Raw genomic sequence first — 72089 nt, 5'->3', positions numbered from 1 at the left:
CTTGTGGCCTGGGCTCAGAACTAGCATACCATCACTTTCTCCTCATTCTGTTGGCCAAAACCAATCTCAAGTTCAGCCCAGATTCAGGAGGGCATACATCAACTCTAATTCTTGATGAGATGAGTTGCAAGGTCACATGGGAAAGGATGTGGGTACAGAAAATATGTTAACTGTTCAGGTTGCCTCTTCAGAGACTCTGGGTCATAGTCAGTGCTCACAAAAATGAATGTTCATTTGTTGAATACATTAAATGAAAATATATATTTATATATGTAAGTGTTAGGAAAGAAAAGTACGGAGGCTAAATGAACATCTAAAAGGCAGACTCAATCTAGGCTGAGAGGCCAGAGAATTCCTCATTGAAGATATAATGTGGCATTGAGCTCTGAAGGGTGAGTAGGAGAAAAGGGACACAAGCTGGTACAAAAGCCCTGGGACAAGCTGGAACATAGTCCTTTGGAGGACCAAAAGGAGGAAAGCATGGTGTAAGAAAAAATTGAGAGGGATTCAGTAGAGGTGGTGCTGTAAAGTTAGACATTGCCCTTATTTTGTAGACCTTTGTATTTGGGCTGGAGTTTCCATCCATAGAGCGATGAGAAAGTTCAAAGGACTTTAAGCAAGTGGCCAGATTAGATTTCCATTTTAATGGACTATCTCTGACTGCTGTAGTGAGAATGGATGAGAAGGAAGCAAGAGCAGATATGGGGTAATCAATTAGGAAGCTCCAGAGATGAGATACAGAAGAAGCTTGGAATAGGGTTTTAGAGGTGGAGATGGAGAAGAGAAAGACCCTAGTAGTATTTAAAAAATAAAATTGATGGCCAATGAGTAAGAGGCAGGTTTATGGATTCTGTAGTTGCGTTGATAGAGATGTCATTGATTGAGGTCAGCAATACGGGAGCCGGGGAAAGATCAGGAATTTGCCCTTAGACTTGCCTAGCATGAGCACCTTTGAGACTCCTAGTGAAGGTGTGGAAGACATCTGGGCTGGGAGGTAGAAGACAGGGAGTCATTGGTGTTTAGAAAGTAATTGGAGTCATGATCATCAATAGAGCCCACAGGAAGGGATTTGAAGACGATAAATATGCTCCAGGACCAAGGCTTGAGAAGCTTTGAAATTTAAATTTGAATAGAAAGGGATTAGAGAATACTGAAGGGCTGTGTTTAGATAGATGGAGTAACATCAGGAGTGCATGGTGTCATAGAAGCCAAGGGAAGTGAATGGTTCTGATGGTTCACAGAGTTGACTATTACCGAAGATTCAAGGACGACAAGGTGTGAAAGGACTGGATTGAGTGATGTGGAGGTTCGTTGATGACCTTGTTGAGAGTGGTATAGGGCTGAGCAGTGGAAAGTGTGAGGAGAGAAAAGTGGCAGAGAGACCCTCTTACATGCTGCACTGGTAGTTTCTGAAAAATCAGTAGAAGTCTTGAGATACTAAACTACCTTACTTACTGTCTTTCCCTAAAGCATGGTGGAGAACTCTTCCACAGGACTTTAAATTTGGCATCTTCATGTTAGTGGGTAAGAGAAGAAAAGACAATGAAACTTTTAGCAAGAAGTAGGCGAGGGTTATCTAGAAGTTTCACCCCTGAGGGTTTTCTCTGGTAATACCTGTCACTGATGTACTTTCCCGTATCTACCCAAGCTAAAAGGTAAGTGTCCAAATAAACTGCTGACCAATTTTTTTTTCCATTAATTTCACTTCTTAGTAACATAGGAGCTAAGACCCTTCAGATTTTTTTCTTGCCCTCCCTGTGAACCCTTTCAGATCTCAGTCACTCTAAGTACAATCATATGGTTCTACATTATTCCCACACAATACATGAGAGGAATGAAACACCATTGTCCTGACAGTATTAATGCGCAATTCCTGTGTCTCACTTTCTCCCCAAAGCTATAATTTTATATCATAGTAACTTGTTCCTACTTTCTCTGATTTCAGTCTTCTCTGTATTGAGATGAATTCTTATCAAGAAGCTGAGGTTTGATAACCAAGATAACCCACCTTTGAGACTGTACTCTTAATATGTCTCTGTTGTCTTTTTTCAATTATTCCTTCTTGTATTTCAGAAGACACTATTTTATTTCTCTATGTTTCCTATGACTTAAAAATATGCTCCAAATGTTGCAATTATTTCATTGGACAAATTACCTCTACTGAGAACAGTGACATAAATAGGACTATGGAATTCCTATTTACCAGGTGGACTTAAAAATGCTTTAATATATGACTTGAGAATGCTTAGCGGAGAAAAACCCACTAAAGAGGAAGCTCAATTTTATTAAACTCTATTGCTAAAAAATAGTCTTTCATTTTTATCTCCTGACTTTTTCCCTTGCCCTGGTGACTCTTTATCAGTCACATGACACCAAACTGGAGCAATTAAATTTGCACCTTGGTGGTAAAACTGTTCCCACCACATGGATGGAAAATTCTTTTGTCTTTTGGCAATTGGGAGGGCCTAGCAAACTGTCAACATCAACTATGGGGACTGGGCAGGCCCAAGAGGAAAAAAAAATGAGTTTTTTTCCTTTTTTACAGAATTTCTTTTCCTTGTTACCTTATCCATTCTCATTCATGGAAAATGGTGTGTGCCATAGAAGAGGATGCTCTAAACTGAATAACAAGTGTCATTGGGAGGTCTGGGCTCTCTATTCAGGAATGTTTATCTGTTTAAAATTCTTGGAGTTCACGTTTCTGTTTGCTGTTAGGACCATCATCGTTGACAAAGTGGCTTCTCTTTTGTTTGTATTTGGCTGTACTTTTCTGGAGGAAAGATTGGCTTCTGGAGGTCACATAAATCCATGTGGAAACCAAACAAAACAGAAAAGAAGGAGCCACACTCTCTAATCAGAGGCTGTGGGATAGGGTTGAGCACACCAGCCTCGTAGGGAAACTGATGGAGTCTGAACTCCACTCTGCCTTCACCAGTTCTAGGGGCTCAGGCATCTCACCCATCCTTTTCGAACCTACAATCCCTCTGCTTATTGAGTGTCATCAGGATTCCATGAGCTGATATGTGAAGAGTAGCTGCCACATGGCACTATGCAAATGTTTTGTTAAGTACTACATAGGTTCTGTCTGACACTAATGAGTTATGGGGAGATTTCTGTGTGTCAGGTGCTGTGCTTAAGATGCTTTAAATTTTTTTCATTTAATCTTTATAGCAATTCATAAGGGAAGTACTATAATGCAATATCCTCAATGTACAGATGAGAAAATCAAGACTTAGGGATATTAACTCATTCCCCAAGGTCAGTAAGTGTCAGAAGCCCTGAACTCGATGTTTCCCACCACCACTCCACGCTATCCCCACCAGGAACCTTCCAGGTGCTCTTCCTGCCTGAACTCAATGCACTTGTACTATTACAACACACACACAAGGGTGAGCCTTTAATCAAGAAACACATAAGGATACATTTGAACCAGAAGCTTCAGCGATGTGGGGCCTACTTCTTGAGCAAAGTGAACGAATTCTGTGCAATAAACACTATTTGCTATAAGATATAGACTTGGATTTGAGTCTGGCTTCCATTGCCTCCTGACTGTGACCTCGAGAAGATTTCTTAAACGCATTAAGACTCAGTTCCTCACATTTGGGTGTGATAATAAAAACTCTACTTCCTAGGGTGTCTCTGCGGATTGGCTGGGATGCATATTAATAATGTTCTTCAAATTATGTTTTTCATTTTGTTCAGAAGAACTTAGGTGGGATTTAGGGGAGGGTTATCCGAATGGAAAAATCTCCTCAGGGATGCCCCTTGGTGGTGTGGAATTAACCACGCTACTCCCCAAGGAGAGCCAGCTGTTTGAATCCATTTTGCTCCTTCAGCAACCTGCAAGCTCGGGCCTCAAGCCTGATATAAGGAACTACTTCTGCTCAGTGTTTTCAAGTGATTGGCCACCACAACCAACAAGAGTGTTTATTGTAAATGCCAATAGTGATAGACTGAGTTTGAAGGGGAAAAAAAGGGAAACTTACTGACCAGAGAAAAAACAAGCCAAAGCCTTGGCTAATTTGTGTAATCAGCTTTATCAATTTGCATAAATTGTGCATCAGGCTATATTCCTCATGGGCATAATAAGCCCAAATTTAGTTTTTCTAATTTTAAAGTCATCAGTTGCTTTTTTTTCCTTTTTTTTTTTTTGCTTCTCTTCCTTTCTGGGACTTGTGTGGGTCACACCTCCATGCATCTGTCAGGTGGTCTTATGGATCCTTAATTCTTAGGGCCCCTCTCAGTGCTTGCTATAGCGTCTAAAGCTTATTTCTCCAAAATTAGTTCAGCCCCAACCCTCAGTTCTCCACACCATTTCATGTCTTTTTGTCCATATGTCCTATTTCTTATGTCCCTTTTTATTAAGGCCTTGTTCATGTCAGACTCTTCCAAATAATTTTAAGTGAATGTCCTTCATTTTCTTGGTTCTTCTACCTCCTTCTTTCAAATGAGTCTGTTCAAATTATAGATTCTTTTTCCTCACAGGATTTCTACCCCAGATTCCATCCATTCTTTCCTCTCATTACTTCTTTCTCAACACTCATTATTTCTGTGAAGAATTTCTAAATCATTTTAAAAGTTCTCAGAAGATTTTAACTCTACTTCAAAGTTTACAATGAATTGCAGTGATTTTAGGGTTGTCCGTTGCTCCCGTCTACCCTCTCTTCTCCACACCTCAGGATACTTTCTTAGTCCAGCCCCACCCAATATCTACCCTGGACCATTGCTGGGGCATGCTCACTGGCCTCCCCACTTTGAGTCTTTCCACGTGTCAATTTATCTTGCACATGCCACCAGACAATAGCTCTGTTATGATTAAAATCTACCTAATCACGAGAGGTGAGCATAGATCTCATTCACCAACTTTGGTAATTAGAGAACTGATGAACCTCCTTGAAACTAGCAAGCGTTTGAGAATAAACATGAGGAAGTACTGTTTTATACAGCACGTAGATAGCGTAAAGAAGGTAGATAGCATAAAGTTGAAAACATGAACAACTGTGGAAGGGGGTTAATTGAGGGATAATACTTTAGACACGTATCCCTAGCCTTTTGAGTGTGACGTCGCACGGGACCTGGACCACAAAGCATCTATTGTCATCATCAAAGACCAAGCACTTGTTCATAAAGAACTGGTAAAAGACAGCATTTCTTCTGTTTTTCTGCTGTCTGGAGGGTTGAACTTCTGACATAAACTCTTTATCTTAAAGACGCAGATGTGAACCTAATGTCCTTTATAAAACAGTAGCTAGTTAAGGCACTGGAGATGCTTAAGCCTGAGGCTTTATGAACAATTTTATAATATCATTACTCTGAAGATTGCCCCGTCTCTATTTCATGACACCAATGTTTGCAAATCTGAACATTTCCAGTGTTTGCATATCTGAGCATTTCTGTTCTTTCCATTTCTTTCAATGTCACTGGAACTCAAGCATCTGCTTTTGGAGAATAAGCTTTGCTTTCTCCTCTAAACTTATGGACAATGACAGAGGAGAGGAAAGCTGAACTTCTTTTATGCCCTTAGCCTTAGTCATGACCATCCTGCTCATATTTCCTTTGGGCACTGGCTACATTGGCCAATCATGTTCATGGCTGGTTTAAAGAGCATGTGCCTAATTCAGAGCTGCTGACACAGGGCAGGAACAGGCCACCTGGCAAGTACCTTGGGCTTTGAATGATTCCACCAACTTGAAGCCTAGGCCAAGTTCCCCTCAAGTTGTACTGAGGTTTGTAAAGCTTTTGGCAATGCTGGGCTAGGACTGGACCAGGTAATCAGAGTTTCATGGTCTTCAGCTAGGTGTGAAATTTTAATCAACGGGATTTTACTTTTTGCAAAAATATAACGCACCACCAGAAGTGTCACATAGAATTAACCTTTGGATTCACTGAGGTTCGAGATGAATCAGATTGTATCTAACAACATGAGAAATTCCATCCTCTTTTTTTTAGATGGAGGTGGATGTTAAATGTAAACGGAATCAGAGTACTTTTGGTATACCCTTTGTTTTATAAGGAAATATTGCAATAATTTTTAGTGTCATCCACACTTTGGAACTGGACAACTACTTTCCACTTTAATTGCAAGATGGCACAGAGAATACATCAGATTTAGACCAAATTTATACCCTCTGTATCCGGCAGATATTGTAGAAATGACCTGCTGACTTGTTATTATATCCAATATGGTCTCCAGATTCATTCCAGACTCCCAACAATTCATCTAGAATGGTTTCAACAATTCTTATATCTGAAAAATAAACACTAGACACAAAAGACATTGGGACGGGGTGCATGGATGGTTCAGTGGTAGAATACTCACCTTCCATGCAGGAGACCTGGGTTCGATTCCCAGACCATGCACCTAAAAAAAAAAGAAAAAAAGACATTGGGACAACAGGCTAAAATAAGAACAGGCTCTTATCCAGCAATATAGAGTTAGAGCTGGCTTTTTTTTCAAAGGGAATTTAAGGCTCAGTTTGGGAAGAAGACTGGCTGCTGATGCAGAGAATGGGTAAGAGATCTCTCTGTGGCCTGGTATACTAAACTGACGAGTGCTCATTCAGAGGAATTCTGGAGAGACAGAGTTCCTTGAGTTTTCTACACCAGATCTTCTACCCAAAACACAGACCACATCACCATATGTGACCCATCACAGAGATAATTCACATGGATGATGTGTGAACTCATTTCTCACCATCTCTCTTGATCTTGGGCAATCTGCTAGGTTTCTGTGGGCTTTGTGATAGGTTTTTCCTCTCTCCAGTTGGTAGAGTCAAAGGCGAGGGTGGAGGATAGTAGAATGTGGCTTCAACAGTCAGACTTTTGGCTTGGTTCAAATCCTGGCTCTATATTTCCCAGCTGTGTGAACTGGAGAAAGTTTGTTTCTTTGTCTCAGTTTTGTCAGCTATAAAATGGGGTTAATAATAGAAACCATCTCAAAGAGCTGTTGGGTGGATTAAATAAATTATTGGCAATGAAGCCTTTAACACTGTAATCCTTCAATGAATTTGATGACTATGAAGAGGCCTTGGCAAAAAGAGGCCATGTATGTGTGTGTATAAACTGAAAAAGGTGTATACAGCCTGAGGTAGCCTCAGCCTGAGGTGACACGAAGCTATGATAGAAAGGCATGACTCCATGGGACAGAGATTCCCAACCCCTCATCCGTTGAACCCGAAGAAAGTGCTGCTAAGCCAGTAATGGGAATGGAGCTCTCAGTTCAGCAAGGCCCTACTTTTCAATGACTGCTGGTCCCCAGGTGCTAGAGGCAGGGCTTGTTGGAGGTCACAATGACTGTCCAGTTGGGGATACTGGGTCTGACACTAGAACTACAAGAGTCAAAGCGGATTGGAATTCCTTGGCATTGATTCCACAGGGTTTCACTTTCTCTTCTTAGACAAACAGAATCAGTACATGGCCCACTGGCTTGTGTAAATATTCCTGGAAGTCTCAGAAAGATCTGAGGTGAAGCACCTTGGACATAGCAGAAATAGTCTCATTACAAGCATAACCTCAATACTCCAAGCTGGCAAAGCTGGATCTATTTACATCTCTTCCCCCTCTAGGTTTGCATCTTGAGCGGTGGGGCTGGCTACTTAGTGTGGTCATTTCTCTGTCTTTCTTTCAGCCATGATAGCATGACTGCAGAGATGACGAAGAGTTATTTTATAGCTGACTGTTAGGTGCAATTATCCATAACCTGTTCATCAGTTTGCTTTTTCCAACTTTTTTCTATATCACTGTCATGAGAACCTCTGGTATAACTTATTTCTGTTCACCTTAGTACTTGAAATTTGCTCTGAGCCAGTCTTTATAGGTAAGACAGAGAAAATTATTGATTACACTTAGGTTTGAAAATTTTGGTTGGGTTGTATTTTTTTATCTTCTACCAGCACAAACAAATACATGGCTCCAATAATTATATATATATATATATATATATATATACATATATATATATATATATTATTTTTAATTTTCTCTTTATTAGAGAAATTGTGGCTTTATAGAACAGTCATTCATAAAATACAATATTCCTATCAACCACCACCTACACCTTGCATTGATATGGAAAATTTGTTACCATTGAGGAAAACACATTTTTATATAATGTAATTTGACTTAAAGCTCATGGTTCGTGTATTATAGTTCAAAGATTTAAAAAAAATTTTGTTCTGTTACCATATATACAATCTAATATTTCCCCTTTTAATCACATTGAAATATATATTTCAATGCTGTTAATTATGTTCACAATGTTGTGTTGCCATCACCACCATCCATTACCAAAACACTAATAATTATAATTTGAGATAATATATTTTAATCCTTGATTCTTCAAAATATCTCTGGACAAGCCATATTCTTCTAAGAACTAAAACTCAGTGGAGTTGACTCTCAATATCTTTCCTACACATATAAAATAAAATATTTTTATGCATTTTGTTTTTTTAATGAAAACTATACCATAAGTTGAATTTGTGGAAAGGTCAAGGAGATTGGAATATACTAGCTGAAGTTGACACTCATTTAAGATTGGGAGTAGGGTAAGTTTTTCCTAGAGGGAACGCTTTGGTTGGCCTTTTCAATGTGGCTGGATTGGCCCATGATTTTGAGGGATACTTGAATATCACAAAGAAACTCTTAGATCCATAATGCATAGAGCTTTCAATTTATTTTATACCCATATTGGGAGACAGCAACAAGAAAACTTCTGTGTCTGGAAGCATGATGGAGATTTTCTTTTTTTTTTTTTTTAACTTGAATTATCCAGTAAATCCTTTTGTATTCAGTATGTGCAATCTAAAACCAGGTACATATTAGGTTTCTAATGTTTATTTTTGTATGTATTGAGTTTCAAAAATTAATTAATTTAGTAATTCAACAAATATTTGGATCCCTGTAACATAGATCTCTGCATTTTGATGTTTTCTTTTTCCCTATGCCTACCCCATATGTACTCTAGTTTCTAAGTACTAAGCAGTAATTTTCTCATTGGCCAACTTGTTTGCGGTCATTTATTTTTAGTAAAATTGATTTGCCAATACCCTTGATACTCTCTTCAATTCATTAAATAAATATTTTTATTCACCATAAACAAACTTGGAGCTGTTGTAATTCCAGATCCAAAAGAGGCAGACTATATTTGCCGCTGAACTGTAAAATCTAACAGAGAAGACACAAATACATGTAATATCTACTGCATGATGGCATTGACTCCTATGTGTCATAGGGTTGCCAAGAAGAGAGAGATCAATTCAGTTTGGGTTGTCAAAGAATGAGCCATGGAAGAGGAAGATCCTGTCTGGCACGTGAAAGATAGTAAATAAAGGGGAAGGGGAGATTCCGGGCAAGAAGGCTGGCATGACCTCAGGTAAGTACCACTGCAACTATTTCGATTTATTTAACTGTCTTATTGGCATCGGCTGGCTTACATGAGTATGGACCCCAGAATGGTCTATACTTCTCCAAACCCATGGTTTAAAACATGAACCATGGATGGAATCATGAACTTCAGAGTTCTTTGAGGATTGAATCAAGTCTTTTTATTTTTGTGACTCAGTACTGTCACACATAAAGGCTCTCAATGAATGCTAACCTAATGAAGGGACCTTGCAGACTGTAGGATTTCTCGATGCAGCTGGCCTAAGAAACAGCCACGCAATCCTTGCTTGGTCGGACCCATCGATTTGAAACTCCCTTATCCCAGAAGTAATCCATACCACGGTTGGACTCTTGGTTTTTAGAAGCCCATTCCAAATAATGAATTGGAAATTACTTCCAGCGGTTTTTTTCCTAGTGTGCCTTCTGGAACCAATCTGGTAACTAGCAGCTCATTCAGGTGGCAAAACATTTTTGACCTGATCCATTTAGGCTGAAGTTGTATAGATACATCCATGTGCTTGACTTCCTCTGGGATGTTTTATGAGATTGTCAATCCCCTAGTCAGTTAAACCAGACAGACTAGCCCAAGTGACCAGTACCTTTTGCTCTTCCCACTGTTACAGAGAAAGACATCTGACCCTCCAAAAATCTCCAGTATCTCTGACAAGTCACTGATGTTGCTGGGGATACATTGATGGGTGCAATTTTAAGAATCATAACTTATGCATCCTGGGGCATTTCAAAGCCCAGCTCTCTGTTTATTTGGGAGAGTACCCTTCTCTTTCTCCCCAGAGTCAAGGAACTAGCCCCTTGAACATACTAACTCATCTATATTTTTTATTTTACAGTTTTCAAAACAGATTCCCATCATTTTTGTTGGTGTCATCCTCCTTTTTGGCACTTCATGACCTGAGGTAATTCCCTCCACCCTGGCCGGAAAATCCAGACACACAAAGGGCTAGTGCAAATTAGGTAAGGTGGGTCAGAAACAGTCTTTTTTTGTTTTTCTCCTGCACCCAAACTATTTTTCTCTGAGACTTTTTCTCAGGTAACATGTCAGCTATAAAATACATGAATCTTTCGTCCCCTACTTGCCACATCCCAACACATATGCTATTTATCAAATATAAGAACAAAAAGAATGCAATTTCAAGGAAGGCTTTCAAGATTGCAATTTCCTTAAAAAGACAAAGTGAAAGGACGTGGGATTAGCTCAAGGTGTCATGCTGAGTGTTTGCTGTTTGACATTTAGCTGTCACTAACAGCTAAGCATCATTCCTATTTTGTGGGTAGAAATAATCAGAGTCTCCACACATGTCACATGTTTAAATCAGTGATATTAAGAGTCTCCATTCAGCGAAACTTGCTGACTGCACTGAACTCACTTGCAGTTTCTGAAGCAGCTTTCTGTTGGTTGAGGGGGAAGAGAGCTCTGTCCATGTCTGTCAGAAAGCAGTTCTCGTTTCTCTTTATTCCCTGGTGGCCACTGGGTGTCTAGCTCCAGTACTGTAGCCACTTGCCATATGTGGCTATCAAGTGCTTAAAATGTGTACCATATTTCAAGACTTAGCATAAAAATGTAAGATATCCCCTTAATAATGTTTTATATTGATTGCATGTTAAAATAACAATAATTTTATATGTTGGGTAAAATCAAATATTATTTAAACCTGTTTACTTTGACTTTTATGAATGTGGCCACTAGGAAATTTTAATTGTATATGACTCACATTACATTTCTAAGGGACAACACTGATCTAGAGAGGCAGGAAGGAGCTGCCCAAACTGAAATCCATGATCATCCACGGTCATTTCATGAACTTAATTTCTTAAAACTTTAAGCAATGCATTTCCTCCTCATAAAATCTGACTTTAAAAATATCCCTTTCAGGAGGTGTGATGGTGGCTCAGCAGGCAGAATTCTTGCCTGCCATGCCAGAGATTCAGGTTCGATTCCCAGTGCCTGCCCATGCAAAATATATATGTATATATATTATATATATCCTTTTCATGTTTATCCAGAGATCTGTGACCACCTCACTCTCTCTTTGGTACAAATAGAAGCATGGTGGTCTTTGCCAGATGCTATGGTCCAGCGACATGCAGCTTTGCTACATTCATAGGTGGGGTGTCGCTAGCAGTGCTCTCCAAACTCCAAATTCCAAAGGTCGACTAGTGGGGTTCTTCACTCCACTGAGACTCTGAGTTTCCAAATTTGTTCTGGGGTGTGAGATTCTAGGCATCTGAAACCCAAGTGCAACTTCAGCTCCCAAACTCAATGGACTAGAAATGACACCCACAGATCGTGTGAAATTGCTCAACCTGCAACAGGACTCTGAGACCGTCCTGAGGTACAGGGAATCTTGTTACCAAACCTGCCAAAGGCAGCAGGTCTGGATGAGCCGTCCAGTCTCCAATTTGTATCCGTAGAAGTTAAATGAATTATAAATTATGTACTGTGATGTACATATAAATTATGAGTGTTTCTTTTAGAAATGTGTGAACAGCAAGTTATTCTATTTGTTTATCATTCTTGATGAATTGTAAATTATTCTAATAACATTAATTTACTATTCTATTCATCTTTTAGTTGAAATGAGTAACATCTGGGAAATGTTGCTACATTTAGATTTTTGAATTAACCCGGGACCCAAGTTTTCCTGAAATGGTCATAGCCCTTGACTTAGACCTGAGTCATTCAAATTTCCTGTAAATAGTTGCCCCATGAGATCTTTTGTCTTTCTGGTCTCTCCAGTGTCTCCAAACAAAGGCTTTTTTCACTTCCTTCCCTCAGCCTCTCTCCAGACCCCAATGCCAGGGCTTGCACCCTCCCTACAACATGAACCAATCCTGAGGTGTGGCTGGACTGATTGCTGGACATAGGTCAAAGGGGAGAGCTCAGTGTCTAGAGCTGGGCTGTCCAGTGTGGCCATATGTGTCTATGAGCACCTGAAATGTGGCTCGTGATGTTCTATAGATGTAAACCATATACCAGATTTCAAAGAAAAAAATCATTTAGAAAGCAAAGCATGTAATTTCTGCAAACATAGGAATAGGGCCTAAACCCGGCTTTTAAAAACAGCTCAATTTTCACTTTGAGTCTTGGTTCTACAAGGTCTGGGGGAATGTAATCAACCTGGGTTACTCTCTCCTTTGCTGAGGTTTGTAACTGGTACAACCAGATACACCTGGTTCCAAGACACTGCAAAGAAATGGGGCCGAGCATTCCTCCACTTGGCCTGTTCCGGGGTTCCGTCAGCCTCTTCCTCCACCATGCTCTATGCTGGAATTGTTGAAAAGCTGTCAGGGGCCCTTGAACTCGTCCATGGTGCTCTCTATAGCATGTAGTGTCATTCAGCGTCTCCTGAAACATGCTGAGATATAGGGAGCCTTCACAGGCTATTCAAAGCTCTGGAGGCTTAGAGCACCAGTGGGGAAACTGTAGTCTGTCCACAGGCCAAACCCAGCCTGCTTGGTAGATAAGGTTTTATTGGAACATAGCAAGGCTTATTCATTTACATGTTGTTTGTGGCTGCTTTGAGTAGTTGCAAGAGTCCCTATGGCTTTTAATCTGGCCCTTTAGGAAAGAGTTTGCTGATCCCTCTACTCAGACTCATCAAGGACCCATATCTTCTTAGGAGCCTTCACACTTTCCCAGGGTCTACCTGGTGCCTGGGGGATAAATTCCCTGTGCTTTCAGATACCATCAAGTGTCTTCCCCCTCCCCCTTCCCCCACTTCTACTTTCCAGATTTAGCATAGATTAAGAATCCAGGCTCAATTCCCAGGGGCCTCATTAGCATCTAAACTCTAATCAACAACTCCAGGAATTGAAGACTTACTTCAAGTTCTTGGGTTCTTTCCCTAAATCTTCTGTCTATCCCAAAATCTAAAGTTTAAACATTCAGAAAAGATTTCCTTTTCCTCAGGTGTGGATTGTGCATCCTTTCCTGGTTAGATCAGTGTTTCTCAAAGCGTGGACCACAGACAGGAGCTTGCTACAAGGGCAGATCCAAGACCTACTGAATCAGAAACCCTGGGGGCATTTTAACAAGCTCTCCAAGTGATTCTGGTGCAGGCTAGAGTTCGGAAAACCCTGGAGCAGGTTGTGTGCTGAGAGAGTGGGGATTGGAAGGACGCATTGGATCAAAAATTGTAATCTGTTAGTATTCTGCTCCATGGTCATTTGTTGTGCTTGTGTCTCCTCTCTTAGTCCTTCTCTCCCAGGTTTAAGACTTGCTTTCCCCATCAAGGCCACACCTGCAGTGGCCAAGAACTGTTGAGATGTTCATAGAGGCCCAAGACTCTTTGTACCTCTTAGATTTTGGTGCCTCTTTCATTCAGTCCCCTGGGGAGTTCAAGGCCCATTGTTCGCTGAGAATCCAGCTCCTCTTCCCCTTTCTCTGATTCTCCAAACTGGATTGTGCTTGCTCAGTGGAATAGTGAATGCTAAGGGATATGTGCAACCGTATAGTTTATGGGGAGATTTGACCAGAGCCATCTAACTATGAAGAGTGTTATGAGTAAGGATGGCTACAATTAGAATATAAATTTGGCATTTATTTGAATTTTAAAACAACAGATTTCTAGGAAATTTTTCACTTGGTGCAAATCACATTAGGCTTTGCCTCCAGAGCCTTCAAGAAGGGTGACCGCTCTCCTTTACTGGTGGATATGTTCCAGGTATCCTGTGTGAGTAACCTGCGGGGTGGAACAAGTATGATTTGCAGAATTAATTTGGGCACTTCATCTGTCCATATATTAGAGGCCATTCCCCTTAGCTTCTTTATTCTCTTATTTGGATATTCACTTCTTCATTCATATACACTTCACTCTTAATTATGTACTGCATTTGGGCCTGTTTCTTCCTTCGTATTCATTTTTTCCCTTCCCCTCCCCGCCCCACCCCTTGTCTTCTAAACCCATTGACCATGTTAATAAGGATGCTGCTGATTTAAGCCAATGCCTGTTTTAAGGCCCTCTTACTGATCATTTCTGTATGAGTGCTCTGATCGGTGAAGCAATACATCAGATTTATTTTTAATATAAATATGACTGTACTTTATCCACCTGTTTCTCACTTAGATATCTCTACCCAGCCTTCGACCCAGCTCAGCACATTGTGGGATTTTGCTGCAGGTTTTGATAACAGCCGGGTGAGCTTCCTTGCTCCAGATTCTCTCCATTCACAACCTCTTACTTGCTGTTTGTGCAAAGTTTTGCAAACTGCATGGAAAAAAGAGGTCTGTGAGGTGCATGCCTTGCTGCTTTTCTCACACCGAAGTGACTGTGCATGTGTAGTGGGCTATTCACCCTCATTTTGTGTAATTATTTTGGAACCCTTTTAAAAATACAACCCTAGAGGTAAATTTCCAGCACATTTCCTTTAATTCGGTTCTTTCTTCATGCCTTTTATTACAACCGTTCCATTAAACAACAACAACAAAAAAAAAACTGATGAGACAGTAAGGAAATTGTATAGCGAAATAGAAATGTGAATTTGCAAATTTTCCATTTTGGGTTTCCAGCATTGCTTGATCATTTTTGCTCTGATCAGTGGCATACCAGATTTAGGAAAGGATAAGGACTTGCCTTTTTGTCTGTGTTTTACTAAATAATTCATAGTAAAATTAGAAAAATATTTTTTCAAAGAACTTTCTCCGTTTCAAATAGCACAGAACTAAAGAACAGCAAATAAGAGAAAAGCTCAGCAATTTGGATTCTTTTTCTCTGATTATCAGAATATTCTTAACCAACTTTGTGTCTAAGTCTAGCATTTACCAAATTTCAACAAATTGGTCACAGGCTTGCTTCCCTTTAGTTGCAGGCAGAAATATTTAAAATTGAAATATGGAGGATTTTGTGTTAATTTTTAATGCTCATACAGTTTTCTGAGGCTTCTTTTCCAGGGTTATAATTTCCCAAGGTTTCTTTTGAAGATAAAATGCTAGATATTGTGTGTCTTTATTATCTTAAGATAATAAAAACATAGGTGTTTAACTAAGTTCTGAATTCCATCTTGCACCATCTTCATTTCTTCAAATATTTCAAATGTCTTATTTGGGAAAGAAAGCCCCCAGTGTTATGGGATCCAAAGACTGGAGATAATCCCAAGCCAGTGAGAGCTGTGTCATCAACTCTGATGACAAGAGTTTGGAGCGAAGTAACAATTGGGCAATATGATTATAAAATGAAAACATCCATTTTCCTCCAAGAAAAGAAAATCAGAAATCTGAATTAACAATAAAGAGAATTATTGTTCCTTCCTGAATTTTTCTGGATTAGAGTATTTGAAGAATATTTAGTCAAAGAAAGTGGGGGTGAAAGAAATAAAATATTCACCATAAAAAAATGTCTTTGTATTTTTCCTAAGACCATTATTAGAGCAGTAGCATGTCGTAGTACCTAATTACATCATAAATACTTTGCACACCAATTGACAGTCTGTATAATCTTACACACTCAAAGCCAGTGGTGTAGCCAGATTGGATTCCCCCTCCAATCCCCATCCAAGTGATTGCCAGATTTGAACTTGATATTGTTAGACAAGGGACGTCATTTAGACCATATATTTTCATATTGTGCATTCTAACTATCAAGCTGCTATGACGTATAGTACAGAATGGATTGTCTTAAACAGCAGAAATGTATTGGTTCATGGTTTTGAGGAAGGAAGAAGTCCAAAATCAAGGCATCAACAAGATGTACTGCTTATGCCCCAAAGTCTATAGCATTCTATGCTGGCTGAAAGCAATCCTTGGGATTCTTTGTTTACTTCTGCCTCCTGTCACATGTGATGTCCTCTCCTTTTTTGGCCTCTGTGACTTCTGGGTTCTCTTGATAATGACCCTAGTGATATGGATTAAGATCACCCTGATTCAATTAGCCATACCTTTACTAAAACTAACAACTTCTATAGGTCCTATTTACAACTGGTTCACATCCACAGAGATGCAGACTTAGATTAAGAACATGTGTATTGTTGAGGAACATAATTCAACCTACCACAATAGCATCGTACAATCTTGTTGGTGCTCTTGAGGACAATAGGAACCCATTACCAGTTTAGCCACCTGGTAGGTAGAGTAGTGCCACTGTTGGCAGGTTTCCTTTCAAGATGGGAAATGGCAGGACTGTGACTCTCAAGTAAAGTTCCCACTCAGCACTTTCAAGTGTATCCCTTCCATGGAACACTAGAGAAATTCCCAGGTAACTGGTATCCCACTTCCTCTTGCCCTATTAGTTTACCAAATTTTGCTTCCCTCACAAACTAAAGAGCAATAATATGCCCAGTGACTCTGGGCCATTACACTCTGAGGGTCCTACCCAGATTTATGGTCTCATCATCAAAAGGAACTGAAAAATCTCTTGTTCGGTACCCTCATTGCATTGAGTAGGAACTTGAGGCTTAAATCATTGACCTCACTGGCCTAAGGTTACTCTGGAAAGAAGGAGCAAAACTGGACCTAGTCTTACATCTATCTCCCTATCTGCTGACACAGAGGGAAAAAAATCTCCCAGGTCAGTGCCTGCTGAGACCTAAAGAAAGAAGGACAACATGCACAGAGTTTAGAGAAAGGAAAGGAGTGCCTGCAAAATCAAAATCCACAATCAAAAAGCACAGTCATGAGGATGCAAGATTCAGATAAAGGAAGTAAAGGAAGAAAGAAAGAAACCTAAACCCTGGTGCGTGTAAAAAGCTCAGGGCAAGATTTCCTCTCCAGCTGCACCAAGGAGCTCTCAATTGTGCATTCAAAACTCGTTCCAGGAGCAGCACCCCCACCGATGTCAATGGGAGTGCTGCACTCAAAAGCATTGAAGCAATGGCAATAAAGATCCACAGTGTGCAAAAGAAAAAAATTACCACCACCAAGAAAAAAAAACTGCCTAGTGTGGGCACTGAGCAGGGAATTTCTACCCATAGCAACCAGAACTAAGAATGTGGGGCAGGCACTAAGTGTGCCACATGTACTCGAGATGTTAGCTTCTGCACCATCCCCCTAAAATTTTGAGTTTGAATTGATAGTTGGAAAATCTGGCCGCACTTTAGAATTACTTGGGGAGCTTTGAAAACATAACAATACTCCAAACCCGCCCCCAGAGATTCGGCTTTAATTGATCTGGGGTGGAGCCTGGGTATTGGTGTCTTTTAAAAGCTTCCCTGGTGATGTTAATGTGCAGCCAGGTTGAGACCCAGTGCTCTCATTATGAAGCAGCACAGAAGGTTTCCTGTCTGTGCCAGGGAGAACAGGGTGGTCAGTGGGCCTGCCCCTCATCTCTGTCTCTAGAGCTAAGGAATGCAAGTGGAATTAAGTCTTCGTTTATGAAAACTGTTGAGAAAATAAAGTATTGATCTTACATGTGAGACTTTTATGTTAGTCAATTAAATTAGTACTGTACCTTTCTACTAGTAAAATAAGAGTACCATTACTATATGGAAATATAATGTTCCATAATATTTTTATTGTCAGACAGGGGACGTGTCTTACTGCACTCAAATGTACAGTTTACGCAGAACTATAAAGTTAGCTGTAATCCATAAACAGGCGATATAGGTCTTAGATATCTCTTTTAAGATCAGTTGGAAGGAAAATTCCTTATTCCTTAGCAACACCATAGGAAGCAGGATTGCCTCCAAGAAAAAAAATCCTTATCTTTCCTAATTATTCCACATGAAAAGGCAATAGAACATTCCATTGCTCTAACGTTTGAAGGGGAATAAATGCTTTTCTATGGTTCTCATCATGCATGTTATTCAGGTATTGTATATGAAGCCTAAAAGAAATATTTTATTTTTGCTATTTTTTCATGGCTACTCATTGTCCCTACCCCTGCAACAAAAACCAAGAGATTTGTTTTCCCTGGATTTCCATACTACAATAGAAAATAATGCAATATGTAGGAAGGTTATGTGTTTCCTGGGCTGCTGGGGTGGGGGGCAGGGAGTGATAGTTTCAAGCACAGTACATGTACTAATAGGCATATTACTCAAGAATTTTCACTTTAGGCTATTTGGAAATGTGTCATTTTAAATGTGGAATCCTGGCACAAGATTTTCACACTGAAATTTTTTCAAAACTATCTAAAATGTGTCTTATTTGTGAAAATGCATCTTATTAATCCATTGTGATATAAAATAACAGCTGCTAATATGATTTTAAAGTTTGTAATAAAGTGCATCAAAATGTCTATAGGATGGATCGTGACAGCACAGCCAACAAGCGATATTTCAGGGACTTTCAATGTGTGAGTAAAATGCCAACTAGGCAGAAAATGAAAGCTTCCAAATATATCTTTTCTGATTTTGTCAGTTAGTCTCCTACCACCACCCCCAACTTGCCCCAGGCATTTCTGTTACCAGAAAGGAGGCAATCTCTGGTACCAGCCTGTATCAGTTAGCTATTGCTAAAATAATGCTGCGTAACAAGCCACTTTGGCTCAGTTGCAGAAAATCATTTATTCCAGTGTCTGTGGGATAGCCAGGGCTTGGCCAGTCTAAGCTGGGCTCAGCTAGGCTTGGCTCAGCTAGGCTTGGCTCTAAGCTGTATGTTGGGTCTATTTCTGTTCCAGGAGTCTCCCATAACCCTTGGATAAGTAGCTATCCAATGCATGCTCTTCTCACGGCAGTGGCATAAGTGCATGAAGGATGAGTGGAAGCATATGAAATATTTTAAGGCTTAGACTTGGGATTAACATGCTGTCACATCTACCTGCATTCCACTGGCCAAAGCAAATCATAAAGCCAAAACTTACATAAATGAGAGGTTTATGCCTCTAATGGGAGGAATTTCATTCATTACAATAATGTAATCTACCTGCCCTAATTTCCCAGATGCTATGACAAATACCACACAATGGATTGGTTTAACAATAGGAATTTATTGGCTCATGTCTTCACAGGCTAGAAAGTGCCTTCCTCCAGGGGTCAGTAGCATCTGGTTGGTAGGCAATACTTGGGTTCTTTGGCTTTCTTGACAGGTGGCAGTGTCCTCTCCTTTTTCTTCCGGGTTCTGCTGACTTCTGGCTTTTGGCTCCTCTTTTATAAGGCTTCCAGTAATAAGATTAAGACCCATCCTGAATCAGCAACACCTTAACTAAAAATAACATTTTCAAGAGGTTCTATTGAAATGGACTCAAACCCATAAAAATGGGATTGTGATTAAGAACATGTGTTTTGGGGTACCTAATTTAATCTGCCACATTAACACATGGCCCACAAATGCCTGTGACTCTCCTTGAAGGTAAATGGCCAGTGATAATCCCAGCTGTTTGTTGTTGTGACAAGACAGGAGTCTTGGATGGCTATGCTTTTTTGTCTTTTTTTTTTTTGGCATGGGCAGGCACCAGGAATCGAACCCAGGTCTCCGGCATGGCAGGTGAGAATTCTCCCTGCTGAGCCACTGTGGCCCACCCACTTTGGCACTATTAGAGGTGGTAGAGCATAAAAGAGCAATTTCTGGTGCTAGGCTGCCAGGGTCACAATCCCATCTCTAACAAATACTGTCTTTTGCCCACGAGCAATGACTTAATTGTTCTGTTCTTCAGTTTACTTATCTGTAAGTGGGGAAAATAAATAAATGTATTTAACTCGTAAGGTTGTTGTGAGAAATAAATGAGTTAGTATATATATATATATATATATATTAGCTTAAAAAAAGAATAATCATCTTTAGCTAAAGCAATGAAGTGCCAGCTGAGCCCCGATCCAGGTTCAAAGGTCTTGAAACTAAAAGAGCTAAGAGACGAGAGGGCTAGTAGGAATAAGAAGTAAAGTTTATCAAAAAGAAAGAGTACGTGTTAGAGAGGTTAATGTGGACTTGCCCGAGGGAGGGATACATACTGGGTGGAGTGTGCCAGCTTGTTTTATAGGAAAGTTTTGTTGGTGGCGAGCTTCTGCAGTAACCTTTGAATACTAGATGTCCTCTTTGTTCCAGGAGGAGACAGCTAGCAGAATTCCTTGTTTGTTGTCACATACCTAAAATTTGACTTTGGGCAAATGGTTAACAATCCTTATGACCCTTTGCGTCCTGTTATCAACTAAGAATTTGCTTTGGGCCCAGAATTTTACAAGCTTTTATGGTTTGGGGAGGTTTCACTGGTTTGGGGAGACGTGCTGGCTTTAGGGAAAATTCTGCCCTAGGAAGTTTGCAGCTCTGTTATATGATTTCCTTTGCAGGTAGATAGAAACGAGGGACTTGGTGTTACCTGTTAACTGTTTCAGAGCTGAATAAGAAACCAGGGACTTAGAGTCATCCTATTTTATCCTGCTTCAATATGTGGCCCTTCGAATCTTCCATCTTTCGTTCACCATGTTGTCTCTGAAATGTAAACTTCCAGAAGGCAGGATCCATGCTACTTTATATGATGTGTGACTTCTGCAGTAAATCATCATACCTGGGAAGTTGCCTAATCCATTATTTGGGAGATTATGGTGGCTAAGCCAAAGTAAGAATCATTTATGTTCCACAGTTCTTCTTTTTGCCAAAATAGGTTTATGCCAACCCATGACTACATTAATCTTTCTTCAAAACAAAACAAAACAAAACAAACTAAATCTGACAAAATACCACCTCTAATAGTGCAAATGGTTATATTGCTATCAAGTCATTAGTTTATTAGGCACCTTTGTGCATCAAGAAACTTGCTAGATAATGGTGGCAGGGCCTGGGGCATGGGGAATTACAAAGATGCATAGACGATCTGATTTTCTTAAAGAGCTTCTAATCTATCAGGAGAGATGAGACATGTGGGTATGGGTAACTGTTAAACCAAACAGAAAGGTTCATGCTACTGGAGAGTAACAGCAAAGGTTTTACAGTGAGCATGGTGAAGAGATGTTTTCATTGTGTGTAAATTTATTCGTAGGTAGAATGGAGCTAATCAGAGTACCTACCTCATAGCATTGTTGGGAGGGTTGATAAGTACAGCTCTTATAACAGCTTTAATCACTATCCTTAGTAGTAGTGGACTGCCTCCTGGAGAGGGAAGGAGATAAGATAAAATGGAAGGGTGCACAGAAAACTCCTTTAAACTGGAATTTGATGTCTAGTTGAGATTTGAGCATACAGAGCTGGGAAGGACAAAGTGCCATAATGTAGTAGAGTCAAATCTGGGTTTACATAGCCTGGCTTGAATCTTGTCTCCATCACTTATTAATGTAATAATTAATGTAAGCTTGGCAAATTTTTTAAGTTCTCAACTTGACCTATCAGTTTCTGAAATAGGTGTGCTAAAATCCCTGTCTATGTTTACAAATTTGTCAATTTCTCCTTAAAATTCTTTCTCTTTTTGCTTGCATATGTTAACATTCAGAATAGTAGTAACTTTTGGGTGAACTGTTCCCTTTAATATTAAAAATATGATTATACCTAAAAAATGCTCTTGTTTTAAAAGTATATTTTTTCTCATATTGTTTGTTTTTGTTGACATTTTCCTTGTATACCTCTTTCTCTGTCTATACTTGCAATCTTTCGGTTTGGCTGTGTTTTTGGTTTGTCTTGCATAAACAGCACATGAGAATATTTGTCTTTTAGTCTGATCATACTTTTTGAAGATTATTGATTTGCTTGGACTTATTTTAACTTCTGTTTTGTGTTTTGCATTCTTTTGTATTGTGGCTCCTTCTCCCTGATTTTGCTACCTTAATTGGTTGAGTTTTCTTTACTCTTTTAAAATTTTATTTTTATATTCTAGAATCTACCTGTAACTTCTTTTAATCTTAGTTGACTTTAAAAGGGTTAATGTTTATACGTCAGCAAGAAAATAATTGGCAAAGTCTAAGGCTAATGTATCTATGTTTCTCTCAAACAAGAAGTTCACAAGAACTTTAGAATCCTTTAACATCTTCCAAAATATTGTCCTCTAATATTTTAGGTCCACTATTTAAAACCCTTAATATTATTGTTATTGATATAATTATTTATTTCATTTTCCTTACAGTCAATGCAAATCATATTTAATGTATTTGTTCTACATTTCTCTAATTTTTTTCTTTTATTAAAGAAGTTATAGGTTTACTGAAAACCCATTAATAAAATACAGAGTTCCCATATACTACCCTAGTTTTAACACCTTACATTAGTGTGGTAGATTTGTTAAAATCCATGAAATAATATTTTGGTAAATGTACTATTCACTATAGTCCATCATTTACAATAGGGTTCACTGTGTTATACAGTTCTATGTTTTTTAAAAAATTTTATTCTTGTAACATACAACGTAAAATGTCTCCTTTTAATTACATTTGAATATATATTTCAGTGTTATTAATTACATTCACAATGTGTGCTACCATCAACACCATCCATTTCCAAAATTATACAATTGAATCAAATAGAAACTCTGTACAATTTAAGCACTAACTCCCCATTGCATTCCCCACCTTGCATCTCCTGGTAACCTATCTTCTAGATTGACTTTATGTGTTTGCTTATTTTAACTATTTCATATCAGTGAAATCATGCAGTATTTACTCTTTTGTGTTTGCCTTATTTCACTCAACATGATGTCCTCAAAATTCATCTATGCTGTTGCATGTATCAGAACTTCATTCCTTTTCCATTGCATGTATATACCACATTTTGTTTATCCATTCATTGGTTGATGGACACTTGGGTTGCTTCTATCTTTTGGCAATTGTTAATAATACAAGTATGAACATTGGTGTACAAATACCTGTTTGAGATCCTGCTTTCAAATTTTTTGGATATATGCCCAGAAAGTGGGATTGCTGGATCATATGGTAATTCTATACCCACATTTCTAAGGAACCACCAAACTTTATTTGAATATAGAATTCTAAGTTGTTATTTATTTTCCCTCAGCACACTGAAATTGTTATTCTGTTATCTTTGAGGCTTCATAATCTGGACAAAAAATGACAGCTCATTTAAAAACATTAGTCTTTTCTCTCTGGTGATTTTCATAGTTTCTATTTCCTAATTGAGAGTTTCTATTTGTTTCCTCATTGTGTTGATGGCTTCTTTTAAATCCTTACACATAGGTATAGTAGCTATTTGAGAGTCCTCTGCTAATTCCATAATTTCTGATAGTTTGGTCTGTAAATTGACCAATTTTTTTATTATTATGAATCAAATGTTGTTGTTGCTTCACATGTCTAATGAGCTTTTATGGTATATGTGCATTGTAGATGCAACATTCTTGGTGTCTGGATTTTGCTGTCTTCCTTTAAATAGTGCTGAGGTTTTTTATCTGGAAGGTAGTTCATTTATTACACGTTGGCTTTATCTGTGCAAGGCTTGCTCTAAAATTTTGTGGGGGACAATCTAGAGTAGTCTTTCCCCTAGCAGTAGATTAGCCTTATTCCAGAGTGGCTTTTTCTAGGGTCTATACTGAATTCCTGAGGTGTTCAGTTAAGTCTCCCTACTCTCCGTGTATTACTCAACACTGTGTGAGCTCCAGAGTCATCTAGGTACTTTTTCTTTTCTCTGTAGTTTCTTTGCCTGGTGTCACAAAGTTTCACTTTTATACATACAACTTAGTATTTGCCCAATGACTCAAATGGACCTCTATGCAAATTTTTTATCTTTTTTCCATGTAATTCCTCTTCTGTGGTACTCTGCCTTATATATTCCATTTGTCTTAGTAGCCCTGATTTTGACCTTTATCTACTCAACTCACTGAGACTTCAGTTCTCTTCTTGGGCTTCTCCTCTCTGCAATTAGAAAAAGGGCTCCAGACAGAAAGCTGGAGTCATCTTTTTCTTTTTTATTTTCATTTCTCTCAAGGATCACATTCATGATCTTTCTGTTGTCCAATACCTGCAAACTGTTGTTTTATATATTTTGTCCCAGTCTGCAGTTGCTTAGTGGGATGAAATCATTACTCCATCGTGAGGGAAGCAGAAATCTTATTGTTAATGGAATGGCTCTGAAGATAAGATGCCTGTAGGGGTCAGGTGGGGTGGAGCATTAGAAAAGATAAGACTTGGAAGCTAAATGAATGGTATTGATGATCAGGTGATATGTACATACTTTCATTCATGAATTCAACAAATACTTGATGAAAGTTTACAATAAGAAGCAGATGATCACAATAAAAGACTGCAGGTCCTTGAAAACTCCTCCATCAAATTCTGATGTCTAGTTTCTCTCCCTGTGAATGTGGGATGGCCTCTGAGTATAAAGCTGTATCAATTGGATGAGGTATAAATGAATACGGATGACTTCTGAGATGATGTCAGGAAAGTTCATGAATTTCTGGTTGGGTCTCTTGAAGCTCTCATTTCTAAGATGCTCCCTCTCAGAACTTAACCCAATCTAACTTTTCAAACCACATGCAAATGCTATGTGTAGGTATTCTGATTGATAGCCTTGTGAATGTGTAGTTACTCAACTGCCAGCCTTGTGATGAGCTATATAGAACATCCATCCCAGTTGAGCCTTCAGATGACTCCAGCCCATCTGGTCTAACAACTACAAATGTATGAGAGACTCCAAGGGAGAGCTACCATTAGAATCCTTTTCACAAAATCAGAAGCAAAATAAAATGGTTCTTTCAAGCCCCTAAGTTTTGGGTTAGTTTGTTATGCAACAATAGATAACCAGAACTATGTATTATGTGCTTACTATTTGATAAATACTTTAAACTTCCTCAACTAACCTCAATAAGTTTATTACTCTTAGTCTCATTTTACAGATCAGCAAGCTAAAGCTTAAAGAGCTTATCTAATTTACTGACGGTCTTACAATTAGGACATTTGCTTTATGTCAGAAGCATGAAATAGCCTGTAAAATGCATGCCCATCATAGTTATGAGTTTGTTTTCATTTTTTCCATTTTAAGCAGTATTTCAGCATCAGGAGGAGTTCTATGAAATTTGGACAAAATTATTTTTAACACTAATGATTTGTAGTTTGGGGCTAAATCCCTGAATTCTAGAATGTAAGGATGAGAGGGATTGCTGAAGACAGTGTTAGACGGTTCTAAATCACTCTTGTCAAGAACATATTACTTGTGGGGTAGAAATATCATAATTAAAGGGAAGATGATGTGGTTAAATATGTTAACACAGATAAACATGTTTCTAGGCCCTAAAAATACATAGCTGGAAACAATAGACCCTGTTTTTTCAATTTATTCTCATTCTTCTATTCCCTTCCATGTATTTTTGAGCATGCTATTCAGCCTGCATTTATGCTCCTTGATTGGAAATACCAAGTGGCTCATGATTTACCTGTCTAGAATGTATTTTTATGTGCATTTTTCTAACGGAACACAACATACATTTGTTTGAAAAAATTGGAAATTTTTCTAGAGAAGTTCTGGTTATCATAGATGTAAATGAAAAGACAAAAAAGAAATACAGCAGTAATGAATCTTGGATATTTTTCAGAAGCAAGTGTATATACTTGATTTTAATCCATAAGGCAAAATATTTCCTTTCCTTAGATTGAGCCATATGCTGAAACCACAAAATCTGACTAAAGCCTTAACCTCAGGGAAGAGAATATGGGTTCTATTACTGATTAATGTGACCTTGAGCAAATCATTTCATTGCTCTGGGTCTCATCCAAAAACAAAAGAAAACAGAACAAACAAAAAATAAATAAGGGATATGGATAGTCTTTAAAGTTCTTTCTAGCATTATGCATCTATAAAATGCTACTTAACTAAAGCTCTGCCTGGGAAAGAATTAAGTACAAAGGAAACCGCTTCTGTAATTGCATTTGAACATTTAATTTGTCACTTGTTTTCTGACATATGCATGAAACTTGTTTAAAATACCTTTACAAGGTTAATTACCAGTGCAGAGTACGTTGATTCTGTGGGTATTACAATATTTTGTTAGGCATGTGTGACAACATTGCAAAGTGGATCAGCTGCATGACTGTTTGTGATTTGGCATTCTCTGAGTTTAAAATGGCCACAGTCCTAAATTTGTGTTCTCCCACCGCCTACCTCTGTGGACAAAGTGTGCACCATAAAAAATTTAAGTAAAATCAAAAGTTCATTGCCAGTTTGCTGAACTTTTTAAAAAGGTCTACAAAACGTAGCAAAACAGGGGACAAAGTTTTCAGGTGGTTTGATACTTATGTAAACAGAAGCTGAAAGTACTTTCTAAGGAGCCATTAAATTATAAAACCTTTGGCAAAAAATTTGCCCCCAAACAAGAGAGATGTTTGAATTAATTTGGGGATAGTGTTGAAAAGTGTCATTTTAGCTGTTTAAGTGATTTATAATGATTTCTCGCCTTGTAATAAAATCGGTTTCTTAAGGACACCTTTGTGAACTAACTTTTGAATAAATCACAAATAGCATCATAATATCTAAGAGGGGATGATTTACAATCACCATTGCCTGAGTTTGGTATACATAACGTCAATTCTTGCTGGCAGAAGGAAATTTGTCACAGCATTTCACTAGGCCAAAAAAGGAGGACCCTACCACAACAAACACACTTCTGTTTCCCTCTCTGGGGAGAGTAAAACTCTCTGTCCATTGAAGGAATATTGAAGAAATGCCATAAAGAACAAATGCCAATTTTTCTGAAATTGTTAATAGTGAATATCATGTTTATTTCATTTCAAATGATCTCTTTTCATTCATATGACTCTGAGCAAAATGTTTTAGTTTAGAGGAAGGGTCTTTAAGTCAGTCCAAACACATTAGCTCAATATTTTGTCATGGTACAATGTTGGTTATTTGAACTAACAACATATCAAGCATTTAATCTTTCCTTTGCAACATAAACTGCCAGCAACTAAACAGTCTCATCATTTGGATAAATTTTTGTGGCCTTTCCAGAAAATGCTTCTATTTAGAAAAGTAACGAGTAATGTGGCTGATTGATTCAGTTTGGTACAAAGAACGATTGGAAGCCATTTTGGCTTGGGGACTTATCAAGGTCATTGTGACCTAGAACAGAGGGAGGTGTCATTTATTCTCCCTGAAAATCAACTGGTTAAATAGAATCAAATTTACTTTCATTTGTGCAGCTGCAGACATATTGTTTTATGTGTGCTATGTGCATATACTCTGCTATTGTATTAAGCGATGGCTAATAATTTGACACCTATGTTAGCTGTTTACTGTAAAAAAAATCTTGATAAAAAACTGTAAAGCAGGGGAAAAAAATAACTAGATACAAAGAATCAATAGAAAAGTTGGCTTTTATCTTTATTCTGTAATGGCTTAAGCCCAGGTCTGCTATTTGTTTCTAATACCTATGCTCAAATAGCCTTCCCTGATATCAAATCTATATATTGACTGCCAGAATGAAAAGGAGGGAGTCATAATTAAACTGGAACTCTGAATCAAACTGTAGGGAATATTTTGCAAACCTAAGAGATTAAAAAGCAATTGACAGGTCAGGCCACGTTGGCTCAGCAGGCAGAGTTCTCACCTGCCATGTTGAAGACCCGGGTTCGATTCCTGGTGCCTGCCCATGCAAAAAAAAAAAAGCAACCAACACAGGCACTTAGAAAACTTATTTGAATGAAATGTTTTCCACTTTTAGGTCCATGGTTCAAATCCTTACAGTTTGAATCAATTCCTTCTAAGTGAAAAAGAGACTTGGCATAATTATTTGAATGACATACAAATATTACTTCCCATGTAGAGCTCCATATTTGTCCCCAAATTTGTTTAACAATCCCCTATCACTGGATAGTTAGGTTACTCTCCTCCACCCAACTCCATTTCTTACTAATATAAGCATAATGTTTGAATTCATAATGAAGAAGCAAATGATTAAATGAGCAAAAGATAGAAAGACAGATTCTGCTAATCAGAATGTACAGACCGGAGATGTGCCTCTTAAACACTGGAGCTTCTACTCATTACCTTTCTCCTTTCTGCTTTTGTCCACAGAAAGATGGCTTGTTTGGACTACCTCAGAGAGTGTCGTTGACCTCTGATTTCTGGGTGGGTTCAGCCAGTGGTGGGGAGGGAAGTTGCTGGTAGGATGTCAAACAAGAACGGGGTTGGTGGATGTTTTCTCCCTGCTCCCTGTAGGTTGCTTTGAGCTGGCTGTCTCCCTGGATCCAGGCCACAGGTCCTGTCAAGGTGGCCCTCTGCATGTGATGCTTCTTCTTCCATTGCTCCCTTCCCTCTGCCCTTCAGGGCTAAGGGCCATAGTAGCCCCTGCTGTTACTACCTCCTGGGTACTGGTAGTTTCCCTGCACGCTTTACTAAATCTTCCTCAAAATGTCCTAATTTGAATGTGCAAGGTATTTCCTGCAGGGATACTGACTGGCACATACATTGAAATGTTAACATTGTATGGCACCAGTCACGTTAGCTGATGTGTTAGGGAGTGAAGCTATCCACACAAACCAATATTTCACTCTTTCATATGTTTTGTGTATGTTGTGCTGGTGGTGGTGACACCATAAATACTATATTCTCAGAAATATTTCTCACAAATGAACACAGTGTAGGTCCAGTGAAATAACAGTGTGAAGTATTAAGTTAAAAAGTTACAAAACAGTGCATATTGTATTATATATAATTTTTGGTTAAAACTACTTAACATGGAAGACCATTAACACCCCTTCCCCCACCCCCGACTGGACATTTGGGACAACCCTGAGTGATCTTATCAGAAAAGACCAACATGCACTCCCAGGATTGGCATGCACAGGGTTCTGGTAGGAACTGAGAACATACTCCAAGTGTTTATGTAGACGGAAGCTGCAAAAATAGAGAGGTGGTGCACAAGCAGAATTTGGGGGTTATTGGGAAAGTAGCAATACTTTAAATGTAATTGAACAGGTTTCGGGATGGGCAGACAAACCAAAGAGCAGAACTGCATGCAGCCCACACAGTAATTGAATGAGCGAAAAACCAAAACATAGATAAACTCATTGTTGGAATGGATAACAAGCTTGTCATCCAAGGCATTACAGAACGGATTGGTAACTGGAAAGAGAATAGATGGAAAATGAGCTCCAGAAGAGATAAGTTTGCAAGAATACTGATCAAGTTGCCCAAGGAATGGATATTCAGTGGAAGTATATTCCTGTTCATCAAGGCATCAGAAGCAATGAAGAAGCTCATAAGGAAGTCACAGAAGGATCTAGAAAATAAGGCAATTTTTACCACATTTAATCCATTTTTGTAGGTGTGATGAGGTTACTTCAATTAAGGTGTGACCCAACTGACTCAGAATGGGTCTTAATCCTATTACAGAAGGAACACCACAGTCTTCTGGGTGAAAGCATTGACTTGATGATACATCGATGTTGGATTTCTCCTAGCTTCAAAACCATGAGCCAAGACATTCCCTTGGTTTAAGCCAACCCATTGCATGGTATTTGTTTCAGCATCCAGGAAACTTAAATGAGTGTACCTGCATTTAAATGAGTGTACTTGCACTCTTGGAGCTATACCTATAGATGCCAATTTTCAAATATTTCTTCCCATTCTCCCATGAGCATCTTCATATAGAACTTGTTTTCTCACCTTTATTTGTTTATACTATTTTCTACCACTGATATTACCAAACTCCTTGTCAAGTAGAGTGTAATAAAAACAGGCTTCCTACATAAAACGAAAACATATAAACATTTCTGAGAAGTTGGATTGGAAGAGACTTTGAGGTCCTTCTTTAGTTTTCTGTATGCTCCAATCTTTCTACAATGAATATGTACTGTTTTTTTTTTTCATTAAATATTAACCAAATGAACCAAACCCCCAATATACTGTAAGTCCTACATTCCAGCTAGAAGTCAGGAATACAATGTTGAGTTAGCCTTGTTGTTTAGAATGCTGGTTAACACGTGCAAATATGTCTTCTTCTTAGTAAGTTTATATGAAGAAATGCTTCTGACTAGAAGGGTGTGCCAAGATCAAACCCCCATTCCCAGAGGACAACCTGAACTAATTTGAGACTGTGTGCAGAACATATTCCTCCTAGTTCTTTCCCCTTCCATATTTTCTCTTTGCCTTTTTATCCCTCAGGAAGATCCTCACTCTGGCCTCTTCCTCTCCTACGTTCCTGACCATGCCTCAAGCAATGCCTGTGCCCATTGGAAGCTTGGGTTTGTCTTGCTAGCCTCCATCTTGGTTCAGGAAGCAGAACCTCCATCTTGGTTCTGCTTCCTGACTCCTTATGTATCTTGTTCCTTTCTTCTTCTCTGTAAGTCTGTGCATGGTTCTCAGAGTTGGGGCGAAAACAAGACCCTGTCCTCTCTCCTACCATGCCTCATCATTACGGGTCACCCTCCACCAAATTTGTCTTATCCTCATGGGTAGAGCTTGGTGGCTTGATTCAGATTGGTCACCTTCAATATTGCATAAACTTCTGGATTTCTGTGTGTGAGAGAGACACTTCTTTGTTAAGTATGATCTATGACAGGTAGATCTATTAATTATAATTTTGCATCTGCTTGAGAGAAGCCATTTGGGGTTTTACTGTTTAATCATTTTATGTTTTAAATACACTAAGTCAATTTATGCACCTAACAGATAAAAGTTTCATGTTCTTCACATCCTTTATCCTGAAATTTCTTAGTGCTCTGAGAGTTTCCCATTTGGAGTACCAGTGAGTTCTCTTGCCTTTTCAATATAGGATACATTGATTAATAGATACAAAAGTGAGATATTTCAAAAATTAAGATTAATTCTATATAAAGAAAAAATTGAGCAAATTAGGAAGAATTATGTGGCTAAAACATTGCAGGACATAGAGTGACTCCCATACAAAATAATAATTTTAAAAACTAGTCCTTTTAAGCTCAGAAATATTGATTTGGGGGTAGGTTGTTATTGAAATCTTGGACTGAATGTGACATAATTTACTAAATCCTAGACTATATTCACTTTTGAAGTTAGAAAATAGAATATTCAGAATAAAGAAAATTATTATTAAATTATCATTCTTTATCCTGAGACGATTCCATCTCATATACTTCTTGTGTTATAGATTCTGTTAATCCTCTATCCATATATCCTCAGAGCACCTCCTAACTTCCAAAAGTCAACACTTGAGTCTTTGTTAGAGGACTGCCCTTGGGTCACTAGAATCCATTTTACCTTAGGTAAACTAACGTCTCTTCTGGGACATTCTTTAACCATTGACGAATAGCTATGGGAGTACAAATATCCCAGCTCCCTTGTCCTTTGACCAGTAATTTACGGTGCATCCAGCTTAATTTCTGTGGGATTGTGCTTCAGCCACTTACTGTGGTAGCTGGTTTAATAATGCTCTCTCTTGGTTGCTTTTGTTTCCCTGCAGCACCTGCCCACTGGCATTCCAGTGTCCCTGTAGCTCCCAAATAAACCATGTGCTTCAACCCTTATCTCAGATCTGTTTCCTAAGGAAACCATAGCATTACTAAAGGGATATTGGGGTTATGCCCTACTTTTGAAGGATCATGGCAAATGCCCACCATGCTTCCTAATAGGTTGTTCCTTGATGTTGCTTTTTAGTCTTCAACAGGAAGGGACCACCAGAAAAGCATGATGGTTCTCATGTCCTTCTAAGGAACATTTTTCTGTAAGGAAATTATTTTTGTTAGTGTTCACATTTGAAAAATGGTGTATACTAAATTTAGAAATGCAACCTTAACTTTTGATGGGAGGTTTTGTATCTGGTTGGATTCAGAGCAGCATATCACCATCTTTATTTCTATGATAGATAGACAGCCAGCAAGACTGTCAAACAATAGTCCTTATTAGTTACACAGGCCAGCCTTCTACTTAGGAATAAAAGCAAGTTATTTATTAAATTTTCACTCAACCAACAATGGCTTCAGGAAAGAAAAATATCCCTTGAGGGGAAAAAAAAAGTTTCATGAAACGCCAAAGTTATTAAAAGCCTGAAGCTTGCAAAATTCTCCAGTTCTGTTTTCGCATTGCCTTCCCTTGTTCATTATAATACTTCATTACACAGTTCATTTTGGATAAAGCACTGTCATTGTCAAAATACTCTGTAGTGAGCTGCATCTCACGTCTCTACATGTACACACTGCACTGTATTTATAAAGTTTCCCTAATATTTACCCTTGAAAATGTTGTAAAACCAGCCATCACACATTTTCCCTTTTTCCATTCTCTTACTGTCTTTGTTACAGAAGCAAATAGTATACATAGGAGTGATAGGCACCTCTTTCTTGGCAATACCTAGTGTTCTGCTGTGTTGTGTGTACGTTTGTGTGTGTGTAAGCAATTGGATATAACCACGGAAAAAGAATGAGAGTTACTGAGGAAGCAAGGTGGCATACACTTGGAAAAGAGCTAGAGAATGATTATGCTTGAAATAATGTGACCTGTTGAGACGTAAACTCCTAACAGCCAAGGACTTATCTTAAATAAGTTGAGTACAATGCAGGGTATAGGAAAAAGTGAACTAGAATTCTAATACTCATCAAATGTCTGGAAAGGTACCAGTCTGTATGGTAGCCACTAGCTTCAGGTGGCTATTTACATTTAAGCAAAGAATAAAGATGAGACAAAATTGATAATTTTGTTTAATTCAGTCACTAGGGTAGCCACAATTTAGGTGCTCAACAGACATATGAGACTAGTAGCTGTTGTTCTGGGAAGACCTAGTGGAAATCTAAGACTTTTCCATTTTCTCTGAAGGTTCTGTTGGTCAGTACTAGTCCAGAAAGTATGAACACGTTGGCATCATATATCAACAGATGTAACTGCCTAATATCATCTGGTGAAGCCTGGGGAAATTCCTTTCCTCTCCACCCCCATTTTCTCTCTCTTCCAAGGACTTGACAGAAGAGAAAAAAAAAAAAACCACAAAACTACAAAAAATAAAGAGAAAAAAAAGAAAACTGTAGTAAAAATAAGAAGCTTTGAAGAATCTGAAGCAGATGCTATACTGGGAGCTAGTATGTGCTATAACACCACCTATGCCCATTTAACTCCATTCAAATAATTACCTCCAGTTATCATGAAGAAAGAAAGATTCAAGGATTTCTTTGGTGGCACCAGAGGTTGGGGATGGGAAGGAAGTGAAGGGCAGGCCTCCAGTTCAGACATGTAGTTTATCTGCAAATAGGAATAATGATTTTCTTCCAGTGGATGCTCCTGGACTTTGTCTGGGCTGAAGTTTGGTTTTTCCATCCTGGAGTTTCAATGGTTGGCTGGAGCACCATACAGAGCCAATCCATATGCACATGTTTTGAGTAAGAGATTATGTATCAGCTATTACTGATCTAGATATGCTTTGGTTAAGGATATGGGGTGAAAGAGAAAATTTGAATGAAAATGGTCAAGGACCATACTTTCAGAATTTCAGTTTTCTGAGTCTGTCTCAGATGGCATTGCTTAACCCTTTCCTTGCAGTGGCTTGTTTGTTTCCTGGTGCACCTCTTACCTTATTGCACATAAGGAGAGTTGCCATGTTTAACAGAACAATTCTGAACACTAAAAGGGGACAGACAGGGTGAATTACTGGTTGAGTAATTTGAATTTTCTTATCAAAACCAAGTTGCCTGAAAAGGGTACATTGCTTGGAGTATGCCATCACTTTTCTTCTTGAAAAGTTACTAGTTCCATTAATGGGTATAAATCATAAAATTTTACTATAGCAGATAAAAGACAAGTTTGGAGTCAACGTGGATGACCTAGTACTTTACCTTACCAAGTTTGTGACAGTGGGATCCTTCTGGAAAGTGAATAGGAAATGTCAGCTGACTGAAAACATCCCACCTGAAGGCTCAGATAGAGAATAAGTGCTGTCCCAAGCTTTACGATTCACAAACATCTTTAATTTTTCTCTTGGCTTGACATAATTCTTCTTTCTTTGCAGAAGTCTCCTTTTTTTTTACATTTTCTTCATTAAGGATGCCACTCATGACCCATAAGGAGGTACTTGAGATCATAGGCTTCATTTTTCATTTGATTCTCTGCATTCACGACTCCTGTGAGAGGAAGATGAACACTTCATTTGAAGTCCACAAGATGACCTTCTGAATGTGAGTCACAGATTTCTCAGTTCATTTGTTTATTCATTTATTGTCTACTTATTCATTCAGCACATACATACCTGGCACTGTGCTAGAAACTGATCATACAATGAAAAAGACCTACTTGCCCCCCTGCTCTCCTAAAGCTTACATTCTGGTATAAGAAAATAACCAGCCCTACTAGTTTCTTATTGCAGCTGTAACAAATTGCCACAAACTTAGTGGCTTAAAACAAAACAAATGGATTATCTTACAGCTCTGTAGGTCAGAAATCTGACATGGGTAAAATCAAGTTATCAGCAGGGCTGCCTTTCTTTTTGGAGGCTTTGGGGAAAAATCCTTTCCTTGCCTTTTCCATCTTCTAGCGGTCACCCTCATTCCTGGGTTCTGGCCCCCTTTCTCCATCTTCAAAGCCAGCAATGGCAGGTCAAGGCCTTCCCATGTCACCTCTCTGTCATCATCGTATCTGTGACCACAGCTGGGAAAGGTCCTGTTTTTTAAGGACTCGTGAGATTAAATTGGGCCCACTCAGATAATCCAGTATAATCTCCCCATCTCAAGGTCTGCTAACCTTGATCACATTTGAAACGTTCTCTTTGCCATGTGAGGTAAGCTCGGTAATGTATTCACAGGTTTCAGGGATGAGGGTATGAACATCTTTGTGGGGTGAGGATAAAAGCGTGATTATTATGTCTACCACACAGATAACTTAGTAAATAAAATTGAAATAGTTGAATACTGTGGTGACTGTTGCAAAAGAAACAAAAGGGGTGATATGAGAGAGGATGAGAAGGGTAGGGGGCGCTTCAGCTAGTGCAGTTTGAAGAGGCACCTGTGAGAAGGTGATATTTAAGCTGAGGACTGAAGCATGAGAAGGAACCTCCCTTTATTCAATCAAAGGGGCTTGAATTGTTGCCACCTTTTCTTTGCCCATCCTCCCCTCTGCTTACAGTTGATGAGCTCAGGGATAGGAATTTTTTTTTTGGTACATGGTCAGGAATCGAACCCGGCTTTCCCCATGGAAGGCGAGCATTCCAACCCTGAACCATCCGTGCACCCTTCTGGGAGTAGGAATTTGACTTCGGCTCTTCCCTGACCTTTCAAAACTTGGTTTCCAGGGAGAGTGTTTCAATTCCTCTCTGTGGTGAAGCTTGGAAAGTTGAAGTCTGGGAGGCGTTTTCAGTAATATTACCTGCCTTTTGGAAAACATTGGTGTAAAGGAAGAGCCCTGGAGCCTAGCATGAAACAGAGAAAAAAGACAGCAGGCGAGTCCTGCTGGAAACCTATCTCCAAGGCCAGCTGCATTCCTCCCTACTCTTCCCAGAATCCCATTTTCCAATAGTATAGTTAGTATTCTTTTGAAATTCTGTTTAATGTTATCAATGGATATTTATTATTTTAATCCCAAACCAGAAGTAATTATTCATGTCACGTTATGGAGTTCACTTTGCTTATTTTCCCCATAGGATCTCCATGGAGATTCCCCATTGTAATCTCCATGAGCCGACGATTTTTTTATGGCCTGTCAACAAACTGTGAGCTACAACAAAAATATGAAAGACTGTGTAAGTACAATTTGAAAATATAATAATAAATAAGAATAAAATGAACGTACTTGCACTGATTGAGTGCAAGATCTAGAATTCCCTGTCACTGAACCTCCTATGTGCCCTTCCATCTATACACCTCCCTCCCTTCTTTCCAGACGGAACTACTATCCTGAATTTATCGTTAGTCATACTCTAATTTTTCCTTAAAATATTACTATATGTGCATATATTCCTAAGCATTTTGTCAGTTTTAATGTTTTACATAAACGAGTCATACCAAAAATATTCTTCTACTACTTGCTTTGTTGTTCAACATTGAGTTTTTGAGACTTATTCTTATTGATGTGTATAACTGAGGTTCATTTATTTTCACTATTGTATACTCTAATTTTATGAATATCTAAAAATTTACTTATGTTTTCTACTGTTGATAGAAATTTAGATGGTTTTTAATTGTTTTTTTTGTGTCACCTGGGCACGTGTAAAAATTTTTCCGGGGCACTTACCTAGGGATATAACAGTTGGGTCATAGGAAATGCGCATCTTTAACTTTAGAGGCAATTCCAAATGGGTCTCAAAGCAATTGCAACGTTTTTATATGCCAACCATGCATGTACAAGAAAAAACATTGCTTCATGTTCCAGCTAAAACTTCGTATTGTGAGACTATCATCATCATTATTATTATTCTAATATGGTGGATGTGAAATGGTATCTCACTGAGATCTTAAGTTAGATTTCTCTGATTTTTAAGGATGTTGAGCATTGTTGCATGTTTATGGCAAAGATACGTTTTTCTTCTCTAAAGGCATGTTCATTCATATGAGGTCGTTACATATTTTGTATTGAGTTCTTTTACAATTATTTGTGTTGCTGTATTTCACCCAGTTTTTGAGTTGCCTTTTCACACTTTTTATTTTATTTAAAATGAAAAAAAGTTCTTCATTTTCGTTTCAGTTTGCTAATGCTGCTGGAATGCAATATACCAGAAATGGATTGTTACAAATTTACAGTCCTAAGACCATGAAAATGTTTGAATTAAGGCATCCAGGGAAAGATATCTTGACTCTGAAGAAAGGCCAATAGCATCTGGGGTTCCTCTGCCACATGGGACAGCACCTGGTGATGTCTACTGTCCTTCTCTCCTGGGTTCTGGTTTCAAACAGCTCTTGCAGCATCTGTTTCCAATGTCTTTCTCTCTAAGCATCTGTGGGTCCTCACTTAGCTTCTCTGGGGAAGACGCTGGGTTTCATCTCTTAGATTAGCATCTCCAAATGTTTGTGTCTCGTTTCATCTCTCTGTTCTCCATATCAGCTCTGAACTCTCTCTATGTCTGTGAGCTTTTAAGAACTCCAGTAAAGTAATTAAGACCCACCTTGAATGGGCGGGGTCACAACTCCACGGAAATAATAAAATCAAAAGGGCCGCCTGTAATGTATCTGCATCTACAAGATTGGATTAGAAGAACATGGCTTTTCTGGAATACGCAACAGTTCAAACCAGCGTAATTTAATGTAGTAGAATTTGTTGATCTTTTTCATTAGGGTTTGTGGTGAGTTTTTAAAAATTTTTTGCCTTGTTTAAGAAATCCTTCTTTACAAATTGAAGTCATGAAGATATTCTACTATATTTCACCTGAAAGTTTTAAAGTTTTGTTTCTTACATTAATCCAATTGAAATTGATTTGGGGGGATGGTGTAAGGTGGGGCTACAATTTTATTTTTTACAATAGACTGTCAACTTTTCTAATGTTTATTAAGTAGTCCATTCTTTCCCACTGATATGCAATGCAGCTCTGTCAAAGACAAGATCTCTATGTATGTAGAATTTTACATCTGGGGCTTGAATTCTTCCCATCAGTGATCTGTCTATCTCCACACAAATATATCTTGGCTTTATTACTGCAACTTTATAACTAGTCTTGATATCTGATAGGGCTAGTCTCTTCCTGAGGAGTGCCTTGATTATTCTAGGCTATTTGCCAATTCTTATAAATTTTAAAATTACTTGCTAAGTTCCACAAAAATCCTTCTTGGGGTTCCAGTTGGAACTACAATTAACCCATACATTAGATTTGGGATAATTGCCATTTAAAAAATATTGTCTTCTATTTACGAACATGATTGATGCTCCCACTTATTTGATTTTCTTTATGGCTCTCAAATTTTTAAATTGTCCACATAAAAGCCTTATGCATGTTATATTATAATTCTTTCTATGTACTTGTTTTGTTAATATTTTACATTGTATCTCTTCTAAATTGTATTTTCTGTTTGTTACTGGTAAAATAAAATTGGCTTTTTTTGTTAATTTTATATTTATCAACTTTGCTTAACCCTCTTTTTAATTCTAATAACCATTTAGAGATTTCTTAGCTTTTTAATGTATACACTCAGCACACAAAGACAAGAAAAATTATGTAAGGACTACAAAGGAACTCATTTTTCTCAGATGACTGCCCTATTATCTATGAAATATGATAATCTTGCTTCTTCATTTATAATCCTTATTCTTCACATTTCAAAAAAACTTTGTGTACAGTCTACAAGAGCATCCAATACATGTGCTTTGCCTGATATCAAAACAAATATTTTAATGTTTTGCTATTGAGTGTGATGATTTCTACACGTTTACCATAGACATCTTTCAGGACATTTGTCTTTGCTTTAATCCAGGCTATTGGTACTTGGGCAGCAAAATTCTTTGAAATACACAGAAAAATGTATTCCAGTAAGTATGTAAAACAATGCACACTATTTTCTTTTTTTGAGACCTAAGTCTAAACACAATTATGAGTCCTGTGAGCCTATCAGGATTGTGTGAGATCTTGCCTTAGTTTCTTCATCCTTGAGACATAGTGTCCGATTGAAGGGGGTTTATAAGAGCCACCTTAATCCGATCAGAAATCTCAGCAAAGGTGTGAGGGCTTTGATTTGGTGTTTGCCGCCACACTGCATTTCAGTGGCCACAGTCTTAGCCCTTAGGCTCTGTTCAAATTTGAAAATGTTTTACCAAGTGGAGATGACAAAGAGCTGCCACTTTCAACCTGTTCAACTCCTCTAATTTATTTATTCTTATTTTCCATTTCTGAAGACTGTAACTAATAAACTTGTGATTTGGATAAAGAAGTTTTGACACAGAATGTATCTCCAGAAAGAACATTTAGCTCAGTTTTGAAAAGTTTCACATAAGTGTGTATAATTATGAATATATTCATACATATACTTGGAATTTATATAGTTTATTTAAATTCATCATACAATTTTATCTATATCCTTTTATTAAAAGTTAATTTTTGCAGTAGTTATGCTCACTGTTTTTTTACTAATAGTACTTGTTTAATCTTTATCTTTTTCTTAATTAATCTTACTAGAGGTTTGTTGATATTATTACTTTTTCCAAAAAACAAATTTTGGGTTTGTTGTCCTTTTCTAGGATATATCTGCTTGCTATTTTGATAATTTTTGTGCTTATTATTACCATTTCCTTCCTTCTACTTTCTTTGAATTTATTCTGTGGTTCTTGTCTTACTCCTTAAATTGGACTCTTGTCTCTTCAGCTTTTCTTCTTTACTAATATATGCATTTGAACCTATACATTTTCCTTTAAGTGTAATTTTAGCTGCATCTCTGTATAGCTAATATACGGTTTTTTAAATAATTTGACTTTTCTAATTGTCATTATGGTTTTTCCTTTAACCCATGAATTATTTAAAAATATAAGTTTATATGTACAAACATATGGGATTTTAAATATTTTAATTGGCTTAAATTTAATTGTGTTATTCAGAAAATATGTATGTCTGATACTGCTTCATTGGATTTGTCAAATCTTGGTTTATAGCCAAGAATACAATAATTTTGGTAAATATTTCTTATAATCTTATAAAGAATAAGTATCCATAAAAGATTTGTATAAGTATGTGTATAGCAGTTTGCTCATAATAGCCCCAAACTGGAACTAGCTCAGGTAGAATCAGTAGGAAATGGATAAACTGCGGATGCTCCACATAATAGAATACTACTCAGCAGTGAAAAGGAATGAGCTATAATTCATGCAACCATGTGGAAGTATCTCAAAAACATTATGCTGAGTGAAAGAAGCCTTACACGAAAGAGCACATCAAAAGCATGAAAGAGTAGGGTTCCTTTCGTATTAAGGTCTACAGCTGGCAAAACTAGTCTATGGTTGAAAAATATCAGAATGTGGTTGCCCTGGGATAGGGGTGCAGGAGTGGGGATTGACTGGAGAGAACATGAGGGAGTTTTCTAGGGAGATGGTATGTTCCTTATCTCAATAGAGGCTTGAGTTACGATTGTAAAATCACACATTTAAAAAATTGTACATTTTTAAAATGTCTGAAAACATCTTTATCTCACCATTGTTTTTGAAGGTTAATTTAACTAGTTATACAATTTTGAGTTAACAATGCAGTAAATATTTTTCTACTGTTTTGGGGGCTTCCATTGTCACTGTTGAGAAATCATCTGTAATTCTAATTAATTTTCTTTTGAAGATGTCTGTTTGGCTGCTTTTATTGTCTTCTCTTAAGCTCCAGTGTTTTGTACTTTTACTGCGACAGGTTTAATTGCAGATTTATTTTTATTTATTCTGTTGAAAGTCTATAGGCTTCTCAAATCTGATACTGGTATCAAAGATCCATTTTAGAAAATTCTCAGCCAGTGTTCCTTGGATGAATACTTCTCTCCATTTTCAGTATTAGCTCCTTCTGGAACTCTAGTTATTTATCATAATATTCTCTTACTCCATGTTCCATGAGCCTAAGCCTTGCTTTCTGTAGTTCTTATCACTTTGTCTCTGGCTGCATTCTCGACAATATCTTCTGAACTATCCCTCCCTTCATTCTCTTCTCAGATCTAATTCACTGGTTAACTGTTTTCCTGGGTTTCTTTTTCAATTATCATATTTTTAATTTCAAAAATTTCTATTTGGTTCCTTTTTTTTTTTTTTTTGAGACAATCCCATCCCTTTTTCTTTTTATTGTGAAATATAACATACATACAAAAAAGCAATAAATTTCCAAGTACATTTTAAGAAGTAGTTATAGAACAGATTTTAAAGTTTGGTATGGGTTAGTTCCACAATTTTTTGTTTTTTCTTCTAGCTGCTTCAAGGCATCGGAGATCAAAGTAATATCAATATAATGATTGAGCAGTTATACTCATTTGTTAAATCCTATCTTCTATGTTATATTCCTCGTTTTCTTTTTTCTTCTTTTTTGTGAAAAATAACATATACATAAAAGAAATTTCAAAGTACATCAGAACAATTAGTTGTAGAACAGATTTCAGAGTGTGGTATGAGTTACAATTCCACAATTTTAGATTTTTATTTCTAGTTGCTTTAAGGTGCAGGAGACTAACAGAAATATCAATATAATGATTCAGCAATCATACTCATTTGTTAAACCCTTCTCTGTATAGTTCCACCATCAACTTTTATCTTTTTTCCCACTCTTTAGGGATATTTGCGCTATGCCCATTCTAACTTTTTCAGTTTGGAATGGGCTGTCAATAATATTGGATAGGCAAATGGAACTAGTTGATGTTCTGAAGAGACTGGCCCAGATATCATTTCAGAACTTACACGGTTCAGGGACCCATCTGAAGTTGCAGGTTTCTGGAAAGCTACCCTAGTGCATGGAAACTTTGTAGAATCTTATATAATGCCCTTGGTGTTCTTTAGCAATGGTTTTTGTTAGGGTTTGGCAAGTCATGACAGGTAGCAATGTCTAACTGAAGCTAGTATAAGAGTAACCTCCAGAGTAGCCTCTTGAATCTATTTGAACTTTCTCAGCTACTGATACCTATTTGTTACACATTTTCCCCCTTTTGGTCAGGATGACCTTGTTGATCTCATGGTGCTAGGGCCAGGCTCATCCCTGGTTAGTCATTTCCCACCCCACCAGTGAGACTTTCACCCCTGGATATCATGTCCCACATAGCGGAGAGGGCAATGGTTTCACTTGCAGAGTTGGGCTTTGAGAGAGATAGGCTACATCTGAGCCACAAAAGAGGTCCTCTGGTTGTGACTCTTAGGCATACCTATAAGTAGGCTAAGCTTTTTCACTGTGTACATTAGCTTCATAAGAGCAAGCCTCAGCTCAAGGTTTTGGCCTATTATTTGTGTGTCCCTAATGATTGACACCATATCAGGGATTTCCCCAGTGGTAAAGTTTAATAGTTCCCTATTTTTTCTCCTATCCTTCAAGGGACTTTGCCAATACTTTTTGATTATCTGCTTAATATACTTTGGGATGTATCCAGGCATTATATTAAACTATACAGGATTAAAGTCCCTCATTCTTATTCTGTGCTCCTTGTGTTTGGATTGTTTAAATAATCTATAAAGACAGGTTGAGTTATATTATGTGCTACAGAAAACCTATGTTCTGGGCAACATAGGTTTGTTTGGTCTTCCTTTGGTCTTAAAGAGTTGGTGAAGTTCTAAAATACAGACAATGTCTTCCTTACCCCTGTATTCTGAATTACCTTAATCCCAACCTGCTCAGCTTTGTTCTTATCTCTAAATATCAGGTTATACATGTATAAAACAGCTTCTCAAAATCTAGAAATAACAATTACGGCTCCGGACTAAATGTGACTGTTATAAGAGCTTACAATCTAGGTTCCAGTTTTCTTATAAGTATTTTCTAAATGATATCATATAATATTTGCTTTTTTGTTTCTGGCTTATTTTGCCTCACCAAATGTCCCACAGGTTCATTCATATCGTTGTGTGCGTCACAACTTAATTCTTTTTGAAGCAGCACAATGTTCAATTATATGTATATACCATTGTTCAACAGTCTGCTTCTCAGTAGTGCATCTTTCAGCCACCTCCATCTACTGGGCCTCATGTATAATGTCCCAAGTCAACAGTCCTTCAACACCTCAATTTTAGATAATTTCATTGTTCCCAAGAGAAAGATACCCAATAAACACACCCTCATCAAATAGAAAATCCAAACCTCCCCCTAACTCTTGTCCCTCCCCCCACTGTATACCCCTGGTCTTTTTGGTCCTTTTTGAAATCTGCTTGGTTATTTTTTTATAAATTGTTATTATTTTGTCTGGTTAGTTTCTTTTAAAAATTTCTTAAAACATATAAAAATCGGCTTGTTTTATCCTATATAAATGATAATTCCAATATCTGTGGTCTTTGGTGATCTGATTATGACATTTCTTTTTTGTATTTGCTTACTATTGCTTGGTGTGTTTAGCTTTTTGTAAAAAGATTCATGCTCCTTGGAACATAGGGGTTTTTTTACATCTGGGTTTACAATGTTTTTCATGGAATATGTGTATTTATGTTTGTGCCTGAAGACAGTACTAACCTGGGATAGCTTTCAAATAAGTTTCCAGCTTGAACTTTTTGGAAATGAAGTGTAGTCTTATAGTTGAAAACCCTCAGAGGAAGTATTTTTCTTTCACTATTCGGCAAACATCTAAATGCATAACTAACAATGACCCCGGTTTCTTCTGATCTGAGAGAGCTTTTTTTTTCCCTAGTTCAACCAAGCAGCACTCTGTCTTGCAACATCACAAGTTTTGCCTTCTGCTGGCCATGTATGTGGTTGGCCCATCAAATTCCAGGCTAAGGGCTACCAGAGATGGGCAGATACCTTCAAGGAAGTTAATGCCTCCTGAACTGACTTACCTCCCTGGATTTACATATTTTATGGGTTATGTCTTGCCATAAACTGGAAATTGTTGCTCAAAATATAGTAACAATCCAGGCTTCTAACATAAGAGACTTTGTTATCCTTTAATATCAACTGATTTCCTTTTCTGTAAGTTTTGAGGGAAAAAACTTGCCTATATTTAGGGATCTATGGCAACTTGTTACCACTGACTTCTTCATTTAATTTTTTTCACTATATACCAGACATAGTATATATTTAAAATAGCAAAAGCATTGATCTTAGCAATATATTACCTTCCATCTCATTTGCACAGCCAAGGATTGGCTTGAGAAAGCAGTGTCCACCACATCCTCCCCCTACCAAACACACACACACACACACACACACACACACACACACATCACCATTAAACTCACCCCTAATATGCTAAAAATAAACACAAATCTAATTAAAAGCCATGTGCTTGCTCTGCAAACACAGCTTCAAGATAAATCTCTTGGCCTCCCCTTTCAACCAGATTGCCATCCCTAAATATTCTAAACCCTCCCTTATAAAAATTTTGGAGCTTACTCAGTTCTTTCTGTTTCTTCCTTCAAATTCTCCAAAACCTTGGTTGTTGGATTGCCCTACACTACTGATTTTGAATCAGTTATTTTTGATTCTGTGGAAATCTTAATTCCCTGTTCTCTTACATCCACAAACATAAGGCTTTTTCCCCAAATTTCCATTCTCTTAGTGCAGTTTCTTCCACCCCCAGTGCGGCTGTCATCCCACAGATCTTACCTAATTCTAAAGGAAGATATTTGTGGCAGATTCCTTTGTATTATGTCAGAATTGAGTTTTCTTCATTTCATATAAGACAGCTTTGATTTTACTTGACTCTTTCCTCAAAATCTAGGGCCATCTCTGTGAAAGTTTCGGGGAGAGAGGACTTTTAACCAGAGCATTGAAGAAAAAGGAAACAATTAGCAGTTTTTCTTCATTGTATACAGTACATGGTAAAAGGACTTTTGCCAGAGCTGCAGAGATCGGTATCTTGGCCCTTTGAATCTTGTGGTTTTAGGTGAGAGTGCACTCTTTAGAAGAGTGATGTCTGATTCCCTTTCATTGACCCAGAGACTATTCTCTACAAACTTTTATTGCTTTTTGAAATAAATAAATAAAAGAGAAATGTTCTTGATATAGAAGTTTGAACATGTATGAAGTAAAAAAATGTTAGTGACCCTAATCTTCATCTGTTTCTTACTTTATAGTTTATGGGTAATCCCTGAATACAATTTGATGTGCTGTTCCAGATATCTCTATCCATCCATCCACTTCCAACATTTTCACTCATTTAATCCTCATGACAGCTCCATGTAGTGGGGTTATTATTGCTCTCATTTTTCAGTACAGAAACTGAGTCACTGAATGTGAGATGACATGACCCAAGTCTCAATCCACCAAGTGGCAGGGCTGGCATTTTAACTCGGGTTGATTGGCTCTAATGCCCTTGCATCAAACTTCTTTGTCAAACTGTGTTAGAAATGTAATGTGAAATTTTGCTGTTATGTGCTTAAATATTTATGACTGTCATATTTTTCATTTAATATACCTTATGTCAAGATGAAGTATCTTTATATATCCTTTAAGCCTTTCCTATTAAATTGTATTTCATAAAATATTAATATTACCATATTGTTTTCTTCCTGCTAATATTTGCTGTAGAATATCTGTTTCCATCATTTATCTTTGAACTTTAAAATATAATTTGCTTTTATTGGTATCTATCAGTCTAAGCTAGATTTTCTTTTTATCTCAGCCAAAGAATCACTATTTGTCAACAGAAATTTTGATTCATTCACAGTTATTGTGTTATGGATTTGTTCTTAAATCTTTTGGTATAAATCTTTCTTTTTTAACATTTTTTATTGTGAAAGCAAGAAATTTCTAAGTACATTTTAACAAATTGTTATAGAACATATTTCACAGTTTGGTATGGATTTCAGATGGAACCCATACAAATAATCCATACAAGTCTTTCTTATTATTTATTTTTTAATTTCTTTCTTTTTTGAATTGAACAAATTATCTTCATTCCATTTTTTTCTCTACTAGTATTGAATTGATAAATTTTATTTTCCTGGGTTTTCTTTAGCAATATTTGTAGTTTAAATGTGCTGATTTTGAAAATCAATCTCTTGAGTAAACATGTATCTGTATTTTTTCACTTACCCGTCCTTTCTCCACATTAACCCTTCAGAGTTGTGATAGATCCTCCACCCAGAATTTGATTTATATGTCATGTTTGACACCATATGACCTCCAAGATATGTTTGTAGGGGGATCAGAGTGGGCTCCAGAGCTGGTCCAAAATGGCTTGAAAAAGCAGGGAAAGGAGAATGGTTTAGCTATTATTGTCGTTAAGGGTTAGGGCCGGAGTGAAGGTTCCTGTGCATTGGCAGGAGTTTATGTGGTTTGAACTTCCTGCCAGAGTCAGAGGAGAAAACAACTGAACTTTTCAATCAGCTTGCCCAGATATGGGCCAGAAGGGAAAGGGAAAGTAGTGGAGCTATATAAAAAGTTAAGTCAGATACTTTATTACCACCTCTCCCATGTTGAAATAGTCTGGGACTTTAGTTTCAGGTTGTTAATTATTATTTTTTCAGTATATACAAAAATGTCTTTTGATTTAAGTAGGCATGTGATTGGTTTTTAACATCTTCATCTTTTTGGAGGGCTCATTTTTCATTTTGCTGGAATACATTTTTAATACTTTCTTTTTCCTTAGGGGGTCTATAGAAGAAACAATTTTTTTATTTTGTTCTTCTACTGAATATTAGTTTTGCTAGATATAGGACTTGATGTTCAAAATAATTTGCTTTAATGATTTTAACCGTATATTCTCTTCCAGCATCTGCTATTGCCAACAAGAACTCAGAACAGTATAATTTTGTTTCTATTTTTATCTCCTCAGACCTGCCTATAGAAGCTTTATTTTTGAGTTCTAAAGCTTCACTTTTTGTTTTCAGGTATTTTAAAAATTATTTTTATTTATTCTGCTTGGTGCTCAGTGGGCCCTCTCAATCTTGTTTCAAACCAACCTTCCTTCCTTCCTTCCTTCCTTCCTTCCTTCCTTCCTTCCTTCCTTCCTTCCTTCCTTCCTTTCTCCCTTCCTTTCTTCCTTCCTCCCTCCTTTCCTCCCTTCCCTTCTTTCTTTCTTGTACTTCCTTTGCTTCTGGAAAACAACTGAGAAATAGTAGAAAATTCTTTGAGAAATGCAGAAAAATCCATTTTTTATTAGCTAATATACCTCCCTTAGGCATTAAACATATTTTCGTTTAAAACACTAATAATACAGATGTACTTTTACACTATATAAAATCAAGCTTCTCAGTGAAATGGTATTTACCACAGTAACCTTTAAATTCCTTCTAAAAATGTAGTTACAATATACACTTTGCTTGTATTGGTTGGTCATATGATATACACTTTTGGTTGTCTGTTTAGTTTTGCTTTTGAGAATACCTCTTGCCTCTGTGGGGATATGGCCCTGATAACAGAACCCATTTTCCATGTTTTTTGTGTATGCATTGTTAGTACATCCAGAATGGATATACCCATAACTTATGTTCCATAAATGGTGGTATCCCGTTTCTCCTGATTCTTCAGCTATTTAAAGCATTGTCCTATGTCTTTGGCCCAAGCACTAATACGACCTGCTTCAGTTTGTAAGTAAATGCCAACCACACCAAATGCTTAGGTCAAGTTAGGGTCAGGGAGAGAAGTCAAAATGTCATGTTGCCCCATGCATGATACCTTAGCTAATTACATGCTTATTTACTCCATGGCCTTCCTGCTCTTAATTTCTTCAGTCTGGTTAGGACTGTTTGTAAATACACATTTTCTTTTATTTCTAGGGGTCTGGGCCCAGACACTCAACTTGAACATTATCCATTGCCCTATCCATTTAAGCCTCTTACATCTTGGGTATCCATGTCAGATTTTACTTGAAAACAAGTGAATTTCGAAATGAGCCTTTATAGGTCACTCCAAACATGACCTTGTATTCACTATTAATTTTATTCCATGAGCAGCCTACCAGTTACTTGTATTATGCTTTGCATTTTGTACATTCTTATTTATGATGATACTCATGCATGTCAAGTGATCAGTTTCTGAGAGGCAGTGATTAAGAAGAAAACTTTCAATTAATATCAGAAGGGGATTTAAGCGGACTTACTGGTAATGAGTTGAATTTATAAAACTATTTTCTTCCCATAATGAAAACTGATGTTGTCCATCATTTACCTTGATCTAGTGTTATTATACCTTCAAACATATATGTGATTAGGGACCATTTTAGGAAGAATCTGATTGAGGGCAGTCTTCCAGTCTTGTAAAAGTTTTAGAAATATGCCACACTAGTCCAGATCAGGTTTAGCATGGTAACCCACACATGATATAATGCAACCACTGGCATGGCTGAGACATTGACCTCTCCCAGCATGTGGAAAGCCATGCAATCGGCAGTGTTCTGCCATGCACCACAAGCAACATTGGAGGCAACAGGGAGGCGATTTTCTATTATTTGACTGGGGTGGGTGGAATAATTTTAATTGCTAAGAAATTGCATTTTCATTGTAAAGCAATTCAAGTTATAGCAGATTCATAATGCAGCTATTGTAAAAATGACATTTCAGTGACATTTCTGTGAGAAGAACATGGTGATTTTGCAAATGACATGGTGAGGGCCTAGCAGTTACGTGAATAACACATTTTCACACTACGTGTGCTGGGAGCATAAATAATGATGATGGCAATAATATTAATAATAACTGCATTCCACGAGAGGAACCTTTTTATCTCTGCAATTCCGGAGTTCTGTAACTCACACCTATCCACTTTTCACTCCACTTAAATAATTGGTCTTGATGTGTTTTGATGGAAGGGAACCGAGAAGGCAAGTGGTTGTCCAATTCTGTAGCAAATTAATGGAAAATGTAGAACTGGAATTGTCTTTTCTATGTTCTTTTAAAAACTCTTTTGGGATGACTCACCAAAATGAGAATCATGTAAGTACTGGAAGTTATACTGTTCTGATTTTATCATGGATGTATTTCCACCGGTTTTCCAGGTGGGTTGTAGGTGAGCAACTAGCATCTTCTCTCTCCATGTGTATAAAAGAAAATATAGCATTGTTTTGTCTCAGGATGAACTGAGTTGATCATTTCAAATATGTTTATAGCATACTCTAATAAGTTAAACAGGTAAGCAGCTTTCGTTAGCCTGAGGGCATATTGTTCCCACAGCGGATATGTCATCTCCATTTTATTTTCACAATGTCATTATCATGTCATTAATATAGAAGATTTCCATTTTTTTCTCTACATATATTTTAAAAGAAAAAGAGCTCCTCAGAAACTCTATTGTCAGCGACTGAAAATAAGGACGAGAGTGACGGCTGTTGGTAAGCAAGATCCATGTGATCAGAGTTTTTCCATGAGGATCACCAGTGCCATTTATTAAACACCCTACAAGCCAGAGGTCAAATTTGCATTTATTTACACACCCTTTGACAAAATGCCCCAGCCATTTATTTTGTTGATTTCATCTCAGTGCATATGAATTCAATGACCTTCTCAAATTTAAGAAATTGGGATCATAGCCTAATTACTTGTTACCGATACTTTGAATTTAGGTTGGATTCATTGTATCTGATCTACTGCAAAGCATGTTGAAGCTGAGACTTTTCCTCAGGCTTGTGGGGAGTGCAGCTAGGGCAATAGCAGCATTCAGAGATTCCAGTTTGCAGCCATTTGAAAGATATGTGCCTCAGCCATTTACTTCCTTTTGCATTAAGTTGCCATCAGAACAAGAATTTCAATGTTGCTTTACTGTTATTATTTAGTAAATAAATGTCTTTTGTCTTTTGTGAAAGGAGGGTAGGTTTAGGAAAATTTAAATTAAAATTTAAAAGAAAGATGTTTCTTTGCTTTAAAAATAAACCACTTACTCTTTTTATAAATGCAATTTTCTTTACTGGGCAAAGAATATATGATTCCGAGTTAATTCCATTACTGATCTGCTGCCACACTGATTACCAGAAAGCTAATGAATTCTTCTGTTTCACAGGCTATGATTTACAGCTTGTTTGGATTGCCTGGTCTCGTGATGTCAAACCTTCAATCAGAATTCTATGGTCTGACATCTTCATTTCCACATCTTGCAGGCAGTACCTCTTACTTTCTGCCAAGACAGGGAACCCATACCTCTTTCAGCATTCACTCAGATGACTAAATGGCAAGGTGTGTCAGTGCATGTTAAAGCTACAATGCAAATTTGCCTCAAAACATTGACATTGTAACATCTGCAGAGGAGTCGTCACCATGTCAATAACAATAAGTAATACTGCCATTTCTCTCCCATTGCTTCAGCTGAGAGAGCACTGTTAGAGAGCCAAAATGGCAAAGAGTTGACTATATTTCATCCCGGTTTCTGTGAAAGGTCACTTGCAAAATAAGGAAAATATAGAAGTATATTCAGATATTTAAAGGCAAATACTCACTGTGGTGACTGAACAAGACCTAGAGTGAAGTGGAGATGCTGTCTGAGGCTTGGATGAGAAAAATTATGAAACAAACATATATAGAGAAAACAAAACGCCCACCTCATCTTTAGGCTCCTGATATGGCTATTAAAGTGAGTGATGATAAGTGATAGCCGAGACAAATGAAGGGGTCAGACATCATTGAAAACGTTTGCTCCCCTGCCAGTCAAAGGAGGGAAAAATAAAGAAGCAAAAACCTGTGTTTTCAGAACTGGAACAGTCAGCCACTCCAAAAGATACAGTGAAAAAGAGCTGTCAAATCGGGGGACTGTCCTCCTGGAGACAAAACCTCCTCCCAGCTGACACCGTTAATGGGTGCCCGGCTGCATGAGGAGACAGACATCAAAGGGAGCTGCTAGAGAGTACCGAGTAGCACCTACAGACGCCACCTCGAGGGTGCCATGTGAGATCTCTGGGGTAGCAGCCCCTTGGCACTAAGCAGCTCACTTCCCACCTATGGATACTTTGGGGAAGACCCAGAAAGTCAACCACAGTTCCTGTTGGAAGGAATGTCAATAACACCTAGTTCTGAGCAGGCTTGGAATTCGGCAGAGGCTTCTCAGGGGTGACATGGGAGAATGAGAGCTGAGTGGCACCCAGACCCCACTCCCACGTTGAGCCCACCAGCTCCAATTCTTAGCTCACATTTTATTTGTAAAAGAAGTCTGCAGCTGGTTCGTAAGCTTCAGCTCCAGTTCCACCCCCCATTGCATAGAAATCTAGACCAGAGTGGGGAGGTGACTTACCTAAGGTCATGGTATGGGGTTAAATACAAGCAATTAATAATAGGCGAATTATTTTGCCTTGTTGAGAGAGTAATCGTGGATAAGAGATAGAATTCAGTGGCTGGTCAATTAATGGATTGGATGGTAACAGAAAAGCCACATTTTAAAAACTGAAGTTCATCTGCCACCATCCTTGCTATTTACTATTACTATTTACTATTTAGCCAGAGAAACGTCATTTTCAGCTGGAATCTTGGATAGGCCACCTATACAAACAGAAAATTCCTGTCCTGGTGACATATTTCTCACTATGAAGTGGCACCGAGGAGCACAGAACTATTTCCCATATCTCAGGTGTTTCATCAGAAGGGGTCATTTGGGCACCAGAAAAAAGAATTCTGTCCTTGGTAACCTGTTGGTTGTGATGCAATATCATGTGACGTCATCATTGGCTCTGAGCCGCCCTAGGTTCAAAGACCACCCTGGACAAAGAGCAGAGGTTCTCTGCCCGAGCTCCCCAGCCTGGGCCGACTGTGAGTCTAGGGGTGAGGGGGATTTGTACCCTAACAAGTCACACCCATCTCTTTCTTTTGACCTCAGATTCCCGATATGTCCAAGGGATGCCCCTGATTTCACCTCCTGCAAACCCCTGCTCTCTGTTGTCTGGTGTCCTTTATTCTTGCAGGGACAGCAGCTGCTGCCAGCCAGCCCACAGCACCATTCTGAGATGCCTCGGGTAACAGCTGGAACGCTCCCAAGGGCTGCTTCTACACCACCGAATTTGGTCCCAAATATCTCCCACTTCATGGAAAATCCGTAAATATATTAAAGAAATACTGCTGCAGACCTGGAAGTCCCCAAATTGACCAAATATTGATGTGAGAACTGCTCACACCACTTATTTTCAGTCTACTAAATCAATTTGTGGGGGTGAGTATTTTCCACATTAATGTATCACGTTTTTCTGAAGCTCAAATTGAGGTCACAGATTAGATGCACTCACTGAAATATTGCAGCCTTCTTGTGTAGGAAGAGGAAATATTCTTGCTTCTCTTTAAATTCTGACTTTTTTTTTTCTCCCCCTTACTCCTCCACCTGCCACCTCCTAGAGTTCAGAGATGTAGCACTGGGGGGGTTAAATAAAGGTGCTATGCCTTTAAAACCAGTGAAAGCAAAGGGGTTGTAATAACCCAACAGGATCTCGGTCCATCATAACATTTAATCTGCATTCTCTCTCACTTCCTAATCGCTACCTCCATTCCAGCTGTGAGCAGAGAGGGTGGGCGAGTGGGGCATTCCAGATAAGTGCCCGGAAAACAAGTTTGCCTTACAGCTGCTGAGCCCCAACCACGCGGCCACGGCGCCCTATGGCAGAATCCAATCACGTGATCCCATCAACCAAAAAAGAATCACCCCTAATACTAATATCTCTTCTCCTCCATTGTTGCTGGTCGCTATGGTGCTGCATTCGACTGTGAAGAATTCACCGCCATTATTACCCTCCTGTCTCTCTCTCTGAAATGTGATCTAATTGCAGAATCCACACCTGTTCCACAGTTCAATAGATTCAGCTTTGATGGAGGCAGACTTTCAAATAACACACACACACACACACAAACATGCACGCACACTTGTGCACATGCACACATAGGCAATTACCCAAGAGTTCAGTTGGGGCCAAAAATAAATAAATTAATAAAGAGGGTGAGTTTATCAGAAAATAATATTATGAAGAGGAGGAGGGAATAAAAAAAAAGGCTGTGTTTTGTGGTCACTGGAAGATTGCTGATGGGTGCATAAATAAGGCATGCTGGAACATCTGTTCTTTGTTGTGCATTCAGCTTTTTAATGTGTTCAAAGAGCAGCTCTGACGCATCGCTGACTACCACTCCCCATCCGAGCAACATTTTACCAGAAAATAATAAACCTTCCTGGTGGGGTGCAGGGAGCCAAGGCATTCGGGCAATGCCATTAATTTGGAAATATCTCTTTTTCTGGGATTTTAAAATCTCTCTCCCTTTGAACATTGCACAAATTTGGGACCCAGCCTAGCATTCCTATCAGCCTAACCATTAAATCAGTCTGAATATCTATTCAACCTTTTTTTTTTTTGTCAGCAAATGAAAGGGGGAGCCCAGTCAAGTTCAAGTTTATATACATTTTTTTCTCTGCGCTTAATTTTATTAATGTGAGCTCCCATCTATTGGGATTATTTTTTTTACACATTCCCAGTATTTATTTGTACTGATAAAATTCAGAGGCAGCTGAGGCCCCTGACAGTTGAACAATATTGGCTGGTTATTTTGATACAGTGTGGTAGGCAGCAAAAGATTAAAAAACGGAGCATCCTAAACTGAGGAAAACCAGCTTGAATTCTAAAATAAAATTTTAGCAGCATGAATTTCTCTTGCCATAGGCTATGAGGCTACTATGAATTTCAGATGCATTTCCTGAGCTGTCAATGAGGTGGAAAGATGAGATTGGCATTAGGAAGATTTGTTGCAGCCCCATTCAAAGTAATTGCAATTGAAGGTATAGCGACATTAAACTGCCACCCAAGAAGAGCTTTTTTATGTATGTATAGTATAGAAATGGCTGGCCAGACAATCCTGGGACAAGGATGGGAATTTCTTTATGCAACTTTATTTGGCTTTTACATATCTCCCCTTTTTTTTAGGTCACAGCCCTAAGGCAATGCAATACCAATTAGCTGCTAGAGGTTGCTTCCATAATGAGCTTGACTAAGTCTTGTGAAAGGGAGGCAGGACCTATGGGTACAGGGCTGTTATTTACAGTCTTTTTCACATCTCCTCTTTGTAGTCTTGGCATCTAGACTCTGGTCTTCTTAGTCTTGTCTCAGTTAACCCTTTCCCACAGGGTAGTTACCGTTTGATCTATGACAAGGTGTGGTGGCAGTGGGGGTTGGTCACCAGCAGCCTCAGCCTCTGGGAAGCATTTTGAGTACAGCAACTCACTGTTGCTATGATGCCACAGCAGAGATGTTAGTGGTTTAGTGCATGGCTCTTTTTTTTTTTTTAAATTCACCCTTTGGTTGGCTTTGCTTGAACCCTTTTGGGATGATTTGGGGGTTTGCGATGTTCAGTATCAAGATAATGTAAATGAAAAATACTGGATTTATCACAGGCTGGACCTAAAGATGTTATATTTAAGTGTTTCTTTGCCACTTAAAAATCCCACAATGACAACTTTATAAATGGCCAACTAAAGTGACCATTTTCCAAGAGTGCTTTACTCTGTACTTTTGATACCTTCAGCATGGAAATGAATGATGATTGATGGACAGCTGTCCAAAATTTAAGTCATAAGACTTATCTTAAAACCAGAAGGTATATTTTGCCAATGTATAGTCAGGATATAGTATATACAAATTTATTGCATGTAACAATGGCTCAATTAATGAATTTTCATCATAACAGAACTTGAAAAGTTATTCTATTTATATCAAACAACTCCTTTTTTTTTGTATAACAAGTTTTTAGCCCCCAAACCTTGTAAATAAATATGCTATAGGGAGTGATTTCAACTTTACAGTTTCAGGCAAAAACAATTACCAGTTTATACAACCCAATAGTTTCTAGTCAAAGAATATTGTGTGGAACAAATTTGAATTTCATGTCATGTTTGGATGAACCCCCAAAGTTTTGCTTTGTGTACATAAGCCAAGTGAAAGGGAGAAAGAGGTAATATTTTCTATGATGCTATATCCCCATTTTTCGAATGTCAACTTTATCATGTTTGTCAGTGTTTCAGAGAAAAACAATTATCATCAAGACAAGATTATGTGATCGTGATATTGCTAACCTACTGAAAGTCTGTCATCTGGCTTTCCAGCACCTTCCAAAGAAAGGCTGCCTTCTGTAGAGGATGCTGTGATTCACTGTCATGTTTCCTGTTAGCATTGAAGGATTTATTACCACAATAATTGGAGGTGCCATCCAATGAGCCCTCAACTTATAGCCCTCTCTGGGAATTGCCCTCAGTGGAAAAGAACCGTTTTGCTCAGCTATTGCTGCAATCCCAGAGGCAGCCTGAATCCAACAATTTGCAAAGTGGGAGTGTTAAACCCTGGTCTCTTTGTTCCAACTCACAGTAATTCTGAAGAGCAATCCCAGCTTCAGAACTCTGAATGGAGTTGGCTGACAACTTTGTTGAGACTACCGAATTCTGCTTCCTTAATCCTGAAAACCCTCCCTAATCAATTTTCTGCATGTTAATCTCTGTTTCAGAATCCTTTACCTGGGAAAGAAACTCAACCAGCTAAACCTTTTCACTCCTTTTCCAACAGCTGCCACAGATTCATCTTTAATGAATAGAATAAGCCTTCATTATCTTACCTTTGGATATAACTACATTTATTTACTTTTATATTATTATTCATTACTTATATAAACTTGTTTCCTTGTTCAATTGATGCACTTTTTTATCTTTGAAATTATTTCATTATCTTGGATTGGGATGGAATGCACCATAATTTTCCCCATTAAATTTCATGGAAATATTGTTCATTTAAATGTCTTCACACAATAGTAGGGCTTTAGAAAAAAATTAAAATAGTTAAGTGAGAGATGGTTGGTGTTATTGGCTGTATCAATCAGAATGCTCTCAGCTGCAAGTAACAGAATATCCAACCCAAAGTGAAATAAACAATAAGGGAAAGACATCCTCTCAATTAGAAAGAAGTCCAGAAGTAGCAGAATTCCAGACCTACCTAATTCAGTAGTTCAATAATGTCATCAAGGATCTGACTTCCTTCCAGCTTTCTATTCCATCATCCTCAATATGTCGGCTACACTTCATGGACTCACAAGATGGCTGTCACTACAGTAGGCACCAGCATTGAAGGCCAGAAGAGAAGAGAACATGGTCCTTCCTTGGGTCTAACTTTGAAGAACAAGGAAGACTTCCTCAGAAGCTCCTTCAGTAGACTTCACTCATGTCACTCTGGCCAGAATTTCTGTCAAGTATTCATCATTAGACCAATAACTGGCGAGCCAATTACCATAATTGGCTCAGAATAATGAGTATTCACCTCTGGGAGCTGAGAATGCACCTCCCCTCTTGAAGCCCAAGGCAGTCCAATACTGAACAGAGCATGAATTCCGTCTGTGAGGATGAAGGGGAGAATGGCTATTGGTAGGCCATGAATGATAGAAAAGCCAATGGACTTTTCTTGCCAAGGATTCTTGCCCCTGTTATTTGACTTATAGTAACTAATTTATGGCTTAAACATAAGCACGATTCAGACATGGTTTTATGAGAATTATTTTATAAATTCTTTATAAGTAAAAATTATTATATATGCTTTATTGTTTGTGTGTGCATATAAATGCATGGATGCATATACACGACCATATACCAAAGCTCTGATTGTGCGTGGACTACACTTACAGGGTGCAATAATATCAGGCTGAAAAATGCAAATTTCTGGAATGATAGACACTTTTTTAAAGGTTGTTGAATATAAATAAGTTATTTACCTATTTTATTGAATTTAATGTGCTAACATTGTGTAGATATAAGATTAAATATTTACTTATAATTTATAAAATATTTTTCTTATCATAAAATAATTCATTCTCAATCCAGAAATCTTTAAAAGTCTGGGAGACATTAGTTATGTTATTTTTTTTTCCTGCAAAGCTCATTAAAGTCCAAGGAAATTTAAGTCAGCAGTAATTCAAATGTCCAGGGATGACCTCTTCATATGCTCATCATGTATTTTTCCTAAAAAAAATGTTTTCACACAGCATATACACTCAGTGCTTTATGTCCTATAGAGTTGCACAGGATTGTAATCTGGCATATACCATAACATTATGTTTTTAAAATTTTAGATATGTCATTATTTTAAGTGAATAATTGAGGATTCACAATGTGATTTAGAATGGCTGTATAGTGTTCACTTATGTAGAAGTAACAATCAGATAATCAATATATTGTTGAATTTTTTAAATTTTATTTTTAGCTATTAATATATATTAATGTTATGAGCACATGTGGGCAAATATACTTTTTTGGCACTGAGAGCATTTATTTAAGAATCATTTCTTGAAGGGGAACTATTGGATCAAAGGACATTCACATTTAAAATAAATCTGAGACATATTTCCCTTGTTGCAATCTTCCAGAAAAATTTCTCTCTGTCCTCACACCTTTACCAGCACTAGGGATAGATGATTTTAAAAGCTTCAGAGGGTAAAATTTGAGTCTCTTTTTTTGTGGATTTATGAAAAATCTTGTTTATTTATTTATTTTAAATAAAATTAGGGTTTTTTTCCTAAAAATAATGCATGAAAATGGTTTAAAAGTAAAAACTGCAAGAAAGGAATGCATGAGAAGTACAACTATGCCTTACCTCTGTCCTTTGTCCATCTAGTCTAATTTTCTTCTCCAGAGATGAGCAGTTGTTTCAGTTATTTATTGCTGCATAACCATTCACCCAAAACCTTGTGGCTTAAAAAGATATTTATTTTATTTTTCCTCATTCTCTGGGTTGGCTTAATGGTTCCATTGCTAGATTTGTCTGGGCTTATTCATTAGGCTGCAACAGTTGTAGGTTCAGCTGGGCTGGAAAATCAAAGATGGGCTTGCTCACGTGTTTGGCAGCTGATGCTACTTGTCAGCTGGGGAGCCTCAGTTCTCTACTTGGTCACTTAGCCTCCAGTATGATCATATAATGGCTTTTTCAGAGTATGGCAGTCTCAGGATTCCAAGAGGGTAAAAATGGAAGTTACTAGGTCCATTAAAAACTAGTCTCAGAAGTCACTTAACATTATATTTGTTGTATTCTATTGGTCAAAACAAATTAGAATGCCAGCCTAGATTTAAAGGGAAGGAAATAGATTTCACCTCTTGAGAAAAGGAACTTGAGCCAAGGGACTAAGTTTTGGCCAGTGGCATGTAAGTGAGCAGGCCCCAGGGGCAGATGTGATCTTAAAGGAAGGAGACATGCCACTCCTTCAGTTTTGTTCTTTCTGCTGTTAGGAGTGTGACCATAATGATTGAACTCCAACAGCCATCTCAAATCATACTAGTGAGAGCAAGATGAAAGAAAACTGGGTCTCTGATAAATTATTGAACTGCTATATGAATATTATGTACCATCTACATAAGAAAATAAAATGTTGTGGGTTTACGGCCTTATCAGTTTGAAATTTTTGTCCCACAGGTGGCCAATGCAAAACCCAGCTAATACAACATCTTTTCTTTTTCAACATTTCAGGATTGATTTATTTGAACTGTATCTCATGTCTTTAGAATATATTTGGATTTTGCTTTAGATACAACCCAACACACTGTTTACTCTTTAAGGATGAGTTTATCTCACTTACATTTATTGATATATCAGAGAGATTTAGTTTCAGTTCTTTCATCATTGTTTTTGTGTTGTACTTAAATTTTATTGCTTTTTAAAAATAAATTTTCACATACTTATGTTTATTTATTTTATATGTTTTTTTCTTAATATTTGGAGGTTTGTGTTTTTGTTCTAGGTGTAGCACTTGTAAATAAAACTTTATATAACACATGTAACTTATTATTTAGACTATACACATACATACACATACACATTCAATATAAATATACACATTTTACTATGACTATATATATTCATATATTCTACAATGAAGTATGTTAGAATTAATATATTTCTAATTGCACTTTCTTCTGTCTACACTCAAATTTAGTTTATTTTTTTCTTAATGCCTCCTATTATATGTTTAAGTATAGTTAAACCTCTATTATGTGATAGATTTTCTTCATCATGGTAAGCATGTATCCTTCACCAGGAATCTGTGAATCTGATCAAACGTCTTTTTGTTATAATGAGCCAGCCTTTGTGTGACCAATTTATGTTAGGAATTGAAGTTCAGATGTGCAAGCTTTTCAAGTAGTCTAAAGACTTCCTTTTATAAAAAGAGATAATCTGCATTTACTTTTTAAGTAAGGCGACTCATACTGAATTTCCTATATCCAAAGTTATTTGGGGGCTAAATAGTGGCACTATCTTACATTAAAGTAAAACCTGATACTATTTGATTTATCTAATAAAGCTACCACAAATCATTCATTAATTTATGAAAAAGAGAAAAGGTATGAAATCTAACAATGGGTGACCATATTTATACTCTATGGTGAAGTATAACCCAAACTATTCACGGTACCAATTAAAAGCCATGCAACCCCTTCCTTAATTTTTTAAAGGTGAGACATGAATTGAAGTGTACCAATTGAGGCATATGATTAACTGTGCCATTGTGCCATTGACTGGCTAAACTTCACTGCCCAGAACTGGTGAGCTATGATTTGGCACTTCACTCCATCCAGTAAATTAGAGATCAAGTGTATTACCAAATTAAAACACACAAAAAAGCTTATGAAGACGAGCCATTTCCAAATAGCCAATGTGTCCCTCGACAGCTGCCCCTGAGTTTCTGTGATATTGGATGCACCTTGATATTAAGAGGGCTGCCCAATTTTTAATGCAAAAGAAAATACCTGACCCAGGAAAAATCTGTAAAGAGATTTATTATTATTTCTTCAGTGAGAAAAGCATTGGTCATTTGTGATGAAAAGTTAAGCTGATTTACACTTGTTAAAAGTAAGTGCGTTACACAAAGCATTAGCCCTCTGAAATATTCCCATAAGAAAAGAATGGATGGTTAGGCTGTAATTCTTACTATATAGCTCCATCATGAAAATTCAAAAAACATTTTAAAGATGCCAAGAAATCCCACCTAAGGAGTTTAGGTTTAATCCAATGCTTCTTTGTTGTGTTGCTTTTTTTTAAGGAGACTTAACCCAATAAACAAATGAGACCTGCTATTCATTCTTTAATTCAATATTTATAGTGTGCCAACTAGATGCCAGACATTATGCAAGGTTCATCGGTACAGGAAAGTCTCTGTTTCCATGGAACTTAATATTCTAATGTTTGAGGCCAATAATAAGCAAGTTAACAAATAAATTTCAAAATAAACTTACTTAAACTAAATGCAGTCTGTGATAAGTTTATGAAGGAAATGTGATAAAGAATAAAAATCAGAATGAGTGATCGGATATATTTTCTCTGATTTTGTGACATTTAAAATGGAAATATACTTTTTTGTATGTAAGGTGGGGTCATATTTCATAACGTTTCCATGCAAGTATCTTATTATTGCATCATTTGTTGACTTTTCTTGTTTGTTTTTTGTTTGTTTTGCTTGTTTTTTTTTTTTTTGGGAAGTGCACGTACCAGGAATCAAACCCAGATCTCTCACACAGCAGCATATATACTCTTGTACCTAATAGAAAGGCAGAACTGAGGGACAGAGAGCCCAAGTTGAAGCTGGAGATGCAGCAGAAACCAGATAACTTGGGGCTTTGTGGCTCATGATTAGGAGTTTTGACTTCATTCTAAATCAAATGAAAAGCAACCAAAGAATACTATTCAAGGGAATGATATGAAATACTTTACGTTTTGAAATAGTATCTTACATTCAATAATGGTTTCCATGTGTGTCCAGCTTTAGTAATTGATTGGGAGGTATTGTCTTTACAGAAATAGAGACAACTTGGGAGGACCTGGTCTGTGGAAGAAGATCAATGTTTCTGATGAAACCCAAGTGAAAATGTCAAGTAGATGGTTGGATACATGCATCTTCAGTGCAGAGGAAAAGTTTGATCAGGAAACAAAATTGAGGAGTTGACAGTATATTAACGAGGTGAAAATGGTTGAGATCATCTAGGGATGGGGGATGAACATAGAAGTGAGTCCAGGACTGAGCTCTACAGAACTTCATCATTTAATGTTTGGAGGCAGAGGAGCCACAAATGAATCTGAAATGAACCAGTGAGTGAAGTGGCAGAAAAAACAAGGATATGTGATATCACAGAAGGAGAATTTTTCAAAATGGAGGGAGTGGCTGTCTTAGAAGTATAGCACTTGAAGTTCAATTAAGCAGGACCAGAAACTATCCATTGGATTTGGTGATGCAGGAATTGTTTATGGCCTCAAGATCAGTTTTAGGGAAGTTGAGGAGAAATGAATCCACTTTGGGATGGATTCAAGAAGGTCTAGAACATAAATAAGTTGACAAACTGGATGTAGAATGCTTTCTGAGAAGTTTTTCTTGAAAAGGCTAGGCAAATGGGAGGATGGAAACAGATGTGGGGTCAAAAGAGGTTTATTAAAGAAAGACAGCACTAGAGTAGTGTGGAGTGATCCAGTGAAAAGGAAAAATTTGATAGTGTAGGAGACATAGGGAACAATCAAAAGAGAGAAGGAGGTGAAAAGGGATAGAGCCTAGAAGAATCAGTGTCTGCGAGGAATAGAAGTGATTCCTCTATTACAAAAAGAGGGAAGAAAGGAGTGGTTGTAGATACAGTTGGTGTTGTGCATACAGTGGTAAAAAATGGAGGTGTTTTTCTCTCTGATCACTTCTCTTTTCACAATTAAATATGAGGAATGGTCATCAGCTAAAGGCAAAGGGATGTAAGGACAGAATGCTTTTATCAGTTTGGATTCAGTCAGAGAGACAGAACTATTATGGGTGATAAAAAATAAAGGATTTATTTCACAGTTGTGGGAATTGGTGGAGAAATCCATGTAAATTTGTTGCCTCTGTATCTGGTATTAGGCTTGAAATCACTTTAGGTTAACAGAGCTGGTAATTGGGAAGGACAGCTAGAAAGCTGGACCTGAAGTGGGAGAGAGCCAGAACAAACTGGAATGCATGAAAACATATCAGAACCCAGAAGGGCAAACTGGAACCCATGTGAGGAAACTGGAACCCATGAAGACAAACTGAATCTCTCACCTGCCTCTTACTACCTTCAAATTTGATGATGAAGAGGGACCTGCAAAAGAACTGGGTGCTCTGAACCATGGAGTTACCTAAGCACCTGGCCCATGACTCAGAGAAGCTGAAGGGAAAGATCCAGTAGAGCTTTAATAGATGTGTCCAGGTGTTTCATGAGCTTCAGGTCCAGGAGCTGGCCCATGCCAACAAAATAAACCAGGAGTTCAGAGACATTGTGTGTGAGCTGCAATAGTGCCTGAATCTCTACACTGACCTTCAAGCCTAATGGCTGCTCCTTCACATCTGTCTCTAAAACTCATGCACATTTCTTAAGGCCAGCTGTAACTTGCTACTGTAAAAGAAAGGACATTCTGGGAAACATATATTTCATGCTTAACTATGTGAGTTCCAGCGAAGCCACCATAGTAATGTGAGCTTAATAAGGAAATATAGTAATATTGCTGGAACTGTCCAGTTGGCTGTTGAGTTTATTAATTTAAAGTGAAATCAATCAGCTCTGGCTTTTTTGTCTAGCAACATTTGTGAGAAGGTGGGATTGATTTTAATGCTGGACCGTGGATTCTGATAAAGAGTAAGTGAAGATAGGAGGGTAAAGAGGGATAGATGACTCAATGTGGTTGAAGAATTGTACAAGATCAGAAACTAGAGTGAGGGATCAGGAAACATAGACATCTAAAATAGGATATTTCATACCAGAGTTGGAGAAATTTTTGGTGATGAGAAGGCACAGGATGTGACTCCCTGGGGTGGTTGAGAAGGAGTTGAGATGAATTGGTCAGGGAACTCAGAAGCTAAGGCCATTTACTTGGGTGTTGAAGTCACAAAAAAATGATGAAAGTTGTGGACATACTGGGGACACTAAGTGAGAAGGGAGCGTGTGTTCCATGAATTAGGGGGTGACTGAGAGAGAACAGAGACCATGGGGGTAGAGGATGGGGAGGATTAACCAATGGTAAGAACTTAAAGGAGCCCTTTTTTGTGGGAAGGATAAGAAGAAATAATTTGGAAGCAGCAAAGGGAAGCTCGGAGGACTACATGAAAGGATTTCTGGAAGCAAAAGTAGAAGTGGAGACATTTGGCAATGGAGGATAAAATGGAACCTTCCATGTACACATGCTATTCTTTTTATAGAAAATGGTTATACCTTGATGGAAGCTTGGATGTGAAGGATGAGAAAAAGAAAGGGTTCAAGAATGATCCGGTACCAAAAGGGGAATAAGAAATGTAAGAAAATAAGAGGTCACTGATGAAGAGAGTTCAAATAGGGTCGAGAGGCTATTTTGGAGTTTACTCTTATACAAGCTTCAGCTAGATACTGCTATTTGTCAAGGTATGCCAAGCCCCAACCTACAGTATTCCTGAAAACCCTAAAGAATGCCCATGGCACTATCTGAGGCTCTGTAAAAGTTTTACTCACAAAATTTATTTTTCAGAAACTTAAACTTCCAGATTTGTCTTATGCCAGATTAGCCCTGAAACTGAGAGGCACCAGTCTCTCCAAGAATATCAACTAGTTGAACCTCCCTATCGTGCAGTCGACAAAAACAACATGAACTTAGAACAAACGGTCATATATTCCTGAATACTGGGAGATGCACCAAATGAGAGGGAAGAGTTGTAACAGAGAAAACAAGATTCAACAAATGATTGCGACTATTGACTCACTCTATTGATATTTTCTTGTTAGTCTTCAGTGTATTGGAATGGCTAGAAGGAAATACCTAAAATAGTGGAATTGTAACCAATACAATACTTTGAAATTTTCTCTAGAAGTACTTGTTACACTGTACTTTGAAATTTATCACTTTTATACATATAGATTATATTTCACAATAAAAGCAGACATTACATTGCGGCATATACTTAAAACTAAAAGTGATGGTAGGGCCAAAATAAAATCTTTATTATTAATCATGCAAACATTATATTGAACAAGCATGTTGTGTTGGGTATAATCATAAAACTACTTTTTAAAAAAAATCTTTTTCCTTTTTTTCTTTTTGCCTTGCCCTTTGATAGAATTTCAGGCAGACCCCATGACTTTCCTAGTCATCTAAAATAATCAAATATCGCTTTTATCTCTCCAAGTCGCAAAATACAAAATCAAGTTTGTAATTATTATTTCCCATCAAATGTAAGAATAATTAACAATCAGGGTTGTAGGGAAAGGAAAGAGCTAAGAAGAAAACAACAGAACATTTCTAAACTGGCATATACTGTTGTGATAATCTAGTTTCCATACTCTTTGGGTTTGTCAAGTTTAAAAGCTGACCATTCTTTGATGATACTTTTTTGGATGCTTTGAAGACTTCCCCAAGTATCTGTCATCTCTTGTGACTTACCTCGCATGTTCTTGACTCAGGTATCTTTTGCTTCTGTCATTGCTCTGGCAACCAAAAGAGCAGATGTAACCTGGTAGCATCTCACTGAAGCTGTACCATACATTCCTTGTTTTTTGCATTGGGAATTTTTTTTATGTTGTTCAGTGAGACGGGAACCCACTTGAAACCTAAGGGAACCCACTTGAAACCCACATGCATGAGAAAGGCAGCAGATGCACCATGGATAAGTGATCTTTCTTCTGTCTCTAATGTGGACAATTCTGAGGCATATTCTATCCTGCTCCCAGAAGGTCATGATGGACTTGAGTCCTAGCTGCCCACAGTCTTGCTCAATAACACATTCTATTGTAGACTTTCCTACAATTGCCTACAATTCCTACATTGCCTGTTCTTTCTCATCTATTACCCAACCCTCTCTTCTTCAACTTTCCAAAATAAGCTACCTGTGAAAACCCAAGTCTCAGGCTCTGCTTTCTAAAGGTAACCCAATCAAAGACACACCACCACTGGGTATCTCCAACCTACAGTTTCCTTAGCATGAATAAATGCATTTTCCCAGATGATCCCTTATTACTCCTGCAGTCTCTTAGAATCCTTTAGTATACTTCCAACCTAGTTTTACTAACGTCTTTTGCCCTCTAAAATATTCTTTAACAATATCAGCTCTCCTCTTTGCAAAGAAGTCTATTTCTGGATGATAGACAACTCACAAATCCTAAGTGGCAAAAAACTGAGCATTCAGGCTGATTCCTACATACCTACCTTTCTTTGTTCTGCTACTCACCATGCTTCCATATCTCAGACTTTTTTTCAGGCATGAGGAAGACATCAACCTACTGTGACATCCAAGCTTAAAGAACATATTTAAGCTTTCCCTAAAACCTGTCCTTTCTTACATTGCATTCACTTTGAGAGCAGGGTAGGATTCACAGCACACCAACAGCTTTCTCTTAAATATTCTCTTTATATATAATTCTTTCATATCTTTTTCACCTTTTTCCTGGGGTAAAGGTGGGTAGCCAACTAAGACTTGTGAAATTTATTAACAAGGACCTTTACAGGTCCTGCAGGATGTCTCACTCCTCAATTTGAAATGTGACCTCTATTGTCTTGAGATCTCAGCCTAAAGTGTCTCCAACTTAATATCATCACATGTACAAAGGACATCAACCTTCTGGGTGCTCCAAGTCTTTGGGATCTCATCACTGGTTATAGAATTGTTGAATCGTAATTCCCTTTTTGTTACACATTGAAGAGCTATAAAAATGGAGCATTCCCTGGGCTTAAAGAAGAACAAGGGAGATTATAAAACTTTAAAGATCATTCTCAATTTTGGAAAAGAATTGATTGGCAGATAGCCACTGAATTAGGGATGTATGGTGGCTATTCTATCTCTCAAGTCCTTTTTTTAGTTCTTTGTTGATGATTGGAAATGTAATCATTCCTTGTGTAAAATTATTTTCGCAAACTTGCTGTAACTTTTTCTGTATTTTGGGCTCTCAGAAGAAAAAAACAAAAACAAGATCAAACTGTTGAAGAGAGAATGGGGAAATAAATGGAGTAATTATGAGCTAGAGTAACAAATACTACTTAGGCTTATACCAATTATTTCTATGAAATTTACAATTTATTGAAAGAGATCTCAATGTTTACATATTTACATATTGATCAGCATTTATTCATATCCAAAGAGAATGCTTTGTAATAAAGATTTCCCACTGATTTAGGGAAAAGTGAATTCCACTAAAATGTTAGATTACTGCTTCATCGCATCGCCTCTTATTTTTACCACCACTAAAACAACAGCTTATGTGAAAGAAAATATTGTACTGTACAAATCTCTTCATGAACAAATGAGCCTGAAACAGAGAGACTTGTCCAGATTCTGTTTACTATGTGACTATTCATGTTAATGTATTGTCTGAAATGAAAGTGAATTTGGGTAACTCTTGCACCAAAGCTGCTGACAAAGATTTATATGATTTCAACACAATGAGTCTATTTCTCTTTGAATAATGACAGTGACTAATGCTGTCTCTGCCTTAGTGGAAGCTTTTATGTGTGTGTGTGTGTGTCTGTGTGTTATACATGTTTTATGGAAGGTGATATTTGGTTTACAGAATCACAGAAGTGGAAAATAAACTTAGAGATGATCTCATCTTTTTCTTTTTTTATTATAATTGAGTACATGGAGGCCAGAGAGATGAAATGAAATGCATTTGGCATATGGCAAAAAAATTGTCTAGAACTCAAGTCTCTTAATTCTAAATCTAGTATCCTTCCCATCCCATCATGCTGTGAAGTATAACAAGAAGTTGTTTTTCTACAACATAAGTTTTCTCTCTGAAATAGACATATGCTGGTCAAAATATGGTAAAGCATTCAAGTTATAAGTGAAACATAGGGGTTTTATTTCCAAAATAAGAAATTGTTCAGCTTTCAGTTTTCGCTTGCTATTTGACTAGTTCTTTCTATCATATTTGCAATCTCACCTGGATTTTGTCAATGTTGAAACAAACCAATAGTGTTTATAGACAAGTGTTTGCTCTGTCTGGTTACCTATAGGTATCACCAGGAACTGATGATTCAGGAAGTCTCCTGAGGCACTACTCTATAAGACAGAGCTTTAGTCCAGATGCACTGTAACGGAAAGAACAATTCTCTACCCTCCCACCACAATCCCCAGTTCTGGATAAGATACAAACATATCTTTATTCTAGTCATTTTCCACTTAGAATTGTAGTGGTATCTACCTAAAAAATGTGATTTTGTACAATATAAAGAGAATATGCCATTACCAAGAGTTTGTGTGTAGCCAGAGAAGGGAAATGGCTTCGTTGGTTGAAGAGACCTTTAGATGCCAGTGGGCCTACAGACATGGTCTGTAAGTTAGAAAATGAAAAAAAGAAACTGAGGAAGTACCACACCACAAAGTGAAACACTGTTTCTGCTGGGGCGGGGGGGGGGGGGGGAGAAGAATCTGTGAAGATTATATTGCATATATGCAAAGGGTTCTTCTTTTGCAACGTAGAGGCAGTCTGCATTGTTTCTGAGAATTATGGCTTCCTCTTGGATAGGACGTGCATAGGGTGAGGGGCTTTATCCTCTTGAACATTACAGAAGGTTAAAGAGATGTATTGCCAGCGTACCTGAATGAAGAAGGAGGACGGGCATTGAGTGTCAACCTGAACCTTGGGATGACCTGATAAGGTAATTTTAGACAAAATATTTCAGATTTGGGGGAATATAAGATGTGGTGTATATAATGCTCACTCTGCCCCACCTCACCCCTACCAACTTAGAAGAGTGCAGGTCACCCACTCCTGGTATAACCAATCCCTATGGATAAGATGGGGAGAGTTCATAAAAGGAGGTCAAAAGCTTTTATAGGGAAACATTAAAATGTCTCTCTCTTTAAGGGAAACACACCTAGAGGTTGGAGACTACTCACAGGGAAACCCTGTGAAGGGTTTAAGGCTTTGTTCCTTCCCTTCAACCAGTGGCTCTCAACTAGAAGGGATTTTGGCCCCCAGGGCCCGTGTGACAATGTCTAGGGACATTTTTCATTGTCATAACTGAAAGGGTTTGCTCCTGGCTTCTAGTGGGTAGGGACCAGAGATGCCACTAAACACCCTACAGTTCACAGGATACCTCCCTACAACAAAGCATTATCCCACCCAAAATGTCAGTAGTGCTGAGGTTGAGAAACCCTGCCTCAATCTAGGAATAGCCGAACTGTGCATCTTAATCCCCCTAGTTTAAGTACTTTTCCCTTGTGGTGTAATTCTCAACCCAGCAGTGGCGTGTGCTCTGCGTGCATTGACTTGTGTTTCTGGTGCTATGGAGGATGATAAGGAAAAGGCAGCATACAGAAACATACCCTTCCTCTGAGGTCTGCACTAGTAGAAGCATCACATCTAGGAGGAAAATTGTCCCTGCCTCCAGGGAGTGACCAGCTGTAGAGAGTTCAGTGGCCATTATGCCATTTTTTTTTTTTATTGTCTTTGAGTTCTAAGCCACCTTTCCTTGGCTAGGTTCTGTCAATGGAAGGAGGGATTTCCTTCCTGTTATGATCTCCTGGTACATGTCTCCAGCAGCAGAGAACAGCAGCTCCAGCCTCCAGCTTTTCAAAACACTTCCAGGCCCAGTCCCATGACACCCTCTTAGAGGTACCATCACCAGTTTTATGACAGCACCCCCTTTTTGATCTTAGCACCTCCCGCAGAGACTTGAATATCAACCATGCAGTACCCCCTCCCTGAGCATGATCAATATGAGATCCTTCCTCTCAACACCTAGATTCTGGTAACCACATTTGTTTTCTTTGATTCTCTCAATCTTAACTGTGACAGCTGCTTCTTGTAGTTTTAATTATTTTCAAGTCTTCTCTTTAGGGTTCCTTTTGCCCTCAACACCCATGTAGCCAATTCCCTGTATTAAATCCCTTCTGTTTTAATATCTGCATGATTTCTGTTTTCTTGAATGAATGCTGACAGATATACCCATGCTGGAGCTGAGAGTAATGGACAGAAGCAGGCAGAATAAATTAGAAGCCACCAATTGTATATTTGGGAGACCACCATGAGGTAGCACTCATTTCCCTTCAAACACATCTGGTAACCCTGGAATGTGGGAGGCTGACATTTATATTAGTAAAACATAGAAGTGTTTCCTCCTGATCTCTTTGTCACACAGGAATTCTGTTCTTAGTTGTTCTTGCTCATGCTAGAGAAGATATTTCCCTTCATACTGAGGTACAGGTGAGCTGGGTGGATCCTTTTACATTCCTCTTATCCTCTCGGATGTTAGTCCTTGTGGCCCCAACAACAGGTGAAAGCAATGAATAGTTCAGATCTCATGGGCAAAGGTACAAGTGGAGAACATCCTGCCCTGTGATCACAGAGTGGTGGCTACCACACCTTCTTCAGGGGGTCACAAGTTCCAGGAATCCTGTCAAGCCACCGAAAACAACCAAATCTATGCAGACAATTGCAACAAAGTCACAAATAGTACCCGAGTCAGCTAATGATTATCAGATGTTAGTAATTGTATAACACACTCCAATTTCAGAAATGTTAAGATGAGAACAAATGCTAATTTTAAGATTAGCTACATTTTGAAATCTGAGAGATAAATGGCAACCAAAGAGGACTATAGAAGCATGATGGGTACAAATGAGAAGGAGAATATACGACAAGGACAAGACATGCTGAAAATGGAGGCAGCTGTCCACTGTAGACTCAGAATTTGATGAAAATCCACTCTTATAGGAAGTTCCTCCTGGAAGTCTCCAAATCCAATCACATATCAATACATCCTTGCTGTGAGGTGAAATTAATTTTTGATATCTTTAGAAAACCTTCCTTGATGGGTTAGGTTTGGTCCACTCTTCTACTTATGGATAGAGACAAATTAGGAAATTATCTTCTTCCAATAGTTGGTGATGACATTTCTTGGACATAGACACAGAACATTATGGATTATTCACAAAAGCACAGGGCAGAGGAATAAGTTAGAATGTGGCTCAAGAACTGAACAGCAATGAGGATAGCTTGGACAAGTGGCATAGTACAAAGAAGTACCATGGAAAAACACATGGCCATGAGAACTACTGTCAAAAGAGTGCTAAACTCAACTCTGCAGGTGAAACCATTGCCCTCCCCACTACCTGGGTCATGACATCCAGGGTGAAAGTCTCCCTAGCAGTGTGGGAGATGACTCCCAGGAATGAGCTTGGCCCTGACACTGTGGGATCACCAATGCCATCCTGACCAAAAGGGAAAAAGAAGTGTAACAAATAAGGTGTCAGAGAGAGTTCAAATGTATTCTAGAAGCTACTCTGGAAGTCACTCTTATGCAAGCTTCAATTAGACATTGCTACCTACCATAGCTTGCCAACCCCCAACCAAAACCATTCCTGTCAACGCTAAAGAACATCTAGGGGAGTACATAAGATTCTACAAAGGTTCCATGCACTAGGGTAACTTTCCAGAAACCTATAAGATCCAAATGGGTCCCTGGATCACCAGATAATTCCTGAAATGCAGAGGGGCCAGCCTCTCCAGAACACCAGCTAGTTCCTTCCTCATCCATAATATCGACAGCCCCTTCCAACCTGAAAAAGTCAGAATGGGCATAGTCCAAATACCCCTAAAGAGTGAGAAAAGGATCAAAGTTGATGGTGGACTTATACAGAGAAGGTAGGGTTTAACAAATGAGTATGATTGCTGAATCGTTATATTGATATTTCTTTTAGTCTCCAGTATCTTAGAGCAACTAGAAGCAAAAACCTAAAATTGTGGAATTGTAACCCATACCAAACTCTGAAATCTGTTCGACAACTAATTGTTGCAATGTGCTTTGAAATTTGTTGCTTTTTGTATATATGATGTTTTTCACAAAAAAGGAAAAACATTCTGTTGTGATGATTAAAAAAAAGAGTGCTAAAGTGTCAAGTTTGGTCCTAGAGATGGTTAGTAAAAGGATTTTTAAACCATTCTGTCATTCATTCAACAAATATTTAGCGTGCAAATATTTAGTGACTGTTCTGGGAGGAGGAATGCAAAGGCAAAGATATATCCCCTTACCCTTTAAGACCTTACAGTCTAGTAGGGTAGACAGAGATATGGACGAACCACTATAAAGCCATATGTTGAATGCTAGTAATCAGGGGGGTGGGATACACCTGTTGCTGTGGGAGCACAGAGAAATGAGAAGCAAGTTTCCTGGGAAATAAGGTCAAATTTTGACATGGATGTGATGTTTGAGCTGAGTCATGATGAATAACTAGAAATTTCCCAGAAAGACATGTTTGCAAGGGAAAAAGAAGAAACTCTTGGATGAAGAAACACCATGTTTGAAGGAAGAGTGAGAGGAAATGTGTGGGTATTGTGGATATTTCAGGATGGTCATTATGAGTATTAAGGCATGTGAAACCCTGAAGACAATAAGATTCTAAGGAAAGGAGTGACAAGATTGTATTTATACTTGAGTATAACTATCTATTTAGAATTATGGAGGAGATGTAACAAAAAATCATTAGGAAGCCATGAAACTAAATTAGACAAAGGGTTTGGGGGCTTAAACTAAGCAGTAATGGAGAAAAGTTATAAACTCAAAAAAACCATAAAATTGTAGAAAACATAGAACTCGATAACTTGTTGAATGCAAGGATTGATGGAAAGGGGTGAGATGAGGATTCTGAGGATGGTGTTACTAGTACCTCCAATCAGGAATATAAGAGGATGGGTGAAAGATAAAAAATAATTGAAATGCTTTTGGAAAATTTGCATATGACTGTTCTGTCATAGCCAGAAGTATAGGTTTAGAGTGTAAGAGAAAGGACCATGCTCTAGAGATAGATTTAAAAGTCATCAACATTCAGGTATTGGAGGATGCTTTGGACATGAATGAGATTATTTAATGATTTTAACAAAAAGGAAAATGAAAATGAAGACGAGAGGATTGAGACTGGAATGCTGATTTTTTGCCCCAACAGTTGGATAGAAGGAAAAAGAGAAACAAGGAAAATAGTTGGAAGAATAAAGGTCAGGGAAGGAAGAAGAGGACAGAAGAAAGTGCAGTCATGGAAACCAAGGCAGAGGAAAATTTATGAAGGAAGTGTTCAGTAATATCAATGGTACTAGAAAATGAAAATGGAAGATCAAATGTGCTAATGTGATGTAATTGGAGGTCACTGATCATCTTGACTTGGGTAGTTTAGTGGAACGATTAAGGGTGAAAATTGGAGTGGATTAAGAAACACAAATACAGAAAAAGCTGGGACAGTCTACTTTTCCACAAAACTTGTGGTGAAGGGAAAGAAAAATAAAGAGTAGTGATTAGACATCAATATGATATCGAGGAGAGATGGGAGAGACTTGAACATGTTCACATGCTGATATGATAGGACAGGTAGAGAGGAAGAACAGAACCAGAGGGGAGAGAGAATAGTGGAAGAAGAATAAAGAGAATAAAATGTCATTATACAGGGACATATGCCCTGGAAGAAAGAAATGTGTCTCTTATTCAGTAATATTGATATATGTATAGATTCATTTAAAGACTATTGGTTAATAGGGAGCAGATACAGCACAATGGCAGGGAATCCAAAGAGTTGTCAA

General features: G+C 37.9%; 2 long non-coding RNA genes across 6 annotated transcripts; one reads left to right on the top strand and one right to left on the bottom strand.

The window, feature by feature from the left end:
* Window positions 1–13972: 13972 nt before the first annotated feature.
* On the bottom strand, window positions 13973–51210 carry LOC143658045 (uncharacterized). Of its 2 annotated transcripts, XR_013163095.1 has the most exons (4): window positions 51016–51210; window positions 33945–34224; window positions 21277–21358; window positions 13973–14084 (listed from the first exon to the last, which is right to left on the bottom strand). It is a non-coding gene; the product is annotated as an uncharacterized LOC143658045 (long non-coding RNA). The 2 variants fall into 2 exon arrangements; XR_013163096.1 differs by lacking the exons at window positions 13973–14084; window positions 21277–21358 and adding an exon at window positions 33273–33349.
* Window positions 51204–67062, top strand: LOC143658043 (uncharacterized). 4 transcript variants are annotated; one of them, XR_013163094.1, is made up of 3 exons: window positions 51204–51331; window positions 51484–51728; window positions 67044–67062. It is a non-coding gene; the product is annotated as an uncharacterized LOC143658043 (long non-coding RNA). The 4 variants fall into 4 exon arrangements; XR_013163092.1 differs by lacking the exon at window positions 67044–67062 and adding an exon at window positions 55576–56115; XR_013163091.1 differs by lacking the exon at window positions 67044–67062 and adding an exon at window positions 55046–55226.
* Window positions 67063–72089: the final 5027 nt, after the last annotated feature.

The sequence above is a fragment of the Tamandua tetradactyla genome, chromosome 15 (assembly GCF_023851605.1).
Source record: "Tamandua tetradactyla isolate mTamTet1 chromosome 15, mTamTet1.pri, whole genome shotgun sequence".
NCBI classification, from domain to species: domain Eukaryota; kingdom Metazoa; phylum Chordata; class Mammalia; order Pilosa; family Myrmecophagidae; genus Tamandua; species Tamandua tetradactyla.
The sequence above is the reverse complement of the archived record's forward strand: the minus strand, read 5'-3'. Positions and strand labels throughout refer to the sequence as shown.